This window comes from Camellia sinensis, chromosome 5 (assembly GCF_055761805.1).
Source record: "Camellia sinensis isolate YWXY chromosome 5, ASM5576180v1, whole genome shotgun sequence".
In the NCBI taxonomy this organism is placed as follows: Eukaryota; Viridiplantae; Streptophyta; class Magnoliopsida; order Ericales; family Theaceae; genus Camellia; species Camellia sinensis.
This window is the reverse complement of record NC_138965.1, coordinates 191,425,261-191,497,349: the sequence shown is the minus strand read 5'-3', so window position 1 is coordinate 191,497,349 and position 72,089 is coordinate 191,425,261. Positions and strand designations below refer to the sequence as shown.

The window sequence follows — 72,089 nt, the reverse complement described above, 5'->3', positions numbered from 1 at the left end:
TTTGAAAACTTTAGAAGATACGTTTAAGTACCTTCACGAAAAATGACGCAAATTACAAATATAAAAATGTCATAAGTTACATTGACCCAGAGAAAGATTAATTTGGTGGATTAGACAGTTCTTTATGAGATTTAATGTCTGAATTTGAGTCTTATAAATACAACTTCTCTTTCTTGATTTTCCCCCTCCTACGGATTGTATAAAAAAGTAGTAGGTTTCAATTTTTTGAATCTAATTTTCTAAAAATTGAGTTTTTTTATTTTTTATTTTTTGTGTTTTTTTTATTTTTTTTGTTTTTAGTGAATATTTTTAAAATTTTAAACATTTTTTTACTTTTTTATATGCATCTTACTTAGATGTATCTAAAAAGTAAAATATTTTAAAAAAATAATAAATACACAAAAATATGAAAAATGTATTGAATTTTCGTATTTTTTTATATTTTTGGTATTTAGTGAATTTTTTAAAGATTTTTTTCATAAACATTATACTTTTTAAGTATATTTATGTTAGGTGTACCTAAAAATTAAAAAAAAATTATTTAAAATATTAAAAAAATTCAGTGAAAACAAAAAAATATATATATATGAAAAAATAAAAAGTGTCAATTTTTTAAAAAGTGAATTTAGAATTCACAAATCAAACAAGCTAGATAGTTTTCGAGACTTATGTTTTAGTATAACCTTACTTAACCCTTGATTAAGGCATATTGTTACTAGTGGTGGCAATTGTACATCTAAACTTTTAAGCAGTTTAACCAATGAGGATTGAATTAAAAAATTGTTAAGTAATTACTGGATGTAAAGTTTTAGCAATTACTACTAATTTTAGAGGCATTTTGAGGGGGGGGGGGGGGAGAAGGAAATTACCATTAAGTGGTAATTTGAAAAAAATATTACATATCAGTGAAAAAGATTATAATTATAATTATTAATATTTATAAATTTCATCATTTTGTAATTAATTTTTAAGTTATAAACTGATATAAAATCCCCCTCCTCCCCCCCCCCTCCCAAAAAAAAAGAAAAGAAAAAAAGAGGGTGACAAAACTTTCAAATTGTGTCTTATATTATAGAATATATTAGTGACTATAGGAAGAATAAATCACCCCTAATTAAGAGTAATGCTAGAGACCCTAAAAGTTTTTATCAAAGTTTCTACCAAATGTTTCACACGGGTGTGAGACTCAAATTGGTAGAAATTTTGATAAAACTTTTAGCATTTCTAGTATTTTTGCTAATTAATGGGTTGGTAAATGATGGAACAACCCAGTTCATGAGGAAGTTATCACATTATCTTAATGATTTCAATTACTTTATTGCATGTATGCTATCTTAAATGGTATATTCTTTTCATGTAGAAGAACATACTAGGAGGCTAATTACCCCCTCATGAGGTCAAACAAATTCTAAGCGCGGGGTATATTTAATTAACTAAAACTAATTACACCAAACTTCATCCAAACATAATGATATAAAGTATGTCTTAAACAGGTAATTGATATGTAAATCAAATTTTTACATAGAAAGATATGTCATCATATGAATTTTTAATGCCTAAAGACAAATCGTATATATGACTCATAATTATAAAAATATTACTATCACACTGTTTTAAATAATTTTTATCTAAAAAAATTATTTGTGAATGATTTTTAATTTAGTAATTATCACATGGATTCCCAAACAATGGGATGAGGGAAGTGAATTACTGTTTAAAATTTTAAGAGCATCTCCATCTGATATATCAAATCTAATGTGGTAGTCTAACAACTCTATTTTGACATAAAGAATGAAATTCACTGATATACCCAAATGTTAAGTTGGCATTTGGCATGAACTCAACGTGTCAAAATTTGACATGTTCCATGTTGATGTCAAATGTTGAATCCATCCAATAAAATAATTTTATTTTTAAAAATAATAAAATAATAAATTTGTTATATTGGATGGAGAGTTTCTATTTCAAATTGACATATGATAATTTGCCACCTAAATTTTCAAAAAAAATTTGATACACCAAATTTTAAAAATTTGGCTGAAGGTGCTTTAAATTAAGGGTTGTTTTGGAAAGTAAATTAAAAATTAACTTTTTGACCTTTTTTGATTTAAAAAAAAGAAAATATAAAAAAATTGAGAAGTAATCATCATGTTTGGTTCCATTTTTTAAACCTATTTTTTTGAAAATTTTGAAATTTTTGTTTGGTTATTTTGAAAATGGGATAAACTTTTCAGAATCTTAGTACAACTTTAGGATTTTTATAATCCTAAGGACTTGAGAATGAGATTTAAGGTTTTTAATTCGAATCATTTCAAAGGGTTAATGAAAGTTTATTTGGTCATTAATTTCAAGATTTCGAAATTAGTTAAGATGTATGTAAATTGAGCCAGACACCAAATGTCAAAAAAAAAAACAAAAAATCATAACCATAATATAATAGCAAATGCCACCATCAAAGACACCGCCACAAAATTTAATTTTGTGAATTTTCCCGAATATAAGAACCCACATTTGCTAACCTGGTGAAGTTTTGATTGATTTTATTTATTTATTTTTTAATCTCAGTGACCTAAATTTTGGGCCATGGACAGTTGTTTTTGACGTTGGTTGAAGACTACAAGGCAATAGGGTGCTTGATGTTTTTAAATTCGGCCCATTGATTTTAGAACTTTGGTATATAGGGATTGTTGGACTATGGGGCTTCATTATTATTTTTACTACTTTTTCTCCATTGTCAGCCTACTAAAGGCTGGTATATTCAAACCAAAGGCTAATGGTGCAGTGAAAAATACCGGACATTAGAGGTCAACCAAGTTCAATTCTTGGATTCTAATCTCGGAATTCCCTTCCTCCATTCCTCTTTCCTTAAATTTCAATTTTTTTTTTAAAAAAAAGAAAGAAATGTACGTAAATAGAAACAAATCAACTTAATTATGTTTTCATGAAAGTACAAGTCAAAGCAATGGACAGCCATGACATAATTCTTACTTACACGAAACACATGCTCATCTGTACATTTATGAAAATATAATTTTTTTTCTCATTTAAATGCATTTTATGAAAAAATGACTAACCCTTTTCTTTTCTATGTATATATCTATATAATAAGTCACAAAGGTTTTTGAATTTATGTCAAAAATGTATGTGAGATACATTTTGATCCAATGGCTGAGATGAATCCTAAAAATATATTAAGGGTGCAGATCAATTTGATTCCCGCTCAAACCTTCTCTGCTCTCTCTCTCTCCCACATCTGCCCAAGTACGTCTCTACAACTCCCTCCCTCTCTCCCGCAACTGTCCCTCTTATCTCTCTCTCACTCATTATTCTTCTGCTTTAACAGACCCTCTTCCTCCTCAACGATAGGAATTTAATCTCTCCCCCGCTTAAACAGTAAAGAAAATAATCAGGGAACCTCTTCATAGTGGCCCTCTAACTTCATGTTAAATTGCCTGCTTTGAACTTTCTCATTATCCACTGACCCACTAATAACTTATCAGAACCCATGTGATTTTTGAATTTTGGATACCCATGTTAAATTGGTCATTGCCTGCTTTGATTTTTGATTAGTGGATACCCATGTTAACTTATTAGAAAGTTCACATGTGATTTTTGATTTTGGAAAGTTATTAGTGGATACCCATGTGATTTTTGATTTTTGGATACCCATGTGATTCATCATTGCCTACTTTGATTTTTGGATACCCATGTGAACTGACTCATTTTTTTATTTTTATCATTTGAATACTTTCTCATTATCCACTGACCCATGTTAAATTGCCTGCTTTGCCTGCTATGATTTTTATCACATTTGTTTTAAAAAAAAAATAAATGATAAGCATAATTTTATAATAGACTCTTCATTTCTTAACGATAAACATGATGAAATTAATTAACTTATTTTATCAAATTCAAACCAATGGTAAACTCTACGAATCAAATTATGCCTTTCCAGTTAATACCAGGACTGAAGTAAGCTGCTATGGGTGTAATTTTGTGTTGTTACCTTGAAGGAACATCTCAAATAATTGATTATTATGCATATACAATTATGTCATATTTTATCAAATTGAAACCAGTGGTAAACCCTACAAATCAAATTACACCTTTCTAGTTAATACCATAACTGAAGTGAGTTGCTATGGGTGTAATTTTGTGTTGTTACCTTCAAGGAACATCTCAAATAATTGGTTGTTATGCACATACAATTATGTCATATGGCTTGCTTGCATAATGTTTAAAGGGCCACCACTTTCATGGGCCCAAATTGAGAGCTTAACTCAGAAACTTTTATATTTTTATCATTGAACAAAATTGTTTTCATCATCTAGAACAAAATTATTTTGTTTTCATAATTTATGTATGCTCGACAGATTTGATTCAATATCTACAGATTTTATTTACATACAATGTATGTATGGTCGACAAAATTATTTAGTATAGAGCATAAATTTTTTTTCTTAATAGTCTCTACCATTTCTACATCCAAAAACTACTCTCTTAATAGTATGGTCGACCATACATACATCCAAAAACTAGAGTGAATTTGTTTTTTAACATCAAAATAACTGTCAAAAATAAAAATTTGACCTAATTCTGTTGTATGTGTATTTTTTATTTTTATTTTTATTTATTTATTTTTGTTCTAATTTTGGTTCCACATTATGTCATTTACTTTTCACTACTCGTGAATTGCAATGTGCGACATGGAAATTGCTCTCATTGTTGTTATTATTATTGTTTTATTTCGTTTCAGGTGTCGTCTTTCAATCGCAATCTGAATTCTGCAAAATTTCAATCAAGCATTTTTGGTACTATTGTTCCTGGTAAGCCATCTTCCTTACAGTTGTGTAATCCACTGTTTCCTCTTTGTGCAGTTGATATTGATGTTATTTAGACTCTTCCCATTGTTATTTTGATGTCCTAAAATGCTTAACAAAGCCAAGATAGTTAGGTTTGTGTGAATGCATTTAACAGAGGGACAACGTTAAAACTTCTGAATATATTAAATGTTGAAACTTCTTAACCCCATGAATTGAAACTTCTGGGATATTTATGTGTTTCTTTGAATTGAATTAAGTGAATTGAATAGTATAGCATATTGCTCTGTGCACCAGTTCATTTTTACACTGCCATAACCCCATGAATAGAGCTTCAAGCCCATGACCCTTGCTTTGAAAGGCTGGGTCTCTACCAACTGCTATTATACCCAGTGTGTTAGTGTTCCCCTTCAATTACTATGCATTTGTCTACACCATTAACATTTATTGTATACAGTTTTTATTTATTATTATTATTATTATTATTATTATTATTATTATTATTATTTTATGGTTAATTGATGGAATGCTTTCAATATATTTCAAGGAGGAATTTAAGGATGAGGAGATGGTTAATGTGAAGTCATTACACATCCGAAACTTTCTCTAAAGTTGAGTTTGTTGGTTAGTGCTTTGTTAACCATCACCTCCATCGCCTCCGTCTTCGCTTCCTTCATCTACCTTCTCAGCTTCTTCACCCATGCTTCTCACAACGCCTCCTTGCTCCTCCTCTGCTTTCGCTATTGTTAATTGCGCCGCCCCTTTCTGTAAATTGTCAAATCAGTGGTTTCTGGTTAGATTCCTTCATATTAGCTTGAATTAAAACTCAGCGATTGTTATCGTGCGGCGTCGATTCGACGCGAGGCGTTGCAGAGGCTCTCATGGAGGTCTCTCTGATCTCTCTGATTTCTGTTATTTGTAATTTTTATTTTTGTTCAAATTTTATGTTGTAGATAGAACATAAAATAAGATAGAACTATTTTATCAAATCAGTTGAGTAATGGTTTGTTGAATAATGGTATGTTGGTGTTTGTTGCTGGAGATAGAACTGCTTTGCTGAATAGTGGTTTGTTGGTGTTTAGCCATTTAAGGTGTTTTTTTATCTATCTTAAGTAATCTATGGTTTTTCAGGATGTGGGCCGATTTTTGAATTCAGGCTCTTAGGCAGGTGGTTGTTTTAGATAAAAATGTATTACTTTGATCTATATAGCTTTCCATTCACTGGAAACAAAGGAAAACAGATGAGGATGTGAAATTGAAAATTTTAAAAAGAAAAAAAAATGCCTTTCTTGGCTAAGTGTTTGTGTCCATCTTTTTCACCTAGAATAAAAGTGATCATCTTTATTTACTTACAATATTCTTTTTATTTATATGTTTACTTACATAAGTTGTTGATTTACAGATTTATCTCTTACTATGTTATGCTCTAATTGCTTTGGTTGCGGGGGCTTATCTGCATATCCTCTGGAATATTGGAGGCGGGGAAGCATTGTTTGGCTACTCTCAATCCCTCCATATGAAGAGGTAGGCATCTCTTTCTTTTGTGTTTTTTTGCACTATTTGTTGTCATTTATTTGTTTTGCATACATGATTTTAATTTTGAGGGTTTCACTCTTGATGGCGGCTGCACTCTTTGAAAGGGCTTCAATTAGTCCACTGATTGAATTGGCTATTGAAATTGATCCAAGGTAAATGTTCGTTCTATCTACTCTTTTACTTTTTTAGTGGTTTTGATAATTATTTGTAATTGTGTTTCTTTCTTTTGGTTTCGTGGGTTGTTCTATTAGAGGACTGTTCCTGCAAACCCTAACAAGAACAGAGTCTTTGATCATCGAACCATTTTCTGGTAATTGTGGAAAGGGGCTTCATTTCTTTGACATTTGAGCCTTTGGGGACCTACATCGTGCTCTCTCTCTCTCTCTCTCAGGTGATTTTTGTTGATTTACATAAATAAGTATATGTGTGTGTGTTTGTGTGTGTCAAAAAATATACCTTTTTGTTATATAGGTTTGTTCGGAGATGTGTTTGATGAATTAGCTCTTCACACAACTACATAACAATCTTGAACTACTACTTTTTTCGTGAACCGTATAGTTATATGTAAATGAGGTTTGTTGTTTATATAGAATTTTATATGTTAGCGCTTCCCAATTTGATGTGTTAGTTTGATGCTGAATAATATTGGGGAGCAATTATGTGTGTATTGTTTAAATGTGTTTTCAAATATAATTATTTATTTATTTTGGATATGCAATGATCTGAGACATAATTTTGGATGTGAAGAATTCATGAACAAATGGGAGAAATGGGGAATTTCTAGGCAGGAGGGTTTTTGAAAAATGTATCAATGGTTGAGATCAATCTAAGTATACCTACCAATCAATTCTTAACAGTGGTCAGATACCGATTATTCTTTGTTTTTCCTTTTCCCCTCCATTTTCTGTCTTTTGTTTCCTAGCTCTTTTTTATTTTTTAGATAACTGGATGAAGAATTCTGTTCGAAATCAAAATTACAGCATTGATAGGAAATTGATTGATTGGAATATAGGGAGAAACTAAGCCTAGGCGCGAAACACTTTTCTGATGATGGTTTATCAGACAGACTTACGCCACTGGGACTCAAGTATGTGTTCCAACTCCAAGGTTTATTTGGCAACACAGCTGTCATTGTTGTTCATTGTTGGTTTTCAAATAATTTCTTCTTATATGTGTTTTTTTTTAACTTCTTCTTCTTTTTTTTTTTTCAGTTGGCCTTCTATGTGTTTTGTATTAGCCACAACTGGTTGCATATGAAATGCTTGATAAAAAGATTCAGTCAGTTACTGACAGATGTATTATCATGTGCAACATGTCTCCTATTTGGAACTCTAAAACCTTTGTACACTTGAGAAAAGTCTAATTTCTATATTCAAACATATTATTGTGATTTGTGAATAAGGTACTGCAAATCCAAAGAAAAATCAAACACTAAATTTTCATTATTGATGAGTTCGGTTTTTAACTTTTACATTTGATTCATCGTTTTTAGATTTATAGATGTTCAATTAGGTGATTTTTGTGTAGTTAGTTCAGCTTATAGTTATAGTTATAGTTAGTTCAGTTTATAGTTATAGTGAGGTTTTGAACTTTTAAAAATTTGTAGTGGGTTTTGTAATTTTTAGAATTTATGTTTTTGTTATGTTGTACACAACTTCAGACAATAAAGAACCAAATAAATGAGAAAATTTCTAACCAGACTGAAACAAAGGAAGTGTGAATACCGGAATTTACTGTCAAAATTAGTTTTTAAAGTCTCATTCTGGTATTTGTATTAATGAAATTGCCTATTTGTCGTGATTCGTTAACGGTCAATAGAAATATTAACTTGAAATTTTTGTTATTTGGTTTATAGTTGTGCAACTTGCTGTCACTAGAATGTTGTGTTGAACTTTTTGTCCATCTCCTTCATGACCTTAAGGGGCTTCAAGGTTATGTACATTTTTAAGGTTATGTACATTTTTAGGGTTATGTTAGATTGTTTATGGGTCATTTAGATTGGGCTCCATACTCTTATTATTAGGATTCCATTCTCCCAAACTCACAAATTTTTGAATTAATCTAATACATTTTATTTGAATTCCATTCTCCACAATTAATTACAACACCTCCTCCATAATTAATTAAAATCATCTCATTTTCTCTCTCATGGCTCATTTGTTTATTAAACCCATCCAAGCACCAAGAACTTTTTAATCCACCCGAGATATAACCGGATCTATATTTGAACTGGTAGTGTATTTGGGTTTGGATTTGTGATTTTCATTAAGTAAGTTATGACTCTCATTCAAAGCTCAAACTTGAGCAACAATGGAGTTCAAATAGGAAGAGAGAGATGTAGAGGAAAAAAAGAGACAGCTCTCTGCCAAGAAAACCCACTTAGGTCTGCTTTCCTTTTCCAAGAATAGTGTTGTTTTTATATTAAATTGATAATCTATATAATAAGTCACAAAAGGTTGGGATTACAATTATATTAAATTGATAATTTATTAAATAGTGTTGGGATTACAATTATATTTTAATCCCAATATTATTAACACCGTGCCTTCAGGTACGGGCATATGCTAGTATATATATATATATATATATATATTAGCATATCATCTGTATTATGTACGAGATAAAATAATATATTATTTAATAAAAATATGATAATTATATTTAATTTTTTTATATTATGTAAAATAAAAATTAAACAGAAGCTAGCCAATCAGGATTTTTCTAATTGTTTAAAATTAAGAAAATCAAAAAAATTAGTATGATATTGATCATAAGGCTTCTCACTAAAAATATCATTTTACTTATATAAATGAGAGTATAAGATTCACTTTATATAAGTGAAACAATTCACTTTTTTCTTCTTTTCTCGATGTGGAATTATAAAATAAAAGTTAAATGAAAGGTAGTCAATGGAGATTTGCATAATTGTTTAAAAGTTAATAATTGTTTGGATGAGAAGTTTATTTCAAATCAAACAATCTTAGTCGTTTAATATTTAATTAGGTCAATATTTAATTTATTTCGAATAAAACAAATTTAACCAATAGATTTTGGTAAAACCGCTAAAATCGCAGTTAAACCAACGAATTAATCAAATCGAAAACGGTTCACCCTATCGGTTAGGCCAAAGGATCAACCAACTTATACAAAATTAATTAATTAAATTTTTTAAATTTTATTTTAATTTTAAAATTTAAACTGTCTTGAACTAAAACATACACAACATTACAATAATGGGAGCATAAGATTTATATAGTGAAACAACTCATTTTTTTCTCCTTTTCTTGATATGGAATTGTAAAACAAAAGTTAACAGTTGTTTGGACGGAAAATTCATTTCTAATCAAACAATCCCAGTTGTTTAATTTTTAATGAAGTCAATCTTAGTTTATTTCAAATCAAATAAATCTACACAATATATTTTGATAAAACAGTTAAGTCAAACCGAAAACGATTCAGCTTAATCAGCTAAGTCAAAAGACCAACTAATTTACAACAAAATTAATTAATTAAAACCTTTAAATTTTATTTTCAAATTTAAACCATTTTGAATTGAAATACGTACAATATTATAATATTAAATTAGAGTATAAGATTCACTTTATATAAGTGAAGCAACTCACTTTTTATTTCTTTTCTCGATATGGAATTGTAATTATTTTAAAGTTAAATATTATGAGAGTTTCAAAATCTCATACAAAATTATTTTTAAAATCAAAACATCTATGTGGGATTGTATAATAAAAATTGAATGGAAGCTAACTAATTAAGATTTTCTTAATTATTTAAAATTAAGAAAATAAAAAAAAATGGTATTGATTATAGGGCTTCTCACTAAAAAAATGGTATTGATTAATGGGAGCATAAAATTCACTATATATAAGTGAAACAATTCACTTTTTCATTTTTTTCCTGATGTGGGATTGTAAAATAAAAGTTAAATAGAAGCTAACTTATGGGAATTTTCTTAATAGTTTAAAATTAAGAAATTTCAATAATTTATATAAATTGGAGCATAAGATTCACTTTATATAAATAAAACAATTCATTTTTTTCTTTTTCTGTTTCTTTTTTCTCAATTTGGGATTGTAAAATAAAAAGTAAATGAAAACTAGCCAATGAGAATTTTCTTAATTGTTCAAAATTAAAAAAATTTAATAAAATGCTTCTCCCGTAAAACTCCCTTTATAAGATTCATTTTTATATAAGTGAAACAACTCACTTTTTCTTTCTTTTCTCGACATGGGATTGCAATTATTTTTAAGTTAAATATTATGAGAGTTTCAAAATCTCATACAAAATTATTTTTAAAATCAAAACTATGTGGGATTGTAAAATAAAAATTAAATGGAAGGTAGCTAATAGGGATTTTCTTAATTGTTTAAAATTAAGAAAATCAAAAAAATGAGTATGAGATATTGATCATAGAGTTTCTCACTAAAAATCTTCTTTTGCTTATATAAATAGGAACATAAAATTCACTTTATGTAAATGAAACAATTCACTTTTTCTTTCTTTTTCTGATGTAGGATTGTAAAATAAAAGGTAAATAGAAGCTGGCAAACGGGAATTAGAGAGGCATAGTTTAGGTTTATGAATTTATCATACTCGATTATTTTGTAAACTCATATGCATATTAAAAATAAAAAAAAAATCAAATTCATTCTAAAGTCATGCTCATGTGATTTCAATATATTTATCTTTAATAAAAATATATGATCTATTTATAAAATTATATATATTATTTATTTTTCAAAATTAAATATAATGAAATTACGTGATTATAAATGATAGTCTCGCTCAAAGTAAATCGAACTTTAATTTGTTCAGAATGCTGCTAATAAAAATTGAAAATAAATCAAAGTCAATCAATTGACTTTTTCTTCTCTTCGACATATGCCTTGTTACATTGTCATCTATGTGGTCATAATCGTGGAATTAACTTGCATCATTGCATTTGGAGCAAAATATTATTTTAAAAATATAATTAACTGTAATCATGTAAGCAAGATGGACCCAATTGGGGGAGGTGGGTGATGGTCTTTAAATTTCGAAACCCTTTTATCATAATAATAATAACGTTAATTATTAAAAAAAGCTTTTAAATTATATAAGTTTTTTTTTTGGGTGAATAAAATTATATAAGTTAGCCTCTTATTAGAGAGACATATTTTTACTGTACAATTTGGTGAATTATCAACCTAAACTATGATAAAAGCTTCCAACTTAAACTATCCCAACCTAAACAATTCACTTTTTCTTTATTTTTCTGATGTGAGATTATCAAATAAAAGTAAGTCAATGGAGATTTTCTTAATTATTTAAAATTAAGAAAATCAAGAAAATTAATATGAGATATTGAAACTATCACAAAATTCCTCACTAAATGGGATGATAGTATAAGATTTTAAGATTTTTTTTATATGAGTAAAACAACTCATTTTTTCTTTCTTTTCCTGATGTGAGATTATCAAATGAAAGTAATTATTTAAAATTAAAAAATCAAAAAAATTAAAATAAAGATGTGAAACTCCTAAGAGATTTCTCACTAAAGACTATTTTCCTTATATAATATATTTTTTCATTTTCAGTGTTTGATTAAAAAAAAATACAGCATTGGGTAGTAATGAATCAATCGTGACGGCTTTCAAACACAAGAAGAATTTTTGTTAAAAAATTTCATTAGTTTGAGGAAGGTTTTAAGGAATAAACTCTTAAAATATTATATCTAAATTTATTTCATAATATGCACTATTATATGTTAATTATTAATTTATTTATAAATAAATCAATTAAGATTCAACACTTTGCCTTTGCCACAATGTGATTAAATTTAGAACATAACTATTCAGACTTAAAAATTAAACTCACTTTCTAGACTCATTGATATGTTAAGAAGATAATTGGTTGATAATCATCTTCTTAATACATCATTGAGTTTAAAAAGTGAATATGTATATCATTTTTGCTTAAAATTTAAGAATTACATGTTAGAGGTCTTTAATATAGTCTATTTAGAGGCATGGCAGTTAGTATAGGGATCTATACAATGATGTAAGTGTCTCTTAAGACAATGACAAGGTTAGAGGTTGGGTAACGTAGTTTATTCGGAGATCACCTTTAAAAAGTTAATTTTGCTATAAATAAAAAAATAATAAAAAAAAAATCAAAAAAACAACAAATTATTTGTCATGAAGTAAAAAAATTAAATTTTCACTTATAAAAAAATATTAATTTTAAATAACTTTTCAAATATATTAAACAAGTCAAACTCCAAAAACCCATTCGGGATAAACAAACAACGCCAGTTATGCAGACGGGGACCCAGGGAATACGACTTCCACAAGTCTCGCACACAATCACTTAACCTTTTTTTCAACCACTATGTTTAAATATAAAATTTGTGAAGGAAGGAAATATATAAATAAGTAAATAAAGTGAAAAGGGAAAAATATATAACTAATATTTTTTTTTCACTTTTATTTTTATTTTCTCTCTACAATTTCAAGATTCTAATACATTAAGATTAGCTTTGCTTTTTCTTTTTTCTTCAAACAAATGCTGTGGTTTGGTTTCAATTTCAGAATTAGTTTTTTTTCTAAATTTTTTTTCGAGAAAATAAAAATTAGTTTGACAAAAATAAATATCAAAAAAATATTTTTAAATTTTTACAAATTATTTTTTCCTTCCAAAAAAGTAAAACCATATGAAAATAATGAGCGTTTTCTTTTCATTATTTTTTGGACCCAAAAAAAAAAAAAGGAATTTGGCCCTTATAACAAAATAAATTTTATTAATTTAAATCTTAATATTTTGATTTATTTTTAATTTAAACTATATACATATTTTTGTTAAGTAAAATTGATGGGAAAAAAAGTATTTTAATCATTAAGCTCAATAGAAAAAAAAAAAGAAAAAAAAAAGGCATTTTAGAGATTTTATCTATATTTATATTGAGTTTAATGACTAACATATCTTTTTTTTGTTAATTTTACTTAACTGAAAAGACTAATGGTTTAGATTGAAAATAAACCAAAAGATAAGGGTTTAAATTGATAAAGGGCAAATTACACAAATAGTCCCTATAGTTTCGGGTTTGTGTCACTTTGGCCCTTGACTTTTCAATTGTCACACATTTGATTCTGAATTTTGAATCTTGTTCCAAATAAGGATAATTAAAGATACCATTATTTAATTTTAAGGGCAAAATCTTCAATTTAATAAAATATAAACTAATTTGACCAAAAAAATGTCAAAAAAATATTTTTAATTTTTTAAAAATTATTTTTATCCACCAATGATAAAATTATGTAAAATTGATAAAAATTACATGATTAATTTTTTAAAATTAATTTTACATGATCATCATCCAAACACATAATAAAAATTCATTTGGTAAAAAAAATAAATAAATGTTTAAAAGATTTATTAATTTTACATAATTTTATTTTTAGTGGGTAGGAATAATTTTTAAAAATTCAAAAATATTTGTTTGACATTCATTTTTGTCAAATTAATTTATATTTTATCAAATTGACGATTTTATCCTTAAAAAATCTAATAATATTTTCAATTATCCTTATTTGAAACAAGATTCAAAATTCAAGATCAAATGTGTTACAATTGAAAAGTCAGGGACCAAAGTGACACAAGGCCCTAACTATAGGGACTATTAATGTAATTCACCCATTGATAAATTTTAAAATTAAGGATTTATTTTGTTATAAAAGTCAAATCTGAATTTTTATTTTTTGTTGTAATTTTTCCATATTTTTTTTTCATAAATTATAATTTATTTTTTTAAAAAAATTCTAAAAATTAAACCAAATATTAAGAATTTTGAATTAGGTAAGCAAAGTGGTCCATATATATGACTATAATAAGGGATAGTGAAAAAATTAGAAGTTCAGAATTTGAATTGATGGAATGACTATAATATTTTGGTTATAATTTAATTTATTAATCTATTAATATTTTATAGTTTGCCAAAAAAAAAAGTTTACGTTTTACTGATGGTTTACCATACTTTGAGAGTGGACCGAGTTGGTTTGGTTAGGTGAGAGGAAGACAGAATAAAAGTCAAGGCACCTCCACTGTCACCAACCCCCATTTCCCTTTCACAGCTGTTTCTTCAACTTCTTTAATTTCTTCATATTCAAGATTCTTTTGTCCCTTCAAATTCAAAGGAGATTAAGGTCAAGTTTGGCATGGTTAAAAAAAGATAAAAAGTTAAAAAATCACTATCTTATTTAAGTCATATCATTTTATTTAAGCCACATCACCTCTCTAACACATCACTTCAAACCCAACCCAAACCCAACTCATATTTCATAAAAAGTCAAAAAGTACACTTATTTAGTCTTCCCAAACTAGGCCTAAATGGTAAAAAAAAAATAAAAATCCTATAGTCCTCTTCTATGTTTTTCTCTATAATAATAAAAAAATTAGGCAGAATTATTAATAAAATAAAAATAACCAAAGATAATTACACTTCCAGGCCTATTTACACTTCTATAAAAATCTAATTATATTGAGTTTCTTACACTAATTTGCAATTCCCACATAAAAATAAAATAACATAGACCCCAAAAATAATAATATGATAATGACATAATTTTGTGCCTTAAATTGGGTACACTAACCACCGGGGGTGGTGGCTTCGTGAACAACGCATTGCGTTTTCACAGGGGTGAGTCAGGTTTGAATCTTGAGAGACACGCTTTTTCTGCGAAGATTTTGTGTTGTAATCCGATCGAAACTTGGTTTCTTCTGTGACGTGTGATGAGGTCCATTGGATGCCTCGGTGGTGGCCCGTTCCTATGGATTGAGTTAAATCTGGCCAACAATCGGTTATTCGGAGCCAGTGCCTACAGATGCTATCATACTCTCACGAAGTGTCTTTTTTTTCGAAAAAAAAAAATTGGGTACAGTAGATGCTGGGGAAAGAATGGTCCCTATCAGGAGGGTCCAAGCTAGTTTGGTGAGATAGCAAAATAATATATATACATGGGAAATTCTATGTAATAATATATTTCCCAAGGAAATTCGTACACACCATTTATATGAGTCTAGTTATGTATTTTTGTGATATATATTGTGTGAGTGATTTTCTGACCACATTGCCTGCCTAGTAATCAGCTGAAGAGCACCGGCAGAATAGATGGATTCAGCTAACCTGCAACAGAAAGAAAAGGCTCCGGCGGTAGCTCTTCCACCCGGGGGCACTCCGACGATCAAGTCAGTATATCTCTCAAAGATAATCAAGTGCTAAACTCACTATTCAAAGCATAAAACTGCGTACCTTAGACCCACGGGGGTGCCTCTCTTTTATAGCCAACTCAATCCTGATCCCACTAGAAGCCTGACTTCTATGGACTCCCATTCAGTGCTTACTTTAGATTTCTCAAGAGATAAAGATAAACTCCCTAAGAGCTTTATCCTTATCTTAGCTAAGTCTCCTCTTTACTCTAGGACTCTTGTCCCTTATCTTTTATCCATTTATCTCGGATTCCGATATCTTCGGAGATAACCTCGGCCTTGCCGAGATAACCTCGGCGTCACAACCTGGACACGTGGCACCTCGGCTGACACGTCGGCTTCACCTTGCCACGTGTTGGTATTCAGAAAATACATCCCCGCAACTGCCCCCTAGGTTCTATTACCTCGGCATTCTGAGGTGATGGAACCTATATCGGTATTTTCTTCTAGTAAATTGGCTTAAAGTTTGATAGCCGAGATCATCCATTTCTGGCTGATATGTTTTCCCTAAAAAATCAAGATTTTTAAGGATTTTCTCACGCGCATGAGCTGTCATGCACTTTAACCCAACCGTTTTAATCACGCGTTTCTTTCTTACTGGCTCGTGTCTGTGACGCGTCCATAAGTCATCTCTTTCTCACATGCGCCGTCTGACATATGTGCTCTTTTAGGAGCATTGATTACTTTTTTGCCGCCGTTTTCATTTTTTGACAAAATCTTTCCCCTTTTCTTTCGTCTCTTCACTTTTGCATCCGAGTTCTCTTGTTTTTTCTCTCTCTAAAACTCTTTCTTTCAAATCTGCCATCGCTCAAGCTTCCCAAGCTCTGCAACTTTCTCCGTTCACCCCTTCCGGCGAGATTTCCATCGATCTTCTGCTCCTGCAACCGTCGTAGGACATCGGCAAATCCCTTTCCGGTTTCCCTTTTTTTGGTAAGCTATTGTTCTTTTTTCTTTTTAGTTCCAGACATTTCTTCTTCTTTTGCTATTGCCATTACTATACTGTTTCAAGTTTTTTAATTCATAAATCGTACATCTGAATGCTTTCATCCATGATTTTGCCTTTGCCTATATTTTGAACACACGTACTGTTTCACTACTTCTTTGCACTTTTGCCACTGTCCTTAGACATATATTCTTGTATTCTTCATGTTCTTGATAGCCCATCCCAATTCTTGTTTTTGAAACTTTGTTTTGTTTTCTGTTTTTTGCATATTTTCCAGATCTGTACCTTTAATCTTCTTCTTCATAGCTTAGGTTTGGGATTTGTTTGTAGAACCCACGATTTAGGGTAAAACTGAAACATTCCTTACAAATCTCTATACCAGCGTCAACCTAGGTTTTTGCCAAGGTCCCATCAACAGAAAACATCTTCTTTTTGAATTTCAACCCTTCTAATTTCAGGCTGATATCATGGGTATGTGGAGACATAGGGTAGATACCTCAACCAAACTTGAGTACTTTAGGCAGGAGTTCTCCATCCCTGCCGATGTCCACCTGAGACTGGCTGGGGATGATGACTCCATCATGCCTACAAAAAATGCCATGCCCCTTCCTATTGTAGCTTTTACTGAGTGTGGACTCCGGCTCCCACTCAACATCCTTTTTCGCGAGATTCTTCATTATTATAAGTTGAACCCCATGCAACTGGCAATCAACTCTTATCGAGTGATTTTTGGTATTATTGCCTTAGCTAAACAAGAAAACGTTAGGATCATCCTAGCCGATATACAGTATTGTTACACCATGTGTGCCCTGAACTTGAAAGAAAAAGGCTTCATTTATTATCTTAAGCCGAGGTCTACAGAATTCAAAATCGTAGCCGACCTCCCAGACTCCAACAAGGGAGCTGGAGATGACTATCTTATTACCTCGGGAAATTGGGAGTTTGCTCCACACGAGGACATCCATCTCTACCCTCTTCCCCGATTCGTTTTAGAGGGCAAGGGTAAGAGCCCAACATTTAGCTTTGCCTTTTTTCTTTCAAAGTCTTAAATATTTTGTCTGTTTCTGACGTCTGTTCTTTTTTGCAGCTGTTCGTCAGCCACCAAAAAATTTTCGCCAATCTTTTGTCCCCAGCAAAGACTTGAAGAGACTTCTGGATTTGCCAATCGAAAAGTGAAAGGCACCCCTGCTTCTCAACTTCATCCCAACATACAGATCAGCTCTTCCCGACATTCTCAGGAAGAAGAAGAAGAAGAGCTCATCTCCTCCCTCTGCTACAACTCTTCTAGTTGCTTCATCATCGCGAACAGACCAAGAATCAACCTCTAATCCAGCGGAACAGCCGTCGACCTCGGCTCCATACCTCATTCCACCATCCAAAATAAGGCGTCGCTGACGTCTTGTTCTTGCATCCGAGATGGGTTGTGCAAAGCCAGTTGCTAAAGATCTCCTGGCCAGTATTCCAATATCTGTTGATGAACAGCAAACCAAAACCCTTCCTCCATCGAAGCCAAAGAGAATAAAAAAGGCTCAACCAAAGTCTAAGATAACTCAGGTCGAGTCTGAAGATAGCCTGCCTATCTCAAAGTTGGCGGAGAGCGACAAACCCTAACCCTCTGCTGGGAAGAGGCGTTCTGAAACTCAACCATCAGAGTCCCCAAAATCCAAAAAGCCGAGATCTTCTTCTATGACGACTTCGGGGTCCAAACAGAGCGGTGCCTCTTGGACTCCAAAAATTACTCTGGAGGACAGGCCAGTCCTGTCTACTGACAGTGCCGATGATATCAATGTCGGCGTAACACTCAGTACAGCTTTGCTTCTGCCAGGGGATTTGGAGCGAAATGCTGGCTTTAGCGAGTATGAAAATTACGCCTTAATGCTTCAACACTCTGTTCAGGTAAATGTCTTCTAATTGGTAATTTTCCTCTTTCATACTTTGAATTTTTTCTAATACTTCTGTTTTTTTTCAGGCCATCCAGCATGCCCACTCATTTTCAATGCAGTCTTTCGAAAATCGGGAAAGGCTTGTTGAGATGAAGAGGGAGTTCTCTTCCATTCAAAAGACCAACAAAGGTCTTCAATCGAAGATGAAAAAACTAGAGGACTAAGCCGAGGCTGCAATAAAAGCCCAGACCAATGCCAAAGAGAAGGCTAAAACGGCTGAGGCTATCAGAAAGGTGGCTGAGTCTCAACGGAGAGAGGCCGAGGAAAAAATGGCCCAAGCTGAGAAAGAGCTTCAGGAGGCCCTAGCCACCAAAGAAGCTGAAATCAAAGAGGCCGACGAAAAGGCATATTCACAGGGTATGGTCGACGTCACTGAGGCCTATGAAAAACAAGTGAAGGAGGCATGCAACAAGGGTTTCACCCTTGGTTGGATGTCCCTTCTTAAAAAGCTTAATATTCCTGATGACTCTCCGTTGCGGAAGGCCGACGCCATTCCTTTGCCCTTTCCTCCAGTCCCAACTCCAACTGAAGATGTCAGCGAATCTGATGTTGAAGATGAGGCCGAGGAGGAAGAGGACGAGGCTTTGATAAGAAAATCAAAAGATGCTGATGAGGCCAAGTCCCCTCCTCAGAATGAGCAAGTCCTAGACTTGACTTAGGATGAGGAAGGTGATGAGGTTATCCAAGAAGCTGTTCCCAATATTGTGCCAGCCGACATCCCTTCTGAGGTCAAGACTGTTGAAGAAACTCTTCAAGAAATTGACGTCGAGATAGCAGCAGAGAAAGAGGCCGAGGTAGTGTCTGATCTTCAAATTCAACAATCTGGCGGAGAGGAGCCTTAGCTGTAAGTCTTCTTTGTATTTTCTTGTTTCTTTATCTTGGGGAACAATGTATGTTCTTTGTATGGCCGATGTGCCCCATTCTTTCCTTTGAATGTTAATACAACGTTTTTCTTTTATTGAATGCTTGTACTCCTGTCTTCTCTTCTTTGTATGATTCTATACTTAGAATATTCTGCATATATCGTACGTACTCTTTCTTCTTTGTGTAATCTTCTCGGGGTAACATACCTCGATTATGTTACCCGATAATTTACTTCGGCAAGTATTTGTGCTGTAAATTGCTTATAAGTTTCAATAAGGATAAGCATATAATGGTCATAAAATTTTATAACTCGAGAAAATTTTATAACAAGTGATAAGCAATATACTGGCTTAATTTCAATTTGTAAATTGTTACAAATTTCAACAAGTGAAGATAAACAAATATCTCGACTTAACATCATCTTGTAAATTGCTACAAATTTCAACAAGTGAAGATAAACAATTATCTCGGTTTAACTTTAACTTGTAAATTGATACAAATTTCAACAAGTGAAGATAAACAATTATCTCGGTTTAACTTCAACTTGTAAATTGCTACAAATTTCAACAAGCGTTAAGCATTACTTTAGTTTTAACTTCAACTTGTAAATTGTTACAAATTTCAACAAGTGAAGATAAACAATTATCTCGGCTTAACTTCAACTTGTAAATTGCTACAAATTTCAATAAGTATTAAGCATTACTTTAGTTTAACTTCAACTTGTAAATTGCAAGCGTTAAGCATTACTTTAGTTTAACTTCAACTTGTAAATTGTTACAAATTTCAACAAGTGAAGATAAACAATTATCTTGCCTTAACTTCAACTTGTAAATTGCTACAAATTTCAACAAGCATTAAGCATTACTTTAGTTTAACTTCAACTTGTAAATTGCTACAAATTTTAACAAGTGAAGATAAACAATTATCTCGGCTTAAGTTCAACTTGTAAATTGCTACAAATTTCAACAAGCGTTAATCGTTACTTTAGTTTAACTTCAACTTGTAAATTGCTACAAATTTCAACAAGTGAAGATAAACAATTATCTCGGCTTAACTTCAACTTGTAAATTGCTACAAATTTCAGCAAGCGTTAAGCATTACTTTAATTTAACTTCAACTTGTAAATTACTACAAATTTCAACAAGTGAAGATAAACAATTATCTCGGCTTAACTTCAACTTGTAAATTGCTACAAATTTCAACAAGTGAAGATAAACAATTATCTCGGCTTAACTTCAACTTGTAAATTGCTACAAATTTCAACAAGTGAAGATAAACAATTATCTCAGCTTAACTTCAACTTGTAAATTGCTACAAATTTCAACAAGCGTTAAGCATTATTTTAGTTTTAACTTCAACTTGTAAATTGCTACAAATTTCAACAAGTGAAGATAAACAATTTTCTCGGCATAACTTCAACTTGTAAATTGCTACAAATTTCAACAAGCGTTAAGCATTACTTTAGTTTAACTTCAACTTGTAAATTGTTACAAATTGCAATAAGTGAAGATAAACAATTATCTCGGCTTAACTTCAACTTGTAAATTGCTACAAATTTCAACAAGCGTTAAGCATTACTTTAGTTTAACTTCAACTTGTAAATTGCTACAAATTTCAACAAGCGTTAAGCATTAGTTTAGTTTTAACTTCAACTTGTAAATTGTTACAAATTTCAACAAGTGAAGATAAACAATTATCTCGGCTTAACTTCAACTTGTAAATTGCTACAAATTTCAATAAGCATTAAGCATTACTTTAGTTTAACTTCAACTTGTAAATTGCAAGCGTTAAGCATTACTTTAGTTTTAACTTCAACTTGTAAATTGTTACAAATTTCAACAAGTGAAGATAAACAATTATCTTGCCTTAACTTCAACTTGTAAATTGCTACAAATTTCAACAAGCATTAAGCATTACTTTAGTTTAACTTCAACTTGTAAATTGCTACAAATTTTAACAAGTGAAGATAAACAATTATCTCGGCTTAAGTTCAACTTGTAAATTGCTATAAATTTCAACAAACGTTAAGCGTTACTTTAGTTTAACTTCAACTTGTAAATTGCTACAAATTTCAACAAGTGAAGATAAATAATTATCTCGGCTTAACTTCAACTTGTAAATTGCTACAAATTTCAGCAAGCGTTAAGCATTACTTTAGTTTAACTTCAACTTGTAAATTACTACAAATTTCAACAAGTGAAGATAAACAATTATCTCGGCTTAACTTCAACTTGTAAATTGCTACAAATTTCAACAAGTGAAGATAAACAATTATCTCGGCTTAACTTCAACTTGTAAATTGCTACAAATTTCAACAAGTGAAGATAAACAATTATCTCAGCTTAACTTCAACTTGTAAATTGCTACAAATTTCAACAAGCGTTAAGCATTATTTTAGTTTTAACTTCAACTTGTAAATTGCTACAAATTTTAACAAGTGAAGATAAATAATTTTCTCGGCATAACTTCAACTTGTAAATTGCTACAAATTTCAACAAGCGTTAAGCATTACTTTAGTTTAACTTCAACTTGTAAATTGTTACAAATTGCAACAAGTGAAGATAAACAATTATCTCGGCTTAACTTCAACTTGTAAATTGCTACAAATTTCAACAAACGTTAAGCATTACTTTAGTTTAACTTCAACTTGTAAATTGCTACAAATTTCAACAAGCGTTAAGCATTAGTTTAGTTTTAACTTCAACTTGTAAATTGTTACAAATTTCAACAAGTGAAGATAAACAATTATCTCGGCTTAACTTCAACTTGTAAATTGCTACAAATTTCAATAAGCATTAAGCATTACTTTAGTTTAACTTCAACTTGTAAATTACAAGCGTTAAGCGTTACTTTAGTTTTAACTTCAACTTGTAAATTGTTACAAATTTCAACAAGTGAAGATAAACAATTATCTTGCCTTAACTTCAACTTGTAAATTGCTACAAATTTCAACAAGTATTAAGCATTACTTTAGTTTAACTTCAACTTGTAAATTGCTACAAATTTTAACAAGTGAAGATAAACAATTATCTCGGCTTAAGTTCAACTTGTAAATTGCTATAAATTTCAACAAGCGTTAAGCGTTACTTTAGTTTAACTTCAACTTGTAAATTGCTACAAATTTCAACAAGTGAAGATAAACAATTATCTCGGCTTAACTTCAACTTGTAAATTGCTACAAATTTCAGCAAGCGTTAAGCATTACTTTAGTTTAACTTCAACTTGTAAATTACTAGAAATTTCAACAAGTGAAGATAAACAATTATCTCGGCTTAACTTCAACTTGTAAATTGCTACAAATTTCAACAAGTGAAGATTTGTTTATCTCGGCTTAACTTCAACTTGTAAATTGCTACAAATTTCAACAAGTGAAGATAAACAATTATCTCAGCTTAACTTCAACTTGTAAATTGCTACAAATTTCAACAAGCGTTAAGCATTATTTTAGTTTTAACTTCAACTTGTAAATTGCTACAAATTTCAACAAGTGAAGATAAACAATTTTCTCGGCATAACTTCAACTTGTAAATTGCTACAAATTTCAACAAGTGAAGATAAACAAATATCTCGACTTAACATCATCTTGTAAATTGCTACAAATTTCAACAAGTGAAGATAAACAATTATCTCGGTTTAACTTTAACTTGTAAATTGATACAAATTTCAACAAGTGAAGATAAACAATTATCTCGGTTTAACTTCAACTTGTAAATTGCTACAAATTTCAACAAGCGTTAAGCATTACTTTAGTTTTAACTTCAACTTGTAAATTGTTACAAATTTTAACAAGTGAAGATAAACAATTATCTTGCCTTAACTTCAACTTGTAAATTGCTACAAATTTCAACAAGCATTAAGCATTACTTTAGTTTAACTTCAACTTGTAAATTGCTACAAATTTTAACAAGTGAAGATAAACAATTATCTCGGCTTAAGTTCAACTTGTAAATTGCTACAAATTTCAACAAGCGTTAAGCGTTACTTTAGTTTAATTTCAACTTGTAAATTGCTACAAATTTCAACAAGTGAAGATAAACAATTATCTCGGCTTAACTTCAACTTGTAAATTGCTACAAATTTCAACAAGTGAAGATAAACAATTATCTCAGCTTAACTTCAACTTGTAAATTGCTACAAATTTCAACAAGCGTTAAGCATTACTTTAGTTTTAACTTCAACTTGTAAATTGCTACAAATTTCAACAAGTGAAGATAAACAATTTTCTCGGCATAACTTCAACTTGTAAATTGCTACAAATTTCAACAAGCGTTAAGCATGACTTTAGTTTAACTTCAACTTGTAAATTGTTACAAATTGCAACAAGTGAAGATAAACAATTATCTCGGCTTAACTTCAACTTGTAAATTGCTACAAATTTCAACAAGCGTTAAGCATTACTTTAGTTTAACTTCAACTTGTAAATTGCTACAAATTTCAACAAGTGAAGATAAACAATTTTCTCGGCTTAACTTCAACTTGTAAATTGCTACAAATTTCAACAAGCGTTAAGCATTACTGTCTTCTCTCTGCCCCCAATGTGAACCTGAATTCTACTTGGGTTCTCATTATTCAGGAACAATCATTTTCCATCTTTTATTAATTCATAAGTCTTTAGAGAACTCTGCTAAAATTTTATTGATGATGTCGGTAGAAAATAACAAAGAACATCTAATGATAGAAAAATTTCAAATTACAAGTGTTCCAAGGTCTAGGCAATGTTTTGCCCTCATTATCTTCAAGCCGGTATGCTCTATTGCCCAATACCGAAGTGATTCTGTAGGGTCCTTCCCAGTTTGGTCCAAGCTTGCCTTCTCTGGGGTCCTTTTTGTTGCCAACAACTTTTCTTAGGACTAGGTCACCGACCTGAAAATCCCTTGGATTGACCTTCTTATTGTAAGTTTTAGCAAGCTGCTGCTGGTAAGCTGCGAGCTGAATTGCAGCTTTCTGTCTTCTTTCTTCTAAGAGATCTAGATCTCGGGCTAGAAGTATTTCATTAGTCCCATTCTCTACTCGCTAGGTTCTGATTCCTGGGATGCCGATCTCCAGTGGGATAACTGCTTCTATACCGTAAGCCATGGCAAAGGGGGTTTCTCTTGTTAATTTTCTCGGCGTAGTCCGATATGCCCAGAGTACACTGGGCAACTCGTCCACCCACTTTCCTTTTGTTGCCTGCAGCCTCTTCTTTATCCCATCCAAAATTACTTTGTTGGATGTTTCCGCTTGCCCATTGCTTTGGGGAAAACTTGGTGTTGAAAAGTAATTTTTTATCTTGAATTTTGCACAGAAGTTCTTGATGAGTTTGCTGTCAAACTGCGTTCCGTTGTCGACAACTATTGCTCTTGGAATGCCAAATCTGGTGATGATGTTTCTCTATATGAAATTCTTGACGTCCGCATCTCGAATTTTGGCAAGAGGTTCTGCTTCTATCCACTTTGTGAAGTAATCTGTTGCTACCAGCAAGTACTTCCTTTGCCCAGTTGCTTGGGGCAACTGTCCAATGAGATCCATGCCCCATTGGGCAAATAGCCATGGACTGGATACAGGGTTCAGGTCAACAGCTGGCTGGTGTATCAAAAGTGCAAACCTTTGGCATTGTTCACATTTCTTCACGTAGGCTTCTGCATCTTTTTGCATGTAGGGCCACCAATACCCCTGGGTAATGGTCTTGTGAGCTAGTGATCTGCCCCCAGCGTGGCTTCCACAAATCTCTTCATGAATTTTGTATAGAAAATCTTCAACCTGTAAAAGGTGTACGCACCTTAAAAGGGGTCCTGTGAAGGACCTTCTGTAGAGATGTCTATCTGCTGTTAGGCTGAATCTGGCCGATTTCAATCTGATCTTGTGTGCTTCCTTATGGTCCTCTGGTAACTTTCCCTCTTTCAGGAATGCAACAATTGCATCCATCCAGCTTGGACCCAAGTTCACACATATTGCTTCTTGCTCTGTGATCGGCTGTTCTATGCTCGGGCTTGACAGATAGTCAATCATTATTGTTCTTGTTTTTCCAGTTTGCATTGAGCTTGCCAAGTTGGCCAACGCGTCGGCGTGGTTGTTATCATCTCGGCTGACTTGAAGAAGTTGGCAATTTCGAAACAAACTTGCCAATCTGATGACCTCCTTTGCGTATGCCGACATCCTCTCATCTCGGGTTGCAAACTCTCCTGTTGTTTGATTTACTATAAGTTGTGAATCACAAAAAATTATTACCTCATCTGCTTCTGCTGCCACTGCTAGCTTCAGTCCTGCAATCAATGCTTCGTATTCTGCCTCATTGTTTGAGGCCTTGAACCCCAATCGAATAGATTGTTCCAATATTTCCCCATCAGGAGATATTAACACTACTCCTGCCCCCGCTCCTTGCCGGTTTGAACTCCTATCGACAAACAGGCGAAATGAGTCGCCGATGTAAATGCTGCAAGGTCTTAGTTTTTCTTTTCCTTGTTCTTTTGTTTTTGGCTGTGCTTCCCCTTGCTTGTTTGGACAACGTTCATCTCAGCTCAGCAGAGCCTGATGTTCGATGGATTCCGGCGTGAATTCAGCCATGAAGTCGGCCAAAACTTGGCCCTTAATTGCTATTCTCGGCCTGAATTCCAGGTCGTATTGGCCCAAGGCCACTGCCCATCTTGCTATTCTTCCAGTTAAGTCTCCTTGATGTAATAAGGACTTCAGTGGGTGTTCTGTCAGCACTATAATCTTGTGCGCTTGAAAGTAATGGCTCAGCTTCTTTGATGCCATTACTAAAGCTAACTCCAATTTTTCCAAGGATAGATACCTTGTTTCTGCATCGGCTAAGGTTTTGCTTACATAGTAAACAGCCCTTTGCTCCCATTTTTCTTCACAAATTAATACCACACTTATTGCATGTTCTGAAACGGCTAAGCACAAAAACAATTCTTCTCTAGGTTCAGGTGTTGAGAGGACTAGAGCCGTGGTCAGATACTTCTTTAGGTCGGCCAAAGCGGCCTCACATTCCTCAGTCCATAGGAAGTCTGTGGCCTTCTTTACCAGGTTGAAGAAAGGTTTACATTTGTCTGAGCTTCGGCTTATGAACCTGTTTAGAGCTGCGGCCATTCCAGTAAGCATCTGAACCTGTTTTGCCGATGTCAGGCTTTTTAGCTCAAAAATGGCCTTGATTTGATCTAGGCTGGCCTCAATGCCCTTTCTTGTTACCAGGTACCCCAAAAATTTACCTGATCCAACTCCAAACGCGCATTTCGATGCGTTGAGTCAGAGCCGGTATGTTTTGAGTATCTCAAAGACCTCTTTTAGGTCGGCAAGATGACCCCTTGGATCCTTGGTCTTCACGACCATGTCGTCAATGTAGACTTCCACTGTTTGGCCAATCAGATTTTTGAACATCTTGGTTACCAATCTTTGGTAAGTTGCTCCTGTGTTTTTCAACCCAAAAGGCATTACCTTGTAACAATACAGTCCTTTCGGGGTGATAAACGCGGTCTTCTCTTCGTTTGGGGGGTACATGGCTATCTGGTGGTATCCTCTGTAAGCGTCTAGGAAGCTCATCCTTCCACGTCTAGATGTGGCGTCTAGCAACTGGTCAATCTTGGGTAGAGGAAAGCAGTTTTTGGGACAAGTTTTGTTCAGGCTTGTAAAATCTACGCAGACCCGCCATTTACCGTTCTTCTTCTTTACCACTACTGTGTTGGATAGCCATGTCGGGTAATGAACTTCTCGGATGGCCCTGGCCTCTAGAAGTCTGTCCACTTCTTTTTCTACTGCTTCGACGTGCATCAACGTCGATCTTCTGGCTCGCTGAATCACAGGTTTTGCCGACCTGTCGACATTCAATCTGTGGCAAATGACCTCGGGGTCAGTGCCAGGCATTTCGTAAGGTGTCCAGGCGAACACCTCAATGTTGGCTCTTAAAAAAGTCTCCAACTCTTTTTCTTCTTCTTCGACTAAGCCCGAGCCGAGAAGAAAGAAGCGTTCTTCATCCCCATCCTGAACGAAGATTTTCTTCGGCGCCTCTTCACTCTTCTCGGCTGGTTCTTTGCCGACGTCTTGCAGGACTTTCACGTCCTCGTCTTCAATTTCTGCCTTTTCTGGTTCTCGAATGTTGCAGGTGGATTTCATTGCTGCCATGGAGCAATTCTTTGCCTGCAGTTGATCTCCTCTGACTTCTTCAATCTCATGCTCTGTTGGGAATCGCTGTAGTTGATGCAATGTTGAGGGAACTGCCCCCATTGCATGCAACCATGGTCTTCCCAAGATGACGTTATATGGCGAAGGTGTGTCAATCACCAAGAATTCTGTCCTGATCTTCTTAGTGCCAGCTTGTACTTCCAAGCTTGTTGCGCCCAGTGGCCACGTCGGCGTTCCGTTGAAGCCGACCATCGGGCCATTTGATTGCTCCAAGTCATAAGGATGAAGGCCCAGCTCTTTGTAACATCTAACGTACATGATGTCGCAAGAGCTGTCTTGATCAATCGGGATGCGTTTCACTTGGCACTCCCCAACCTGGAGGGATACTACCAAGGCATCATTATGGGGATGTTGGACCATCTCTAAGTCGGCTTCAGTGAACGCTATTGTCGGTCCCTGGCATTCTTCAGGCCGAGGTCGTTTATGTCCGACCTGGTTCACGTGCTGCAGGTGTCTTACCTTCTGGGTCTCCCCTCGTATGTCGTTTTCGTTCACTTTTGAGTGAATTACGTTAACCACCCGTGGTCCTCCTGCGGGTGGTTACTGTGCTGGGGGAGGCAGAGCTGCTGATGCTTGAGGCAATCTTGCTTGTTCTTCTCTAGTCCTGGCCTCATCAACAAGGTCCCTCAGATGTCCTTGCCTTACCAAGTCTTCTAAGTGTGCTTTTAGGGCTCTGCAGCCCTGAGTTGGATGCCCTTCTTCATTATGGTAAGCACAACGCCTACCAACGTTTCTTCTCATGAATTCCCCTAGTGTTCTTGTCGGTCCTCTAAAATATGGTTGGTTTCGTATTTGATCCAAGACTTTGTGGATCGGGACTCAGAATATGGTCGTTACTGCCTGTTTTGCCGTCAAGTCCGTTTCTTGTTTGGTTGGTCCGTTGTTACCTCGACTTCACTTCGGCGAGCCGTTTCCTTTCTCCTGCTTTATTTCTTTATTTCCCGATGTATCCTCCTCGGCTCTGGCGTACTTCTCTATTCTCGCCATGAGTTCTTCCATGTTTTTTGGCAATATCTTTGCCAAAGATTTCCGTAGTGGGTAGTCATCTTTCAGGCCATTCTTGAAGGACACGACCGCCACCTCTTGGTTGCAGTCGGGTATTCGATTGAACACCTCATAGTACTTTTTTGCGTAGGCCCTAAGGCCTTCATCCTTGGCGATCTTTAAAGCCATCAGTGCGTCGACCCTCAAGGGTTGTAGTTTATTTGTCACAAACCTGGCCACGAACGTCTTGGCCAGGCCCTCCCAAGTCTTTACACTTCCCTTCGGTAGTTTATGGAACCAATCTGATGCAATTTCCCTGAAGGATGAGGGGAATACTTTGCAGAGCAACGGCTCGTTCCCACTATATAACGCCATTGAATTCAGGTATAGGCCAACGTAAAAACTGGGATTTGACTTATCATCATATATTTGGAACCTCGGCATACTGAATCTCTTTGGTGCTTGAAATTTGCCCAGTTCCACTGAGAACGGTGTCTTCGGCTTAACCAGGGAAGTTCCTCGGCTTCAGCATTATGTTGTTTCCTCTTGAGGTAATCTCTCAAGTCTTCTTTACTCCTCCCTGGAGCTCGGTTATCTTTGGACTTCAATCTTTTTGGCACACTACTTTCAGCCTCGTGGTGGGCTCGTTTTGATCTCTCTCCATGTGTTGTGTCAAAGCAAAGCGCCTGCCCTTGAACATGTCGATGTTTTTTGGGCTCTGGGTCCTTCGTGTGATACGTTCTTCGGGACTCCTCTCGTCTCGGCTCCTCTCGTCCGACTTCTCTAGAAGGTCGGTGAGAGTGTCTTCCGCTCCTGGCGTGCTGAGGGACTTCGGGAATTGTTTTTCCTCCTCCCTTCTGGGTATTAGTTGCTGGCATCGGCGTATCCTGCAGCGGGTATGGTGGCTGCATGACATTGTTTTGCATCATGAAGTTGACGACCGACTGTAGGTCTGCCAACTTGTTCGCCAATTCTTTTACTTCCTCATCCCTCCATAGGCACCTCTCCCTCCATACGTGAAGGTTGTCTTCTTGATAGTACTTTCCTTAGTCTGTTTTCTTCAAAGTATCGCCCTCCTGGCCGACATCTTTTTCACCGTGGCCTTGGTCATGAGTTTCTGCATTGTGGTTGTCTCCTTCAACATCAAGGTCAATTGGTCTGCCACTCCCAGCAGGAGTGCCGCCCTCAATGTTTTCCTTCTGTCCGTTACTGGCCATCTATTCTTCTAAGATTCCCACAGACGGCGCCAAATTGTGTGAGTGATTTTCTGACTACACTGCCCGCCTAGTAATCAGCTGGAGAGCACCAGCAGAATTGATGGATTCAGCTAACCTGCAACAGAAAGCAAAGGCTCCGGCGGTGGCTCTTCCACCCGGGGGCACTCTGACGATCAAGTCAGTATATCTCTCAAAGATAATCAAGTACTAAACTCACTATTCAAAGCATAAAACTGCATACCTTAGACCCATGGGGGTGCCTCTCTTTTATAGCCAACTCAATCCTGATCCCACTAGAAGCCTGACTTCTATGGACTCTCATTCAGTGCTTACTTTAGATTTCTCAAGAGATAAAGAGAAACTCCCTAAGAGCTTTATCCTTATCTTAGCTAAGTCTCATCTTTACTCTAGGACTCCTGCCCCTTATCTTTTATCCATTTATCTCGGATTCCGATATCTTCGGAGATAACCTCAGCCTTGCCGAGATAACCTCGGCGTCACAACCTAGACACGCGGCACCTCGGCTGACACGTCAGCGTCACTTTGCCACGTGTTGGTATTCAGAAAATACATCCACACACACACACACACACACACACACACATATATATATATATATATATATTTATTTATAACAAATGATAGGTAATTTTTTAGTTAAAATTATCACAATTTATGCTTCAAAAATAAGATTATGCATTTTGTGTTAATATTAAGCATTCCTATACCGAAACATTTTTTAACCACAAAATATATAAACATAATTTTGTTTTTGAATTACAAATTATTGTAATTCTATTAAAAAATTACATAACATTTATCAAAAAATATATATAATATATATCACAAAAGTACATAACTAAAATGTATATTATACACACCGTAAAATAGTTGTCCTCCCAAAATTAAGCTTCAAGCTTAAGTATTTCCAATGGCATTGCTGTCGCACTTGAATTTTCACTTTTAATGATTATTCAAAAAAATCTTTCAAGGGTCTAAATAAAGTAATAAAATTAAAACCGTTGCTATTAAAAACTCATAGTTTATTGTGAAGAGTTGAACATGTGAACTTCTCAACAAGCAAATTTATTGTTTGGCTTAGAAAAAACATTTTGCAACTCAAATCAGTATTTTAACTTTATTTTCAATTTCTTGTAAAAATATACATTAATTTTTTTTATCATGAAAATAACCGTTGTTATCTCACTTAACAATTTTCTTATATTTTATCACCAAAAAAAAAAAAAAATCTTTACGAATTGTATACAGTAAGAGAAAATTTATTTTCCATTTATTTTCCTTTTAGTTTAATTTCTACCACTCTCCTTTTATCAAATAGTAATGACATATAAATAAAAAAATTCAATATAAACTAATGTGACAAAACGTCAACATTTCTCATTTTAAAACAAACCACCTATAAAAATAAATTTATTGAGTAATGCTATGAAACTTAAAAAAATTATAAAAATTTTGATGCAATACTTACATGGATATGAAGACCCACATCACATACGGGACTCAAACCACCAATGTGAATAATGTGTCAAATTTTTGATAAACATTTAAAAATCTCTAGCATTTTTTAATGACATGCCATATTATTCTTGTATAGTGTTTTTTTGTATAAATTTTAAGGCACTAATACGAATGGTCTATTTTTGAAATTTTTGGACTAATAGGCCCAAGCTTAAATGATTTTGGGTCAAAAAGATTAGGGGGACTTACCAGCCGGTCCCATGGAAACAAATTAATACCTACCAAGTCCTGCCCTATTTCAGTTTCCAAGTTTACCCCTGAATGTCACACCACACGCATGAATCAAAAAATATATCACGAGGTCTCCCCTGTGCGCGTGAAACACACGCTCCTTCTCAATTGTTCTGATTTGAAAACTATTCTGAGGCGATTTGGAAACCATTCTGAGGCGATTTGTGATTTGGAAATTGAAACAAACGAAGAGATTTTCCCTGTATTTCAAATCATTTCCAAAGAAATCACCTCTGTTTCGATCAATAATCTGATTCCGAACAGATCCCTAGCAAATCCTTTACCGTTTCGATCTATATTTCCTGTTTGGCTCATCTTCAACAAACATGCGAATTAAACGTGAGTCGTATTCATCTTCCGTTCTTCTTTTATAACTATAATTAAGTGATATTGAACTTCATAATAATCACATCTTCATGTTCATTTCCTATAGAATAACAGATTTGCTTATTTTGCCCAATTCAGTGAGAAAATTTGCTATAAGAATGATAGATTTGCTTAACTTTCTTAATTGAGTCATAAAATTTGTTATAATGATGGATTTGCTTCCCTTCTTCGTTCATAACGGTAATTGAGTTATAAAATTCACTATACAATGATGGATTTGTTTACTTTTGCTAATTCAGTGATAAAATTTGATATACAATAACAGATTTGATTACTTTGCCCAATTTTGTGAGAAAAATTGCTATAATAATGGTAGGTTTGCTTAATTTTCCTAATTGAGTGATAAAATTTGTTATAATAATGGATTTGCTTCTCTTCTTATTTCATAACTATGGATTTGCTTCCCTTCTTCTTTTATAACTATAATTGAGTAATAAAATTCAACTTGAAGATGTTTTTAATGTGTATCTTACAGTACTAATTTATGAGTGATATTCAACTTCATTATAATCACATCTTCATGTTCATTTGCTATACAATGATGGATTTGCTTACTTTTGCTAATTTAGTGATAAAATTTGCTATACAATGCCAGATTTGCTTACTTTGCCCCAATCAGTGAGAAAATTTGCTATAAGAATGATAGATTTGCTTAATTTTTCTAATTGAGTGATAAAATTTGTTATAACGATGGATTTGCTTCCCTTCTTCTTTCATAGCTATAATTGAGTGATAAAATTCGACTTGAAGCTATTTTGAATCTGTACCATACAGTATTAATTTATAAGTGATATTCAACATCATAACAATCACACCTTTATGTTCATTTGCTATACAATGATGCATTTTCTTACTTCTGCTAATTCAGTGATAAAATTTGCTATACAATTGTTTTCATCTTCATCATGATAATTCATGTTCTTTTGCAATTTGGAATCTAAACTTTGCTATACACTTATATATTTGCTTAATTTGCATAATAGATTAATAAATTCTTCTTAGTTTGCCTAGTTCAGTGATAAAATTCTTCTTAATTTTCAATGTTCATGCTCAATGTTTTTCTACAGATGTTGCCAGTCATCATAAAAGATTACGTCGTCGAGAAACAAGTTTCTCAAAGAAGAAAAAGATTGAAAAAGTTGAGTTTGTTATAGAGCCAACAACACATGAAAGTGAAAATCAACTACAAGTTAAACCTGAATCTAACATTGACAATGAGGAGCCCAAACAAGAACAACTGAAACAACCTACAGGGCTCCACAAACCGAGAGGGAAGAAAAAAATTAATGGAAGAAAAACTAGGACTGAACAGGTACATGATAATGAAGCAAAATATGTCTACCGTTCCAACATTCAATCTCTTATCAAATTTTTCAAGACAACAAAACTCAGAGAGAAACATTTGACAGTATTGAGAAAGACACCTTTTTCACTTCTGGTTGATACATTGAGTGAAAACAAGGTTAAAAGAAGAGATTCAATTAAATATGATGATGTGGTTGCAAAAATTTTACAAACTTACCAAATGGATGGAACCACATTTGAAATTGTCGGGAAGAAGCTGAAGTTGAAAAGAAATTACTTCAAATTAATTTTTGGGATTGCATGTGGACAAAAGAAGATGAATCTTGCATACGGAAGAAAAAATGAGGTAGCTATGGTGCAAAGAAGGAAAATAACCGAGAGCAGAATGACAAGCGTTTCAATCCAAAAGTTGATAATGAAACTTTTGAGAAGTAACAACAATGAAGATGTAGAAGATGTCGTTGGGCTTGTGTGCCTTCTGGTTTGTTTACTTTTGTTGTATCCGGGTACTGGGACAACAATTGTTTGGGGGTTCATGAAATACCTCGAGAATATTGACGAAATGAAGTCTTATGATTGGTGTGGCACAGCAAAACAACATCTTACAAGATCAATAGCACGCAACATCAACCAAATTGATAGAGTGTGCGGATGTGTGATCATCTTATTGGTAAGTAAATACCTCACTTACAACTTATAAACTATAATATTTACATTTACTAAATACTAATTTATAACATTTTTTTTGTCCTCGACAGTATTGGATATGTGAGCATGCAAAGATCATCAAACCAAATGACAAGAACCCAATCCCAAGATTTGCAAGATGGAACATTACACATCTGGGACAACAATTGGCAAAGTCATCCTTACATGATCTGAAACATATTGAGGTATCCGTTGATATCCTTTGTTTTGTTTAAACAAATATTAGATTTTGTTATGCAGTGATAAATTTTAGGAAGACTGATAAATTCTTCTTAATCTTCTTGGTGTCTCATTTGTGGTAGAAAAATTATTTAGGTATTTCATCTGTGCTAGGAAATTATTCAATAAACAAGTTTTATCAGTGTATAACCTTTATTTCTTTAATTGAGTGATGAATTTTGCTATGCAGCGATAAATTTTGATATGGGCTGATAACTTTTTGCTCACAGTTATAAGTTTTCTTACTAAGCTTCATTGAGTGATAAATTTTTCTTAATGTTGCTAATTCACTGATAAAACTTGTTATCATGAAGCAAATCACTAGTCTTATTATACATTTGAATCACCGAATGATAAATTATTACTTAACTTTGCGTCATATCATTCTTTTTAATAATTTTCATTCATGTAGGAGAGCAATTTGAAAGACACAATTGAAGAACAGAACATATACAAACAACTGCAATCACAAACAGATGATGAGCATGAAGATGAAGAATGTAACTTTGAGGAACAAGAGGAGACTGAATTATCTGAAAAGAAAGAAGAACCAATTATCACAAAGATATCCAGTCTCAGTCCAGGAAGAAATTCACCGAATCCCAAGCATAAAACCGGTGCTCGAAAAAAGAGGAAATCAACAACATTGCAATCAAAAAAGAATGCAAGAAGGAAAGGCAACTTTCAGCATGAAACTGAAGAAGGTCCAGTTCATGTGCAAAGAAATGAGCTTTCTTTTGACAACCTAGAAAATGATGAAGAAGAAACAATGATCAAACAGAAAGTTGGTTCAACAACTTCCCCGGGATTCAAGCATCAAACACCGACTGAAAAGAGGAAAGCAAAAAAGAAACTTGCCTATGAAACAAATATCTACCATGTGAAAATTAATGAACATACCTTTCAGAAACTAGAAGAGAATGTCCTGATAATCCAAAGGCTAGAAATGGAGAAGGCAAGAATCCAAGCAGAAAATGATGAGCTTAAGGACCAACTCATGAAGCTCAGTAAACAAATGGAAGAACAGAGCAAGAAAGCAAAGATACAAATGGAAGTGAAAGATGTGGAAATGGTGCTACTTAATGAGAGAATTGCAATGTTGGTTGAATCAAATCTCCACCTGGACAGTGAAGAAGAACAAATCGCAGTTGAAATTGAAGCCACCACGCCCAAAACATCACCTCTTGTGAGCTCAATGATAAAAAGGGTGAAAAATAGAGAAACAAGAAAAGAGCACAAAGATCCAGATTTTTGGTACATAACGAAAAGATAACCAAAGCAAAACAAGACAGTTGATGAAGTAGAACCAATGGTTGAAGAAAGTGCAAAGACCAGAAAAGAAGAGCCAACACAACATCAACATCCAACAAAACAAATTGACACTTCCTATCCAGTGTTTCACAAATTGCCAAAGAAATTAAGGATGAAACTCACTAGTCTTTGGGCAACAAAAACCAGCAGGTAAGAACATGATTTGGTCCTAAAATTTCCATATTTGGAATCTAAATTTTAGTATATGGTCATACATTTATTAATGTATAACCTTTGTTTACTTCATTCATTGATAAATTTTGTTATACAGTGATAAAATTTGCTACATAGTGATAAATTTTACTTAATTTGTTTGGTGGAGTGATATATTTTGCTAAATCTCATCTATGGTATCCAATTATTTAGACATTTCAGTTTAAGTTCTCTACTTTATTCCATTGTTCGGATTTGATACATCAAGTAAAATTTGATGCTCAATTTGTTCCCCTAACCTTTGTTTCGTTAATTGAGCAACAAATTTTGGTATACAGTGATAAATTTTGTTTTCACATTTGCAGTTATCCAATCTTACAAGGAAAGGAAGTAAGCAGCTATTTATACTTTGATGATATTGACAAAATAGTCAAATGCGAAGAACTTTCTGGAAATGTAAAATCAAATCCCTATTTGTGCATATATCAATTGTAATACCAAATAATAATTCTCTCATTAACCTTGTTTGCTTTTGTTTTTACAACAGGCAATAAATGCATACAAGGAAATCTTAATGACAGAAGAGCAATCAAAACCAAAGTTCAGCCTCAGCTCACAAGCAGAAACAACATATATATTTACTACATCATGCCATGTAAGTAAATTACATATATATATATATATATATATATTTCATTACGATATCATCCATTCCCCTTGTCTAAATCAAATGCATAAGTTCTCATTCATCCAGTCTTATAGCGATAAAATCACCATTAACGAATAACATTGTAACCAAAACTAATATATTTGCAAAACACAGTATTTGTTTACCACAAAGGATGAGGCAGAAACAAATCAATTGTTGAACAACATGATGTTAGAAGTTGTCAAGGAAAGATATATTCTTTTCCCAATTTTCAATGAAAAGCATTGGACGTTGTTGGTACTCGATACTGAAAATGGCTCATGGAAGTTTTACAATTCAATGAGACCAAGCACAGAAACAGATAACCACTTAAATGAGGCAAACAAAGTGGTAAAACACCAATTAATTATGATATCATCCATTCCCCTTGTCTATATCAAATTTTATTATGCATTTATTTGTCAAACACCAATTAATTATTAATATATTTTGCAGAGAAAGGTTATTGAAAAATACCTTCAACATCACAATCCCAAACTCATTGAAGGTAACAAGTTTCATGAAGAAACAAAAATTGCAATGAATTGTCCCCAACAAGTTGATCATTCGTAAGTTTCTGAAAACCAAAACACATTACATTGATAAAATTATCATTGATAACTACTAACTTTGTTTTTCCAATGTCATCGTAGACTTGATTGTGGCGTCATAGTTTGTTACCTCATGAGAGAATATGTCTGTAACAAAGACATCTTTCCAAACTTAACAAAGGAGGAGTGCCACCAAATCAAAGCAGATATCATAGAGGCTTTGTTGACTAGCCAACAGACAGACGCCCAGCAAATCGTTGATGAGACAATAGAAGCGGTGCTTGAAGACAAGGAGTTTTGGGACACAATACACAATGACAACAATGCTTGAATAATTTTGGACAAACATTATAATCATTTTGGTTCTTACTTTGCTTCAATGAATATTACAATGCTTGGTTGTTACAATGTCAAATTTGCTTCAATGAAACATTCAGTCTTTTTTAACCATATTGTCACCAGATATGACTTTTGATATAGGTCTTGTTTTATGCAAATTTCATTCAAAAAATTAATTATGATATGATTATTTGTGTCAAATTTAAATTTTAATAACAGGTTTGAAGTCACTATACTGATAAATTTATTTTTTTATAGTGTTTTGTTTTCACTCATAAATTTATCCATGTTTCAACAAATTTATCACTGTAAACACTGATAAATTTTTTACTGTTTAAACAAAAAAACCAGCACCTCTCTCTCCCATTTTTTTTTTCCAAACTCAATTAAACAGTGAAAATTTTACCTAAATTTTTTCCAAACTCAATTAAACAAAGCACTATAAATAAATAAAAAATTTACCTAAATTGAAAATTAAAACACATACACTATTACATTGTTTTGATCATTGTAAAATTTTTAAAAATTAGATATAAGTACAGTTAGAATAAATTTGTAAAAAAGAAAACCATTATTTGTAGTTACTTACACATGAGCTCAAGAATGTTGAAAAGTCATATTATAATTTTACAATGCAAAATACTAATATTTAAGAATTAAGTGTTATTAAAATGCTCAAGAATGCTCAAGAGTGTTCTCATGTTTATAAAATGCTCAAGAATGTTCTCATGTTCATCTGAACATGAGAACACTGAAGCATTTTCTAGACTGAAATTTTGAACAATTTAAACTGAAAATGAATTGCAAAACTCAAAATATATTGCTATTGTAGCAAGATATTTGCCACTGATAAAAAAAAACTACTATTGTAAAATCTCTCTCTCTCCCCCTCTCTCTCTCTCTGTCATTCAAGTAAACAAAACACTATAAAAAAAATAAAACACTATTACATTGTTTACCTAAAAAAAAACACTATTACATTGTTTTCCCAATTCAAGTAAACAAAACATTATAAAAAAAATAAAAAATTTACCTAAATTAAAATTAAAACATAAACAGTATTACATTGTTTTGATCATTTTGGTTCTTAATTTGCTGCAATGAAACATTCAATGTTTTGTACTTAATTACATTCAATGTTTAGAATACATTCATTGAAAAAAAAAAATTAAAAAAATTATTCAATTTTAGAATATATTTAATGTTTATAAAGAAACACTGATAAAACTTGAATATATTTATAAAAAAAAAAAATTTACAATACATTCGTAAAAAAAAAATTAAAAAAATTATTTGTACTTAATTACACATGAGCTCAAGAATGTTGAAAGATCATACTATAGTTTTAATTTTTTTTTAAATTTAATAAGTATTTTATTTCAATACCAAATATAATATGTTTATATTTCATCTGAATATGAATATGAGAAAAGCTGAAGCATTTTCTAAACTGAAATGTTGAACAATTTAAATTGAAAATGAATTGCAAAACTCAAAATATCTTCCTATTGTACCAAGATATTTGCCATTGATAAATTTATCACCGATAAAAAAAAATAGTACTATTTGAACACAATATATTTGCCAGACAGGGGAAACAAAAGCGTGAGTCACGTAATTGAAGCCATGTTTTTCTCATTCTCCACCGTCGGCGAATCCCTTCCACTCTCAAGCAAAACAACGAACACAACTCAGGCGATTCGAGCACCAAATCAACCGATTCGAACAAAAAATTCGAGGAAACATGCCTGTAAAGCGTAAGCAACTGAAACCCATATTTCTCTCCCTGGTCAAACACATTTTCAAAAACCCTAGATATGGTTCAATTACAACTTGCAAATTTGAACAATATTAGGGCATTTTCGAAAAATAAAACTTGTGAATATGTAAAATGTTCGTTGATCAAGTGATAAGGGTGTTGATTTTCAAGTTCAAAATTATATTCATTTTAAAATATTTTTTTTTAAAATCTTTGATACAAAAAAAATCAGCTAACAAACAAGCAGGGAGTCGGTTCAAGAGACTAAAGTAGGGAGTGGTTCAAGATATTAAAATGAGTTGTTCACATATATAGTAATTAGAACGGTGCACACGCTACATGTGTGTAATTTTTTATATATTAAATTTTGTGTGACTTTTGTTTAATATTTGATTGATAATAACTTGCATCCTTCTTTTGATATATTTTATTTTATTTTTTATTTGCTTATTTCACTATGTCCAATTTCTCAAAAATTGCAATTTTTTTACACCTTATGGATTAATTTTTTGTCTGATTTTTGTTTAATATTTGATTCATTATAAACTACACCTCTCTTTTTGTAACTCAATGATCTTTACCAAACTTAAATATACAAATCATGCTGTTCATGTAACCTACAAATAGAACCTTGCAATACTTTTACCTTATAATAGAAGTGCATCAAATCAAGGCATCTACCCTGATAAACCTTTTTTCTGTTGTACGACTCAAACCAATTTATAGATTTGATATTTAAACCATACTATAGGGTGTGGTTCTATAACTGTTTGTTTCTATAAGAGAGTAACTGACATTAACTAACTGACATCAAGTAAGATTTTATTAGTCTTTAATTTGATAATTTGTTGGTTTTAAATTATCAAACCAACTCATAACTTTGGTTCACATACCAAACCAACTGATAAATTTATTACTTACACATCCATCTCCATTTCTATATAGGGATACATTTGCAAAAATTTGATGTAGGCAGAAGATGATTGACACAATAGTCAATAGACTCACAAACTTAAACAAATTTGATCTCTTTTGGGGAAGAATTTGCCTCAGTCTATTTTTCTTCTTTTTCTTTTTTGTTGCTGAATTTATCTCAGGGATAAATTAGGATAATTTTCATAATTCTTCTTATTCTTATTTGATTGTTTGAATTATTTTGTTTGCTAACTAACAAAATGAATCCAGAGCAATTATGAATATATTCAAGTTTTATCAGTGTTTCTTTGCTTAATTAAATGATAATTTTGTCATATATTCATAAATTTTGCATGGTTTGCCTAATTCATTCATATACCTTTTTCATATAGATGTTGCGAGTTCTCGTAAAAGATTATCTAAGCCAGAAACAAGATCTTGTACTGAAAAAAGACAAAAGCGAGAAAAGCAAGACAACAATGAGACAAAAAAACAAGAAGATAACAAAGAGGAAACTACAAGAACAACAACAACAATCAAACAACAAGAAATGGTGAAAAGACAGAGACATTAGAAACAAGAACCTGCAGATGAAGCTCAAAAACAAGCAGAAGCAAAAGAAAAAATAAGCGAACAGCAACAACCCATTGAAGGTAAAAAACAATAGCAACTTATATAGATGTCACACGTGAATTGGTGCAATGAATTCCTTCCTAACTATTGCCACATGCATCTGACCCAACCCAATTGAGTCCTCTGTTTTGCTGATCATTATTAGAACTCTTCACTATATAAACTTTGTTTACTTAATTACGTAATAAATTTTGTAATAATTCTTCTTATTCTTCTTTGATTGTTTGAATTATTTTGTTTCCTAGCTAACAAAACCAATACAAAGGAATTACAAATATATTCAAGTTCTATCAGTGTTTCTTTGGTTAATTAAATGATAAATTTGGTTGTATATCCATAAATTTTGCATGGTTTGCTTACTTCATTAATATCCTTCTTTTATATAGCTGTTGTGAGCTCTCTCATGACATTATCTATGCCAGAAAGAAGATCTTTACTAGCAAAAACCCAAAAGCAAGAAGAGAAACAAAACAAAAAAAAAAAATAATAAGTCAACAAAAAGAAAACTGCAAGAAAAGCAACAAGAACCACACAACAAGAAAGGGAGAAAAGACAGAGACATTAGAAACAAGAATCTGCAGATGAAGCTCAAAAACAAGCAAAAGCAAAAGAAAGAATAAAGAAACATCAACAATCCATTGAAGGTAAAAAACAATAGCAACTTATATACATGTCACAAATGAATTGGTCCAATGAATTCATTCTCAACTATTGCCACATGCTTCTGACCCAATTCAATTGAGTGGTCTGTTTTGCTGATCATTATTAGAACTCTTCACTGTATAAGCTTTGTTTGCTTAATTACATTAAAAAATTTGTCATAATTCTTCTTATTCTTCTTTCATTGTTTGAATTATTTTGTTTGCTAGCTAACAAAATCAATACAGAGAAATTATGAACATATTCAAGTTTTATCAGTGTTTCTTTGCTTAATTAAATGATAAATTTGGTTGTATATCCATAAATTTTGCATGGTTTGCCTACTTCATTGATATCCTTCTTTTATATAGATGTTGTGAGATCTCTCATGACATTATCTATGCTAGAGAGAATATCTTTAACAGCAAAAACCCAAAAGCAATAAGAGAAAGACAAGAAAGAGACAAAAACAAGGACAACAGAAGGAAACAACAGAATGATGAACCTGCAAATGAAAAGGAAACAGCAACAGGACGAAAAAAAAGGTAATAGCAACAAGAGAAACAACCAGCAAACAGGAAGAAATGAAGAAATGACAGAGACAGCAGAAGGATGAACCTGCAAATGAAGCTCAAAAACAAGGGCAACAAAAAGAAACAATAACCAAACACCAACAACAAAAAAGAGCAGAAACAAGAACCAAGCCCCAACAAAACAAACAAGAACCAAACCAGCACAAACCAAAAGGCAAGAAGAAAATAGAGCAAAGAAAAACAAGAAGTGATCAAATTCATGACCGTGAAGCAAAATATGTGTACCGCTCAAACATGCTATCCCTCATCAGATTCTTCAATGCCACGAAACTTGAAAAGGAGCATTTCCAAATATTGAAAAAGACTCCCTTCTTCCTTCTGGTTGACATTTTGTCAAAGCAAAAGCTGCAAAAAGCAGATTCAATAAAATATGATGATGTGGTTGCAAAAATCTTGCAAACATACCAAATGGATGGAACCACATTTCAAATTGGAGGGAAAAAGCTGAAGTTGAAAAGAAATGATTTCAAGTTAATTTTTGGGATTGCATGTGGACAAAAGAAGATGCATCTTGTATATGGAAGAAAAGATGACATAGATTTGGTAAAAAGAAGGAAAATAAGAGAGAATAGAATGACAAGTGCTTCAATCCAAAAGTTGATAACCAAACTTTTGAGAAGCAAGAAGAAGGAAGACAGAGGGGATGTTGTGAGGCTTGTGTGCCTCTTGATTTGCTTACTCTTGTTATATCCTGTTACTGGCACTACAATTGGTTGGGGGTTCATGAAATATCTTGAAGATATTGACAAAATGAAGTCTTATGATTGGTGCGACGCAGCAAAGCAACAACTCACAAAATTAATAGAAAGAAACATCAACCAAATTGATAAAGTGTCTGGATGTGTGATGGTCATATTGGTAAGTAAATATCTCACTTATAACTTATGAACTATAATATTTACGTTTACTAACTACTTGTTTATAACATTTTTTTTGTCTTCAACGGTATTGGATATGCGAACACACAAGCACCATCAAACCTAATGCCAAAAATGCAATCCCAAGATTTGCTAAATGGAACATCACATGTTTGGGACAGAAATTGGCAAGTTCATCCTTGCAAGAGCAAAAAGATATTGTGGTATGCAATGCTAACCTCTGTTTTGTTTAAACAAATGATAGATTTTCTTATGCAGTGATAAATTTTTGTTCACACTGATATATTTATTTAATTTGCCTAATTAAGTGACAATTTTCCCTTAGTATACCTAATTGAGTGATAAATTCTTTTATCCAGTGAATGTTTTTCTATTTGTCTACTGTGCATAAGTTTTGTTTAATATTTACTTTCTTTGTGTTACTTTATATTCGACTAGAATTGATTAGGTTTCTGTATTGATAAATTTATCCGTAAAAATGAATTGAATTAGACATTTTGTCTTATATTTACTTTTTTAGCTTACTTTTGCTAATTCAGTGATAAAATTTGATATACAATGACAGGTTTGCTTACTATGCCCAGTTCACTGATAAAATGTGCTATAACAATCATAGATTTCTTTAATTTTCCTAATTGAGTGATAAAATTTGCTATGAGAAATTTATCTCTAAAATTTGTATTATATCATTCATTTTTTTAATTTTCATCTATATAGGATAACAATTTGAAGCACACAGATGAAGAGAAAAAAACATACTGAATGTTGATAAGAGAAATTCAGGATGAAGATAAAGATGAAGATGCTGATTTTCAGCAACAAAATCAGGCTGAAATTTCTGAAATAGAAGAACAAACATTGACTGAAGACAAATCCAAACATAAAACATGGGAATCAATTCCACACAAAATATGCCCTGAGAAGAAAAAGAAAACAGTACCCTTTGAATCACAAAAGAGTGAAGGAAACAAAGTTGACAAAGAGCCTGAAGTGGATCCAAATCTGGTAGAAGTACTTGTTTTTGAGAGGATAGAAGACGACATGCTCAAAATGGAAAAGTTAAAAATGGAAAGGGACATCCTTCAAACTGCAAATAATAACCTGCAGCAGCAACTCAACAAGCTGAAAAATGAAATTTAAGAACAGCACAAAAAACAAATGCAAAGGAAAGATGAAGAAATCAAAATACTCCATGAGAGAATTGCAACATTGGCTGAGGCAAACAAGTACTCGGAAGAACAACACACACAACAGCAGCCTGCAATCAAGAAATTGAAAACTTCAAACGAAATTTTCAACATCCTACCAGAAAAATCAAGGCAAAATCTCATTACACATTGGGTGAATACAAAAAAAAAAAGAAAAAGTAACAATCTTCTCTCTTGACTCCTGTAGTTTACTTTTGCCAACTGTTTATCATTAACTCATATTGAATTTATAAGTATCAAATATTCCAAAAATATTAATAAATTTATTATTCCAACACTAATAACCTTTTTTTCAAGGATCAACCAGTGTGGCAAGGATCTCACCATGGAACCTATGTCTACTTAAATGACATTGACAAAATATTGAAGGGTCAAGATTTGGCAGGCATTGTAAGTTGAATTTGTAACTCATTAAAATAATATTTTAGTGTTTGATTTATATTAATTCCTTGTTTTGTTTTTTGTTTTCAACACAGGTAATAGATGCATATGCAGAGCATTTGATTGCACAAAAACAAGGCACAACATCATTCGTATTCATTTCAAGTTGCCATGTAAGTAACTAGTTTGCTTAACTAAGGAACGACACTTGTGTTGTTTTTTATCAGTGTATAACCTCTATTTTCTTAACTGAGTAACTATTTTGACCTTGTTATTGTGGCGCCACAGTATGAGTAAATCCCATACTTTGATTAAAAACTTTGGGAACTTTTTTGGGTTTTCAAAACTACTACGTATGATATTGAGAACTTCAACAAATATTGAGATGTGTTAAAATTGAAATAGCTTGATTATATGCTATGATGTTGCAGGACATAGTTCACTTTCATTTTGTTAGTGGTGAAGCCTCATAGAGCTCATGTTTGATGTAATTTATTAAGTAACAGACAGCTTTCATTACAACTATGAAATAGAGAGAATCATGATATATATATATATATATTAGTAGATGTGCACACTCACATGAGTGTACTTCAAATAAGCAGTATGGATATATAGCCTGTTACAGATCACCTATGAATATTTACATAATGAAAGAGAAGCATAGTATAAATATATTAGGGGATATAAAGATCCATTTCACATGGAGGAGAAAAAAAGCCCTCAAGACACCAATAGATGTGTTCCTTTTATATGTAGTATACATGAATTTTGCAATGCACTGATACATTTTGATATGGATTGATAAAAATTTTGATCATAGTGACAAAAAGTTTCATACTCACCACCTATTTAATTTGAAAAAGTTTAAAGTTAAATTAACATTATTTTTTTTATTTATATTTGTTAGCACTTGTTCACTACAAAAGATGAGGAAGCAAGACAAAGAATGCTGAACAAAATGATGCCAGAAGCCATGAAAGCAAGATACCTTCTCTTCCCAATCCACCAAAATTTTCACTGGACAATACTTGTCCTTGACATTGAAGAAGCTACATGGAAATTCTATAATTCGATGAGACCAAGGGGAACAGTTACTAAAGATCCACACTTCAATGCTGCAAATGAAGTGGTAAAAATCTTTTCACTATCAAACTTACCATTAATCCAATACATAAATCCTGATCCATGCTTAATTATACATCAAAAATTTATACAGTAATATATTTATCATTCTTTAAATCCATGGTTTCTCATTAATTGTTCCAACTGACTTTCTAATACAACAATCATAGAAATGTATATGTTGCAGAGAGAGATTATTCAAAAATACATGAAGGATGAGTACCCAACTCTCATTCAACCTGATAAGTTTCAACAGCAGACAGAGAACGTCATCAACACACCACAGCAAGAAGACACATCGTAAGTTTATCAATAACAAAACAATGTTATTAAAAAAAAAAAAAAAGCAACAAAACCAAATTATAATATTTTGTTTTCAAAATGTTTTTGCAGGCTTGATTGCGAAATCTTTGTTTGCTACATCATAAGGCAATATGTTTCCAATAACAACATAATGCGTACTTTTTCCAAGGAACAATGCAATCAATTGAGAGCTAATATGTTAAGTATCTTCTTGACTGACCAACAAGATGCTCAACGACAAATACCTGGTGAAAACATTGATGACTTGCATCTGCAATAATCAACAAATCTGGAATAGAAGAAAAGGAAACACTAATTCATTTGGTTGTTAGAATGTCAATACTTCATACATTTTGCTTGTTTGCTTGTTACAGTGTTACCTGTATTTTGATGATTTTGGTTTTTACTTTCCTCCAATGAATGTTACAATGTTTCATTGTTACAATGTCAAAGTTATGGACAATGCTTGGTTATTACAATATCAAAGTTATGGACAATGCTTGCTTGTTACAATCTCAAATTTGCTTCAATGAAACATTCAGTCTTTTTTAGCCATATCGTTACCAGACCTGGCTTTTCATATCAGTCTTGTTATTCAAATTTCATTCAAAAAATTGATTCTAATCTGAGTATTTGTGTTGAATTTAAAGGTTAATAACAGGTTTGGAGTCGCTATACTGATAAATTTATTTTTTATAGTGATTTGTTTACCCTGATAAATTTATCACTGTTTCAACAAATTTATTGCTGTAAACACTGATAAATTTACCAATGTTCAAACAAAAAAACCAGCGACTCTCTCTCTCTCTCTCATATTCTTTTTCCCCAATTCAAGTAAACAAAACGCTATAAAAAAAATAAAAAATTTACCTAATTGAAAATTAAAGCACAAGCACTATTACATTGTCCAAATTGAAAATTAAAATACTGTTACAATTTGTAGATATTCCCAACTTTGAGAATGAATGTAAGAACATGCCATTCTTGGTGATTTCGCAATAATCAAAACCATTTGATACTTCAGTTAAACAACTCAAACATCCAAAGCTAGCTTCTGAGTGACCACAAAACAGTATGCAGACTGAGAACTTGTTGCTAAACCAGATAAACATGGCAGTTGATCTAAAAATTTTTGCTTTTTAAAGGAGTTAACACAGCAGATATGCAATTATGTATTCTAGAGATTTGATCTACACCTTTGTATTGTGGAAATTTTTCCTGAAAAAACTAGATAACTCCAGACAATGATAAATTTATCACTGTAGGAAAGAACATTTACTTGGATATGACAGTGATAAATTTATCAACCACTGACATAAATGAAATAAACCATCAACTCTTCCCACACAATAAGTGATAAATTTATCATTCTTCAAAATAACAAAATTCAAGAACCACATTAATGGTGCATTTATCATTCTTACAAAAAATTAATCCATCAACTTGTCCAAACCAACCAGTGATAAATTTATCACTTTATAAAACACCAAAAAATAGCAACTACATTTAACCCAAATCAATAATATAAATCTGTGAAACTTAATCCTGTCAAAATATCTGCAAAAAATATATTTTTGGTCAACAAATTCCTCAATCATTCAATGTGAGTACCAAAATGATACATCTTTCAAAAAATACTCAATTATTCAATGCAAGTAACACCTCTCAACTCTCAAACAAAGTAATTCAATTAAAATCAATACAACTAAAGCAAAGCTTGTTTACATGTCTTCCGATTTTGAGTTCCCATCTTTCCACACCTACTACATCTAATTCTCTTGATTTCGGCCTTAGAAGGTATTCTCACTGTTCTTGGACGTCCAGCTGGTCTCTTACAAAGAGGAGGTAAAACAACGTCATCATCAACAACTACATTTGGCTTCCACATACTAGGAACTGGATAGATAGAATGTGAATAAGAATCACAATAACTACTAACACGGTAGTAATCATCAAGAAAGCAATTCAGATCCTTCCCACTCCTCTTTATAGCACAAAAACCATGTTTGCAAGGAAAACAATCAATTTCCCACAATCGACAAGAACAACAACGTTTCCCAATATCAACCATAACTGAATAATCTAATTGGATTTCATAAATGTCATCGCTACATTTCTTAACTATCCATGCTTTTGTATCATTAAAAGCTTCTTCCAACTTTTTCTCTGCAAAATGACAAACAATACGATTCCACTTATTCCCAACTTCTCCCCTTCTTGAAAATTACTCCATTAGTTTCACCCGTATAGTATCAACAAGACTAGTTGAAAACAAATGGCGTTCATCCCTAATCCATGAATTAAAAGATTCTGCAGCATTTGTGCACATTTCACCATACCTCTTGCCTTGAAAATAAGCGTTACACCAACACTCATTAGGCAAATCCTCAAGAAACTTCCCAACACTACAACCACAACGACCCTTAAATTGTTCAAATAGCTCATTAAACAACTCAATAGTAGGAGCATATGCGCATCTACTAAAAAGAGTAAGCAAATACTCTTTAGATTCACGACTCTTCACTGACAAATAAGTCTTCAAGTTTGTCTTCAAATGCATTAGACAAAAAGAATGAGAAGAAAATGGAAAGACCTCAGCTAAAGCTTTCAGCAAACCTCTATGTCGATCAGTAACAAATGCAATATCCCTCTCCGGAGTCAAAATACCTAATAACTTTGACAAGAACCAATGCCAACTGTCATAACTTTCACTATCAACAATAGCAAAACATAACGGATATAAACCTACAAACAAAATATATATACACGTTATCAGTAACAAATAAAAAAATTACAAAAAGAAAATCAAAACACAAAGTATATGATATATAGCACCAGCCATAGATAAATTTATCACTGTATAAATATAAAAATTTAACAAAAGTATACAGCATAAATTTATCACTAATAGATTGATCATACTCAATAATCAGCACTATCCAGTAACAAAAATGATAGAATTATCACTGTTTCAATAATAATAACACAAAGACACAAAATATTCCTTGGTTACCATCTTTTGCCGTAGCAGCCAATAAACAACCTTTGTGTCTTCCTTTCAAGAAAGTTCCATCAAGCATCAACACAGGCCTACAATACTTGAAACCATGAATACATGCCTCAAAAGCAAAAAACAAGCATTTGAAATGTCTTCCTTTACTATCAATATCAAATTCCATATCAAAAACACTCCCCGGATTGCAAGCATTAGCAACATCAACATACCAACGAAGATCATCAAATGATGATGAATAGTCACCAAAAACAAGACCCCTTTCTTTTTCAACACCCATCCAAGCTCGCCGATAAGAAACTTCTGCTCCATAATAGTCCTTGAAATCACAAACCATCTCACTAACCGATGTCAAAGCCTTATTACGAATATCACTTGAAATTAGCCCACCAATCATACTTGAAGTCATCCTAGCATGTTGAATTGCACGAAAAGAAGATCCACAAGTATGAACATCATCAAATTGTTTAATAACAAAAGCTTTACTATAATTTTCCACTCTAGCATGCACACTCCATAAACATTCCAAATCAGCCCTTCTCTTACAATGAACAGTGACACGATCCTTATCATTCTTAACAAAATCAAAATTAAAACCGGAATGAATAGAATACTTTGACAACGCATCTCGAAATTCAATAACTCCTTGAGCAAACCGTTGTTCCACTCCTTTCATACAATTAACAAACCCATCAGAGAGTAAAGGTTTCCGTTGATTTGAATAAAATGAAGGCAAAAAATCAGTTTCACAAACAACACTACTACTACTACTACTACTACTACTACTACTATTACTACTACTACTAGCTTCACCATCACAAATCATATAACCTTCACCCAAAGAACAACACTTTACAAAAATATCAATACGATGAATATCACAAGAAAGTGCCAGTCCAACCATAACCTCCAAATCCTCTTCACTTTGAAGACCACATGAAGAATGTCCAGCCATTGAATACGATATATTCAAAAAACTACCAACTAGCTCACTCTACTTTGCACACAATTTATATACTAAATCCTTGAAATTAAATCCATCATTATACTTGATAACCAATGTCACATCTCTAAACTTACACATAAGAAACAAACAATTCTCCATCACTATAAATCCTGCAACAAACAACAATTACATTTCAACAAACAACCCAAACACCCTAAAACAAAATCAAATACAGTGATAAAATTATCAACCAACTCAAACACATCCAAAAACCAACACTCATAACTTTAACAGTTAACACCACCAAAGACCAAGAACAGTAAATAAGGCTTACACTTATTAGACTTGGTAACTCAATTTGAATCTTATATTATGCAACCTTCTCATCTCCTATTCCCATACTCACTCATAAATTTATCATTGTTGAAAAAGTTAATCCAACATCATCCCCAAAATACACAGTGATAAAATTATTACTGTATAAAATAACAAACCAATACCTGTGTTCAATCAACACAATTTCGTAACCAAACAAAATAAAAAACTAAAATTTAATCAACAAATACATATCTCAAAACTTTCAATATCATGATCAAAACACAAATTCAATCGCAACAGAAACAACAGAGTAACAACAATATCACCACAAAATCAAAATCACCTACTCAAACTAAAAAGAACCAAAACATTGAAATTGAAATCAAAATCAAACATACCAGTCAACCTAACTACACATCACAAAATGTAACTATACACCAAACGCGAAATCGCAAATAGGAAGAATCACCAAGCACGCAATCGCAAATCACAAATCGCGAAGATACACCAAGCGCGAAATCAGAAATCACGAAGCTCCACAATAATACAATAGCAAATCGTGAAGTTCCACAGAAATCCAAATCACAAACACAATATTTTGATGGAACATCCAAACATAAACGCGCCAGAACAGGGGAGGGGTAAAATGGTACAAAAAAAAAGACTCAGGACCTATTGGTGCGCAAGATCAAAAGTCAGGACTAAGAGGGGAATAAGTGCAAAACTCAGGACCGGCCAGTAAAAAACTCAAAAGATTATTTGTTCAAATTGTCACATATTTGTTCAAATGTCAATTATCTATTCAAATGTGTACACATGTGATCTTTTTATCTATTCAAAGTCACTTTTATGTCCATATCACCACCACTAGTTGTCAGCCATTGGTTGCCAGCTACTTTTCCAACTAATTTTTTAAGGACTTTTTTTATATCGATAACTTTTCAATGCATGCTCTTATTATGAAAAAGTTTCAAATCTTAAACTAAATAATATACAACCCCATAAAAATAAAATTTCCACCAATTAACTCTAAATTTTATGTATGAATAAAGAAAACAATAGTCAACATAAATATCACGACCTGGCAAAGCTTAAAAGGTCAGTTGCAATCGGAACCTTGACTTCCCTTCTCGATATTAAACTCACCAAACACGTATTTCATTGCATTTCAAATTAAATTTTTTTTTGGAGGACATTTCAAATAAAATTGACCACCAACATCTACACATATATTCATCAAATACAATATTTTTGTTTATTTATTTATTTTTAAAATTTGATAATTAATTATAAAAACTTCTAAAATACTATTTTTAAATTTACCGACACAGACGTGATAGCAAGTTGGTATTGATATTACCCCTAAAATATCAAATTTTTTTTTTTAAAACAAAAAACTAGTTAAAAATTTAAGTAGTTATAAAAGTATCCACTTGATATTACATTGGAGATAATACTATTAGGTGACTTGCTGTGTTATTTTACTCCCGTCCGTGTTAAGTAAAATTTTAGCTACACCAAGCCTTTTCAGTACACCAAGAAACAATGAAGAAAAATTACATATCAGTGTATTTTTATAAAATAATAACAGATTAATAAAACAAATTATTAATATTAATAATTAAAAATAAAAATTTTAAAAGTACATTGGATTGTAATATTTCCAAACAATTATAAATACCAATGTTTGAGTGTCAAATTTAATCCAGAAAAAAAAGTGAAAAGAGGAGTAATTATTCTCTAATTTTATAGCATTATGTTATGCTGTTAACGTGATATTTTAATTATAATGACATGGTTGAATAATTTATAAGATAATATTAACTTATTTTTATTACGCAATTGAGAGATTAGAAATTACCCGCTTAGTGTGAATCTTGTGTCAATTTGATCTCTAATATTAAATTGTGTCAATTTAGTCCCTAATTTTTAAATTGTGTTAATTTAATCCCTAATATATAAAATTACTTTAATTTAGTCCCGGTCTCCAATATATAAAAAAATATTTTAATTTAATCTGTCAATATTTAAATTGCGTATGAAAGATTAAATCGAAACATTTTTCATATATCAAAAATTATAGAGTAAACTACCAGTAGGTCCTAATAGTTGGACTTAATTCCTATCAAATCCTATTGAAAATAAGTCTTGATAAAATTGTTGTTAAAAATAATTTTTTTGTGACAATTTATTATATATGCCGCTAAAAATTGGCAATTGGTGAATTTTTTTGTCATCATTTTTATAAATTATCTTTAAAACTGACAATTAGTAACCTTTTTTCATGACAAAATTTTCCCATAGAACCTATTAGATAATAAGTTCACTTATTAGGACCTACACGTAAATACTCCAAAATTATATTAAAACAATTTATATATTAGAGACTAAATTAATATAGGGTACTCGATTCAAAAATTCAAAATTCAATTTTGTTTGTTTAAAAATACAGGCGGTGAAACAATTTGTCCGAAAGGACAAGCTCAATCAAATTGATCAAAATATCCTTCCTTATATATATACTAGTGTATGCTTGTACCTAAAGGCACGGTATAAATAATATTAAGATTAAAATATGCAGTTATAAAAATATATTTAACAGACTGTACTCTACAATTCTAAACAAATCAAATATAAAAAAAATTAAATATCAAATAATGTACACCAGCCAGTGCTCTGCAATTTAAAAAAAAAATTAAAACTAAAATGCACACTAGTTAGTACTACTGATGCCAATCAAATTATAACAATATAAGAAAAACAAACATTATATTGTCATACACCAAAAGAATATGTTAAAACTTTATTAAAAAAAGTGGGTTAAAACTTTACAGAATATGTATGCTTTACAAAAGATGTGTCAATAACATGTTTTCAAACATGTGTTTGGCCAAACTTCCTTCTCATTACTTTCAAAAAAGTCTTTGTATCAACTTGTATGTATCTCCCATGAGGAACATGCACAACAATCTAGTAATTTGTGAAAACAAAAAAAATATATATATATATATATATATATAGATTGGTATATTTGTTGGAAATATACAAATCAAAATACTTTGAGATTGAAACTACCTTATTACATCCCTATCGAAACAAGCTAGTTGTATTTCTCCTTTTATGATGATGGCCGCTTCTCACAACCCAAATCAGAGCAACTAAATAAGCTTATCTATCTATAGGTTTAAGTTAAGAATTAAGATTCAAAACAACTAATTTGGTTTATCTATTGATGGGTTTAAGTTAAGAGTTATGGATTCGAAGCAAACTATTAGCAATAACCAAACTAAGAAATTTTCATAATGTGAGCATGGAGGATTAATTAAGACAGTCTTTTAACGCCATAATAGCATCAAATTGAACCAGATTATTGAATATCCCAAACTACCTCCCTAAGAGCTCCAACTTTTATAGCTGATCCATATGTGAAGGTATAATATCCCATAAAAGTTATAGTATCACTCAATTTTTTGAATATTAGAGCAACTATATAAGCCAAATCAGATGTTTTTTGTTTCATTGAGAAAGAAGGCCAAGAAAAAGTTTGGGTTGTTTGTTCTATGGTGGGCTCCATCAGAAAGTGGTTGTCCTTGGACTTATAATTTTGGGTTTTGATGATATGTTGCAACTTGTTACATTGAAATTGAGATCTCCATTTCTTGCCACAAATGGAGAGGAGCCAAACCAAAGCAGCTAAATAAGCTTATATATCAATAGGTTTAAGTTAAGAATTATGATTCAAAGCAATTAAATTGGCTTATCTATTGATGGGTTTAAGTTAAGAGTTATGGATTCAAAGCAAACCATTAGCAATAACCAAACTAAGAAATTTCCATAATGTGATTTAAATTTTATTAAATATAATAAAATTAAATTATTAAATTATTTTTTTAATCAGCTTATATTTTTTTAAATATCATCATTCATAAATTATTATCCGAACATATCATTTCTTATTTTTATTTACATCGCCTCATCTAATTGAAAATTAATTTTGTTCACATTTTGAAAGTAATGTAAACATTTTATTGATTCAAAATTATGGACCTCTCATCCAAAAGCATATTAATTTCAGTTTCTAATGTTCTGTATTAATCAAAACTAAACTACCTCCCTAAGAGCTCCAACTTCTATTGCTGATCTATATGTGAATGTATAATGTTTTCATGAGACCACCAGGCCCTATGATTACGAATTATCATACCAGAAGCCCCACATCCTGCTTCGAATTAAAAAAGCATCATCATTGACTTTCAGCTATTGTTAAGGAAGGGGCTCCAAATTAACTCTGAGACTTGGTTCTCTGCTAGTGCCTTGAAGAGCAAACAGCTGTAACAATCGATCAAGCAGCTGGCACATTAGCTAAATTCATTCAATCATATGAACAGCAAACAGGAAAGGAATGAAGAATAGAAAGAAGAAAAGTACTGAAATAAGTCTAAAATGTCTGATGAATACAAATTGTCTAGCATCTAGGGCCTTGGGATCCAGGTCTTCTTTCTATCTTTTCTTTCCCTTTTCTTTTTTCTTTTTCTTTTACTTATAATAATCACAGATCTTGGTCATGATTACCTTAGATTAAACCAAAGATATAACTTTGAATGAAGCCATATGGAAAATGATCCACATAGCCAACCAGTAATTGGGATTAAGGTTTTTGTTCAATTGACTACCACAGGTGTAGGTCATGTTCGAATAGCCATATTTTCAGATACTCAAACAAAACTGATGGCCCATATAAGTGCCATTGGAGAGAATTTTTTCACAAAAATATATCTGATTCATAAAATTACTTGTTCCCCTAATTCCACTATTTTCTCTGTTACTTAACAAAAGCAGAGGTATATAACATTTATTTACCAAATGTTGATCAGCAAATTTCTACTATATAACACAAACAATCCCAAAGATGATATGAATAATATAAATTTAAGCACACATACCACACAATGGCCGTCTACAAAAATCAAATTAAGTTGATTAGGCAAGCTAGTAACTCTAGAAGCCACATATGCAATTTACCAATCTGTAACTATGTGGAAAAGATTTGTTACTGAAAGCGTGTGAAATTAGATACAGAGATATAAATCAAACCCATCAATATAAAATGGAAAGAAATCATTTACCCCAATCAATCAGATAGAGATACAAACCAGTTGACAAAAGGTGTTTGATTAACAAGCCAAAAAATTAGATGTATAGACACAAATAATATGAACAAACCATGACAGTAATGCCTTTACATGTAGTAAACCGATGTGATGTGTTGTGTCATTTTCTTTATTTTCTTACCCCTTACAATCCAACCAAAGGCTTATATATTTTTATAACCTCAAAATAGCAAGAAAGCTGCAAGATTTATAATATAATAAAAAAAACAGTTGGTACAGACATGTAAAGAAACACAGCAAAAGAAATCTGAAGTGGAAGTAATAAAGAGAAAACCCAAAAGATTCTTACTTGCCCCATTTTCAAGCCAAGACTGGACAGACACCCAAAAGAGTCACATAACACATCACACTGGTTTTTTTTTCTTTTCTTTTCTTTTGAAAGAGTAGGGAGTGAATCCACAGAAGTTGGTTCTATCTTTTATCTGTGAACTGTTTGTATCTCTCTATTTTGGGAATAGATTGAAGCCTCGGGGTTAGTGTAGCTCTGAAGTAGCTCTGTTTCACCAAACAATAAACCATGAACCAGAAATGATGATAAACAGAAATGAACTAGAAACATAAATGATGATAAACCAAAAAACATGAACCATCAACAATTGAGATATTTACATGTAAGAGTATTTAATAAAAAACAAAACCAGATAGAGAGAAAATGGCATAGGCAAACAATTCACAAAACCCTTAATTTTTTGATAACCACCAAACAAAGCCCTGTTTCTATACCAAGAAAATGGCATCAGCAAACAACCAGATATAGAGATACAAACCAATTCACAGAAGTTGTTTGATTGGCAAGCCAGTGAAAGTCAAAAAATAAGTTGGTTCTGTTTTTTATCTATGAACTGTTTGTATCTCTCTATTTTGGGAATAGATTGAAGCCTCAGGGTTAGTGTAACTCTGAAGTAGCTCTGTTTCACCAAACAATAAACCATGAACCAGAAATGATGATAAAGAGAAATGAACCAGAAACAGAAATGATGATAAACCAGAAACCATAAACCATCAACAATTGAAGTATTTGCATGTGAGAGTATTTAATAAAAAAACAAAACCAGATAGAGAGAAAATGGCATGGGCAAACAGTTCACAAAACCCTTAATTTTTTGATAACCACCAAACAAAACCCTGTTTCTATACCAAGAAAATGGCATAGGCAAACAACCAAATAGAGAGATACAAACCAATTCACAGAAGCGGTTTGATTAGCAAGCTAGTGAAAGTCAAAAAATTAAAAGAAGAAAACGAAAAGGAACAGAGAGAGAAAGGGAATAAAGACAAAAATTTTACCTTGCACAGATAGAAGCCTCAGGTTTAGTGTAGCTCTGAAGTAGCTCTGTTTCACCAAATAATAAACCATGAACCAGAAACAGAAATGACGATAAACCAAAAATCATGAACCAAAAATTTAAACTTGAAGCATAGAGAGAAAGAGAAAGAGGGAGAGAGGCACCGGAGAGCTCCAATGGAGGTTCGAAGCAGAGAAAGAAAGAGAAGACGGTGGCGACGGGGGTGACTGTGGTGGTAGAGGGAGCCAACTCGGTGAGCTAATCGAAGCACAATTTTGTGGTTCTTAATCGGAAACCTTAGCCTTTGGAAAGCGAGTGAGAGGGTTGCGAATTGAAGCCACTGAGAGAAAAGGGGTGAGAGACAGAAATCAGGTGAGAGAGAAGGAGAGAGGTAACGTCGGGAGCGAGTGAAGAGAAAGGGTAAGAAAGAAAATAAACAAAAAAAGAGATAGAGATAAGGAGGGAATGGGAGGAGACGTGAAACAGAGAAGGAGAAAGAGATAAAGATGGAATGGGGAGGAGATGTAAGTAGGTGGGAGAGTGAGAGAGCACCGAGTGTTTGGGCGAGAATCAAAGCATCATCTCAACCATTGATGTTTATCACAATTGATCTGAGCCCTCAAAATAAAATATATCTCTGATACATTTTATATATTTTCAAAAATCGTTCTGTTTTATTATATAGATATATATCATATTTACATCCAAACCTAACAAATCACTCGCTTACTCTCTCTCTCTCTCTTCACTTTACTCTCTTTCACTTTCTCTTTCCCCTACGCAACAATGCAATCACCGCTGCATCTCCCCTTCACAATGACGTAGTCACCGTCGCTTCATCTTTTACGTTACCGCCATTGTTTTTGAATCTCCATACTTCGGCATCGGTTCCCTCTACCATGGTAGATCTGAGCAAACGTTGCTGGTGCCTCTTCAAATCTGAACAGAAGTTACAGGCGTTGCCAGTATTGGTGCACTCTCTTTCATAGCTCACGTTGTCATCTTCCGTGGTCCATCGCTGTCGACATATCGTATAACCTCTTTCCTTAGATCTCTTTCACTCTCTCTCTCTCTTTTTCACTCTCTTTCTCTCTCTCTATGTTTGTGTGTGTGTGTGTGACATGCACCCAGTACACAGATCTCACATATATTTGATGATACACAGATCTTAGATCTGTATTAATGATACACACTCAAATCTCATATATGTGTGTATATATACATATATGTGTGTATGTGTATGTGTATATAGTTGTAGTTGTAGTTATTTTGGTTGTTGATGTTGATTTTGATAATGTTGTTGTTGATAAAAATGAAACAAATCACACCATTTTTTCTTGTTCTTGTGTTGTGTTGAACAGATGGGATAGAGAGATATTTGAAAAGATAGAAAAATAATAATTTTTTAACAGATATGTTTGGTTTGGCTTGATATTGCATCATATAACTCTTTTATCTCTCTAGCAATTGCAACAGATAGATACAAAATTTTAACACATAGAAAATATTTTGACACCAGATAGAGTTGGTTTGACAGATATAAAAAAAATTTGAACTAAAAAGATTATAAAAAAAAATTGAATAGATAAAGACAAAATTAAATAGATAAACAAAAAAAAATAGACAGATAGACTTTTATTTGGACAAATATTGAAACAGATAAAAGAAATTTGAATTGAAAAGATTAAAAAATTAAACACTTAGGGTTAAAAATTTAAACAAATAAGAAAAAAAATGAACAAAACCAAACCAAACCAAGCCCAGCCCTAAGTCCATCAAATGAGGTCGGCTACATAAATTCTTCTTCTCCGCGCGGCCCTATCAAAGGCCATTTGATTAATCAAATTAAGTAGATCCATATCTCTATTTACAACACTAGCCAATGTTAATCTAGGCCTACCACGTCCCCTAACACTTCCATCTACCGTTACAGCATCGCATCTCTTTACTACTGCCTCTATTAGTCTCCGTTGAATATAACCAAACCATTTCAATCAATTCTTTCTCAACTTATCTTCTATCGATGCTACTCCTACTGTGACAACCCTCACTACCGTTTACTGATAACACCACTGATTACTGCTAAACTGAGACTGATCATGATAAGTAATTGAATTGATTGAAATTCTAAGTTAATTGATTGAGTGTATTAGTTTAAACGCATGTCTATCTGTTTGACTGTTAAATTATCTGTTCGTGTTTTATGTTTTAAACTGCAAATTGAAGGCCTTATCGGCGGCCAAATACGGAATTGATTAATGTTTTATGCTAATTGGAATTTATGTGATTTTATGGTATTTTTAATTGAAATGTGATTTGGTATGATTAAATTAGATTAAATAGTGTTAAATCACATAAGTTAGACTTATTCACCAAATTGCCATGATAGTGGGCCACTTATCAATTCATGTTTGAAGCCTATTACATATTGATGCATCACTTGTTCTCTATTCTTGAGAGACCAAACGTGAAAGAGAACTAGAATGTTGGAGACCTTGAGTTCAACTAGAAACCTTGCTTGAATTTAGAAGAATTGAAGAGATAATTGGCAAATTGAGCCTCTAGACTTGTAATTGAGGAACCTAAGTAAGGATTTCATCCTCTCATTTGTGAATTGAAGTTAGTTCTTGCATAGTTCTTGGAAGATTAGAGTTTTGAAGTCTAGAATTGGTTTACAATGTTGAATTGAGAGCTAGATCATGCATGCATGCTCTTATATTGAGGTTTTGAAGTTGTTTTCATGGAATTTGTTACATGCATGTCCATATCTTAATTTTAGATCATGAAATCATCTTGTTCTTAAGAAAATTGACTCTTTTGATCAAGTATTTAAAGCTTTAAAGATGTTTAAATTCTTGTATGTTGCATACACTTTATGTTCTTGAAGTTTTGTTTGAAAATGGGTTTAATTGACTCACCTTTGGGCCTTGATTTTACAAATTGAGCTTTGAATCATGTCATATTATGAGTTTGCAAGCGTTTTCCAGAAAATTAGCCCAAGAGGATCGAATTTGATGATTTAAAGTTGAGTTTTGAGCTTGAGGTTCAAATATGGAATTTCCAGATTTTGGACCCACGCTCGAGCGAGGAACACCACGCTCGAGCGTACACTCTGAATACATGAAGTCCGCTCGAGCGTAGGAAGTGATGCTCGAGCATGAAATTCGTGTATCCAGTACTTTGCATGTGTTTACAGTCCGCTCGAGCGAGAGAGTTCACGTTCGAGCGAGGACTTGTGTCTCACGCTCGAGCGTGGATCAAGCGCCCGTCGAGCGTGATTTTTGTGCATCCAGTATTTTTACTGTAGCTTACAGTCCGCTCGAGCGACGGGAGTCACGCTCGAGTGGAGCTCCTTTGTCTGCATGTCCGCTCGAGCGAGACCCCTATTTTCTGAAAATTCTGAAAAGTGTTTTAAAGTGTATCTTTGCATCCTTATTCCATCCTAGGCATTCCTAGGCCTAGTTTAAGGCATCTTAATAAGGATATTGATGTAGAACCACACCGAGGCAAATTAGGGATTAAGTTATTATTTCCCAACAGTGTAGCTTAGTGTGTGTTTATTCTGTTACTGTGTAGGGTTGGCATCCGAGGACGCTCTAGCTGCTTATAGCCTAGTGCTCTGTGAGTAACTATGTTGTAAAGATATGTTCAATTGAGATTATTTTCTGAACAAATGACTGTACTGCTTTATGAAATAACACTGTTTACTGAATGAATGTTTGTCCTATTTGTGAACTGTATTCGTGGCATCCATGGCAATTTACTGTTACTGCTACTGTTACAGAGATCTCTGTTGGTTCCCATGTTTAGAACCACTACTGTTTACTGATATGATGGCCATCATTGACTACTCGGTCTGTTAAAACCTACTGTACTGTTTTGCTATTGGACCACATATGACTATTATAGTTTCTGAATGACTGTTATGGCATGAATTATGAGCCACAAACTGAATGACTGATATACTGATAAATAACTGTTTTCAATACTGAAAGGACATTCATTCTTAACCTTTTTACGCATATGTTATTCACTGGGCTTTAGCTTACTGTTTATATATATATGTAGGTGTCCAGGCACCGGATCGAAGCTAGAAGCGTGGGGTTTAAACTCTCTTTTTGTCAAGCCAACCAACGTGCCTCACTGGGAGGTTCCAAGTGCTGCCAAGCTAAGGCTACTTCGAGGTGTTTTAGATTCCCCATTTTCTGTATCTGTTTGTATCGACTGTATAGACTGTTACTGTACTATTATGGTAGGTATAGCGACCCCGGTCTTTTCTCTTTAAATTATTGTATCCGGACTTAGGTTCCGTGGATCCTGTCATTACTTATTGGTTGTTGTTGTCCTTTAATCTCTTTGTATTTGAAGTATAGGTTGGGTTGGGCGGGTCTGTTACAGGTTGGTTGATTTTAGATGCCAATAGGTGATGCCCAGATTTTGGCCTTTACGCTCGAGCGGAAGTTTTAACGCTCGAGCGGTCCCTTCGTTGTTGCTTCTCCGCTCGAGCGGTAATTTTGACGCTCGAGCGTGATTTTTCATCTCCCAGTATTTTGCTCTGCAGTTCTTCCGCTCGAGCGGTAGTTTTTACGCTCGAGCGTGATCCCTTGTTTTTGCTCCTCCGCTCGAGCGGTGAGTTTGACGCTCGAGCGGGTGCCAGCGCCTGCAAAACTTCTGGAAGGGTGCAATCGACGCTCGAGCGGCTTTCTTCACGCTCGAGCATGATTCAGTGTCTTACGCTCGAGCGGGGCTTTCTACGCTCGAGCGTAGAGTCGATTATATCAGTCCGTGATTTCACTTTTTGGATCACTTTTTGACCTACTTTTCCTTCATAACTTTTTAAAAACCGCCCCTGGAGTGTTTTTATCTCTCTCTCTCCCTCTACACACCTTCTCTCCTTCGATTGATCTACTTAGAGTGAGTTTCTACCTTAGATCCTTTATTAAAAAGTTAGAGTGGGTTGAGGGCTTCGTTTTAATCTGAGAAACTTGGGATTTGGAGCACGTTGGTCTTTGGTCTTCATCTCCATCTTCTCAATACGGGTTATTTTCTTCGAGGTAGGGATTTTCCTACTCCAATTTATATGTTTTGTTCTAAGTTTGGTATTTTGATAGGTTGGGGACACTTTGAAAATTTTGGGAACAAAACCTAGTTGAATTGCTAAATTGATTTGAGTAATTAATTTAAGGAAATTGGGGAATTTGGTTAAATCCATGAAATTGGGGAATTTATTGATTAAATGGTGTAGTTGGTTAATATAAATCACTCGCCTATTGAATTGTTGGTATATTTATTTTTTTTCGAGTCTAGAAATAACTGTTTTGGGCTATCGGTGGAGGATAGTCGTGCTTGTTGTAGATATTGCATACGGATTAGGGAAAATTGAAACTAATCAATTTGTTTAAGTCATAAATTTAGACTATCGAATTAATACAGAAATTACATGTATTGATTGAGCATTGCATATGCATATTGTTTGGGAGGAGATAGGGGATGTACTCCACGGTTTAGGGGAAGATAGGGGATGGACCTCTAAACCGGGTTTTTGTTTGGGAGGAGATAGGGGATGGACTCCATTAGCACCATTTTTATGTGTGCTTATTATATTGAAGTGTTTTTACATGATTATTGATACAGCACTAAAATGTGTATCAAATGGGAAGTATGAAGTGTTTTGATATGAGCATGAGTCTCATTTGTTTTGTTGATATTGGAAGTAATGTGAATGTGATATATAATTCACTGTTGTAAGTTTGGCCAGGTTCTGAGCCATGTTGATAATAATGGAAAGTGAAATATGTCTTAGACATTAGTGTCATGAGACTGTTTAATGATAAAATTGATTATCTTGGTTAACCATCTATTGAATGTTATAGCTTTATTCAATGCTTATATTTGGTTTAGTATTTTTCTACTGGGCTGTGGCTCACCCTTTATGGGAACATCATTTTCAGGTTCAGGTGATAAGCTACCTCCACGGACTTAGCCTGGAAGGATTTGATGTTTGGGATTTTGAAGACTTGTCTTTAGTTATATGCTTTATTCTGTTATTTTTGAGATTTCATGTAAACATTCAAGCCTAGGGCTTAATTTGTAAATGAGTTAGTACTCATCCTTTTGTGTCCAAGTGTTAGCTTGGAAAGATGTAAGCCCTTAGGGCATTTATTTTGATGTTGCAGGATGTTACATGTGATGTCTTTCAATAAGAATACTCTGATGAATAACTCAAATGATTCGTTTTCTTTTATAAATGCATGTTAATGTTATGGTTAATATGGGTTTATTTTTGAGGGCGTTACAACTTGGTATCAGAGCGTACCGAGTTCGAATACTTTGGGTACGTGGGAAGTGATTAGTATCACAGTGGGTTCGTCTCGCTTGATAGAGACTTAGATGTACTGTTATGTGCTTATATGATAGCATGTTTATGTGATTATGTGGGTATGGAACGTAGTTTCTTGGATGTTAATTGGACCCTTGAGTTTCTTGTAGTCTTGTTGGAAAGGCACTTGATCAATGCTGTTTCCAACCGGAACTATAGTAACGCTTCGGGACTACTATTATCCAGGAATGAAATTCGTAGGTGCTTATGTGATTATGTGCTTACGTGGAATGAATTATTTTTTTTTTTTTTTTTTTTTGTTGTCCAATGCAATAGGACACGAGTGTTTAGTTTCAGCACATTTATTAATGTGCTAACGTCTTTGTTTGTTTCCTTTATTAGGATGTCAGGGCGAGGACGAGGACGCGGTAGGCGTGGTAGGCCGGGTAGGCAGGAGGTACCGGTGCCAGAGGAGATTCCGGCAGTTCATGAGGGAATTGGCCAGGCCAATGTGGCCGAGCCAGTAGGCCAGCAGGTTATGGGCGCTTTAGCCCGAGAGATAGCAGGGGCATTCAGGGAGTCAGTAGGCATTCTTAGGGCTGAGAATCAAGCCCAGGTTGTTGTTGCGGATGCAGGACCTTCCTTTCTGAAGAGGGAGTTCTTCCGGTCTAATCCGGATGAATTTGTGGGTGATCCTAAAGAGCCGCTTAAGGCAGACGAATGGCTCGAACAGACAACGAAGACGTTTGAGATGCTTGGCATCGAAGACGAGGGGTTGAAGGTGACCTTGGCATCATTCCAGTTGAAGGGGGATGCGGGTCAGTGGTGGAAGTTCACTAAGGGGCGTATAGGAGGTACATGGGAGGCTTTTGTGAATGCTTTCCAGGAGAAGTTCTTATCTCCAGCAGTTAGGGAGAAGCTGAGAGACCAGTTCTGCCAGCTTAAGCAGTCGAGTTCTTCAGTGGCCGAGTTTGAGGCTGCATTTACTAGTTTATCCAGGTTTGCACCTGAATTGGTGGCGTCTGAGGAACGCCGTTGTATTGAGTTTGAGAGGAAGTTGAGGCGTGGCCTCAAGCTGAGAGTTGGGGGAACTATGATTCGGGATTATGGGCGTTTGGTTGATGCTGCAGCCCACATGGAAATCATGATGCAGGAGGAGGAGGAAGGACAGAAGGGCTCCAAGAGGAGTCAGGATGGTCAGAGTGATGGTAGGAGACAGAAGGGTTTTAATCCCCAACAGTCTCAGAGTAGCTTTTCTAGGTCAACTTTTCCTGTGCCGAGTGCTAGTTCGGAGAAAGGCAGTCAAGGAGACATTACCTGCTTCAAGTGTGGCCAGCTGGGCCACAAGTCTCCAGTTTGTCCTCAGAGAGGAGGAGTGCAGAGAGCAGCATCATCTTCGGCTCGATCTCAGAGCCAGAGTCAGGGTAGAGGCCAACCACTATCGTGTTATCAGTGTGGTCAGCCAGGGCATATGAAGAGGTATTGCCCGCAGTTGGGTGGCACACCTGGTGCACCTGGTTTGAGGCAGATTCAGGGTCAACAGCCAGCTCAGTCGGGTCAGGCCTCGAGGGCCAATCAGGGGGCTTCATCGTCTCAGTCGGTGCAACAATCTTATGCTCCTAGGGGTGAGCAGGTTGATCAGAGGTCATCTGGGCGCGTGTATGCTGTTGCCGCACAGGATCTTGTACCGGCCCCATCTGTTGTGAGAGGTACTTTCTTGTTTTGCAACTCGGTTGCTAATGTTTTGATTGATACGGGTGCATCTCATTCCTTTGTGTCTGCTGCATTTGCATCTGTTTTGGAGTTGGAGTTAGCACAGTTAGCATCTCCTATTTGTGTAGTGTCGCCTCTTGGGGGTGAATTGATTTTGAAACACGGTGTTAGGGGTTGTGATATAGAGGTTGATTACCATAGAATCCCATTTTCCTTTGTAGTTATGCCTATGAGAGGTTTCGATGTTATTTTGGGTATGGACTGGTTATCGTCATACCGGGCAGTTATTGATTGCTACCGCCAGAGAGTCACTTGTTGTACCGTGAATGGTGAGTGTTTTCATTTTCTGGGGGACCGTGTTGATAGTGTTTTGCCACCGGGGTATGTTCCGCGAGGACGGAGTGAGCTTAGTGGTCTACTTGCTAACCTTTCGATTAGTGAGGACGGTGAGACTCAGATTGTGTTGCCAAGGGTGGTGTGTGAGTACTCGGACGTTTTTTCCCGAGGATCTTGTTGGTTTGCCACCGCATCGAGAGATTGAATTCTCTATTGACTTAGTGCCCGGCACGGCGCCGATTTCTATGGCACCTTATCGTTTTGCCCCAGCTGAGTTAGTTGAGTTGAAGATCCAACTCCAGGAGTTGCTAGATAAAGGCTTTATACGTCCTAGTGTTTCGCCTTGGGGAGCACCGGCCCTCTTTGTTAAAAAGAAAGGTGGTGCTTTGAGACTTTGTATAGATTACCGGAAATTGAATCGGGCTACGGTTAAGAATAAGTACCCTATGCCCCGTATAGATGATCTGTTCGATCAGTTGAAAGGTTCCCATTGTTTCTCGAAGATAGACTTGAGATCAGGTTATCATCAGTTGAGAGTCAGGGAGGAGGATATTCCAAAGACGGCATTCCGTACGCGGTATGGCCACTATGAGTTTTTGGTGATGCCATTTGGGCTCACCAATGCACCGGCAGTATTTATGGATTTGATGAACCGGGTATTCCAGGAATTTCTAGATCGTTTTGTAGTCGTCTTCGTGGACGACATCCTTATCTATTCACCTTCAGAGGAAGAGCACGAGGAACACTTGAGGGTGGTGCTTGATTTACTTAGAGCCCATCAGCTTTATGCTAAGTTTGGGAAGTGTGAGTTCTGGCTAGAGGAGGTGAAGTTCTTAGGCCATGTAGTTTCTAGGGAAGGGGTGTCTGTTGATACATCCAAGACAGAGGCAGTGCAAGATTGGGTACAGCCTAAGAGTGTGTTTGAGATCCGCAGTTTTCTGGGATTAGCTGGGTATTATCGCCGGTTTGTAAGAGATTTCTCCAGATTAGCTTCGCCTTTGACTAGATTGACTCAGAAGGGAGTCAAATTTGTTTGGAGTGAGACTTATGAAAAGTCGTTCCAGGAGTTGAAAGTTAGACTGACCACTGCTCCAGTCTTGATTATTCCGGAGAGAGGGTTGGGTTATGCAGTCTATTGTGACGCCTCACGAGAGGGTCTTGGTTGTGTGTTGATGCAAGAGGGGAAAGTGGTTGCCTATGGCTCACGTCAGTTAAAAGTTCACGAGAAGAATTACCCTACGCATGATTTAGAGTTAGCGGCTGTGATATTTGCCTTGAAGATTTGGAGACATTATCTTTACGGTGAGAGGTTCGAGGTATTCTCAGATCAAAAGAGTCTGAAATATCTGTTCACACAGAAAGACTTGAACTTGAGGCAGAGGAGGTGGATGGAATTCATTGAGGATTATGACTTTGAATTGCATTATCATCCGGGAAAGGCCAATGTGGTGGCCGACGCCCTTAGCAGGAAACCTGTTGGTGACATAGCTAGTATAGCCATCCGAGAGTGGGAGATGTTAGGTGCACTTGGAGAGTTTGATTTGCTTCTGGGCGAATCCGTTGAGGCTGCGGCCTTGTTTTCTGTTGTTGCGCAACCTACACTTGTGACTCGAGTGTTAGAGGCTCAGAGGGGCGACCTTGAGGTAGAATCCCTCCGTGAGAAGATTTCTGGTGGGAAGGTTGAGAAAGGTTTGACGGTGTATCCCGACCTGAGTGTGAGATACCGAGACCGTCTGTTTGTGCCGGAGTCTCATCGAGAGGAGGTACTCCGAGAGTTTCATCATTCACGCCTTGCGGTGCATCCGGGAGGTACTAAGATGTATCGGGATTTGGGTCGCCAGTTTTGGTGGCGGGGTATGAAGAGAGATGTGGCAGCTTTCGTGTCTAAGTGCCTTACTTATCAGCAAGTGAAGGCCGAACATCAGAGGCCAGCGGGTTTGTTGCAACCCTTGCCTATTGCCGAGTGGAAGTGGGAGCATGTCACTATGGACTTCGTTGTAGGTCTTCCGAGGACTCAGCGGGGCAGTGATGCTATTTGGGTGGTTGTAGACCGGTTGACTAAGTCGGCGCACTTCATTCCTATGCGCGTTAGAGATTCAGTAGATCATCTTGCCGACTTGTATATTCAGGACATAGTGAGGTTGCACGGGGTTCCAGTGACGATCGTCTCCGATAGGGACCCTCGTTTTACTGCCAGATTATGGCAGAGCTTGCAGAGCGCCTTAGGTACTAAGTTGACCTTTAGCACAGCTTATCATCCTCAGACTGACGGGCAGTCCGAGCGTACTATTCAGATCCTTGAAGATATGCTTCGGGGTTGTGTTCTTGACTTTAGCGGGTCATGGGAGAGGCACTTGCCATTAGTGGAGTTTGCCTACAACAACAGCTTCCAGTCTAGTATCGGTATGGCACCGTTTGAGGCCTTATACGGCCGACCGTGTAGGTCTCCTGTTTGTTGGGCCGAAGTGGGTGATGCACCTCTGTTGGGTCCGGAGTTAGTGAGGGAAACGACGGAGAAGGTTGAGCTTATCCGTAAGAGGCTTGTTACAGCCCAGAGTCGTCAGAAATCTTATGCCGACCGTAGGAGGAGACCTTTGGTGTTCGAGGTGAGTGATCATGTCTTTTTGAAGATATCACCAAGACGGGGATTGATGAGGTTTGGGAAGAGCGGGAAGTTGTCCCCTCGATTCATTGGTCCTTTTGAGATCCTTGAGAGGATTGGCGAGACTGCTTATCGTTTAGCTTTGCCGCCGCAGTTGTCCGGAGTACATGACGTGTTTCATGTGAGTATGCTTCGGAAGTATGAGCCGGATCCATCACATGTATTGGATTGGACCGATTTAGTAGTTGATGAGGATGTCTCGTATGAGGAGAGACCGGTTAGGGTCTTGAATAAGCGGGATCAAGTCTTGCGAGGCAAGACCATTCCTTTGGTGAAAGTTTTGTGGAAACATCACGGGGTGGAGGAAGCCACATGGGAACGTGAGTTGGAAGTCCGCGAGAAATATCCGGACATGTTTATTGATTTGTAATCTTGTAGTTAGATTTTGTCATATTGTCGAACTTTAAAGCTTTTTATATATGTCTTAAGCTGTAAAACATTTAGAATGTTTTGGTTAATGGAAATATTTTGGAACTTGCCTCGAAATGGAAGTTTAAGGGAACATTGTATATATTGAATATATTGAAAATTGTTGAAATTGAAAGAAAATTGCATAGTGATAATGCAGGTTGAAATATATGGTTGTTTTTCATATTGTGGCATGCCTCTTTGTTAAGAGATGGAATGGCCGGTGTTGGGTCAAGTTGTTTATTAGTGAGTTATCATATTGTTGGAATTTGAGAAAAACTTGTTTTCGAAACCTTGTGCTTAATTTCGGGGACGAAATTCTTTTAAGGAGGGGAGATTATAGCGACCCCGGTCTTTTCTCTTTAAATTATTGTATCCGGACTTAGGTTCCGTGGATCCTGTCATTACTTATTGGTTGTTGTTGTCCTTTAATCTCTTTGTATTTGAAGTATAGGTTGGGTTGGGCGGGTCTGTTACAGGTTGGTTGATTTTAGATGCCAATAGGTGATGCCCAGATTTTGGCCTTTACGCTCGAGCGGAAGTTTTAACGCTCGAGCGGTCCCTTCGTTGTTGCTTCTCCGCTCGAGCGGTAATTTTGACGCTCGAGCGTGATTTTTCATCTCCCAGTATTTTGCTCTGCAGTTCTTCCGCTCGAGCGGTAGTTTTTACGCTCGAGCGTGATCCCTTGTTTTTGCTCCTCCGCTCGAGCGGTGAGTTTGACGCTCGAGCGGGTGCCAGCGCCTGCAAAACTTCTGGAAGGGTGCAATCGACGCTCGAGCGGCTTTCTTCACGCTCGAGCATGATTCAGTGTCTTACGCTCGAGCGGGGCTTTCTACGCTCGAGCGTAGAGTCGATTATATCAGTCCGTGATTTCACTTTTTGGATCACTTTTTGACCTACTTTTCCTTCATAACTTTTTAAAAACCGCCCCTGGAGTGTTTTTATCTCTCTCTCTCCCTCTACACACCTTCTCTCCTTCGATTGATCTACTTAGAGTGAGTTTCTACCTTAGATCCTTTATTAAAAAGTTAGAGTGGGTTGAGGGCTTCGTTTTAATCTGAGAAACTTGGGATTTGGAGCACGTTGGTCTTTGGTCTTCATCTCCATCTTCTCAATACGGGTTATTTTCTTCGAGGTAGGGATTTTCCTACTCCAATTTATATGTTTTGTTCTAAGTTTGGTATTTTGATAGGTTGGGGACACTTTGAAAATTTTGGGAACAAAACCTAGTTGAATTGCTAAATTGATTTGAGTAATTAATTTAAGGAAATTGGGGAATTTGGTTAAATCCATGAAATTGGGGAATTTATTGATTAAATGGTGTAGTTGGTTAATATAAATCACTCGCCTATTGAATTGTTGGTATATTTATTTTTTTTCGAGTCTAGAAATAACTGTTTTGGGCTATCGGTGGAGGATAGTCGTGCTTGTTGTAGATATTGCATACGGATTAGGGAAAATTGAAACTAATCAATTTGTTTAAGTCATAAATTTAGACTATCGAATTAATACAGAAATTACATGTATTGATTGAGCATTGCATATGCATATTGTTTGGGAGGAGATAGGGGATGTACTCCACGGTTTAGGGGAAGATAGGGGATGGACCTCTAAACCGGGTTTTTGTTTGGGAGGAGATAGGGGATGGACTCCATTAGCACCATTTTTATGTGTGCTTATTATATTGAAGTGTTTTTACATGATTATTGATACAGCACTAAAATGTGTATCAAATGGGAAGTATGAAGTGTTTTGATATGAGCATGAGTCTCATTTGTTTTGTTGATATTGGAAGTAATGTGAATGTGATATATAATTCACTGTTGTAAGTTTGGCCAGGTTCTGAGCCATGTTGATAATAATGGAAAGTGAAATATGTCTTAGACATTAGTGTCATGAGACTGTTTAATGATAAAATTGATTATCTTGGTTAACCATCTATTGAATGTTATAGCTTTATTCAATGCTTATATTTGGTTTAGTATTTTTCTACTGGGCTGTGGCTCACCCTTTATGGGAACATCATTTTCAGGTTCAGGTGATAAGCTACCTCCACGGACTTAGCCTGGAAGGATTTGATGTTTGGGATTTTGAAGACTTGTCTTTAGTTATATGCTTTATTCTGTTATTTTTGAGATTTCATGTAAACATTCAAGCCTAGGGCTTAATTTGTAAATGAGTTAGTACTCATCCTTTTGTGTCCAAGTGTTAGCTTGGAAAGATGTAAGCCCTTAGGGCATTTATTTTGATGTTGCAGGATGTTACATGTGATGTCTTTCAATAAGAATACTCTGATGAATAACTCAAATGATTCGTTTTCTTTTATAAATGCATGTTAATGTTATGGTTAATATGGGTTTATTTTTGAGGGCGTTACAACTTGGTATCAGAGCGTACCGAGTTCGAATACTTTGGGTACGTGGGAAGTGATTAGTATCACAGTGGGTTCGTCTCGCTTGATAGAGACTTAGATGTACTGTTATGTGCTTATATGATAGCATGTTTATGTGATTATGTGGGTATGAAACGTAGTTTCTTGGATGTTAATTGGACCCTTGAGTTTCTTGTAGTCTTGTTGGAAAGGCACTTGATCAATGCTGTTTCCAACCGGAACTATAGTAACGCTTCGGGACTACTATTATCCAGGAATGAAATTCGTAGGTGCTTATGTGATTATGTGCTTACGTGGAATGAATTATTTTTTTTTTTTTTTTTTTTTGTTGTCCAATGCAATAGGACGCGAGTGTTTAGTTTCAGCACATTTATTAATGTGCTAACGTCTTTGTTTGTTTCCTTTATTAGGATGTCAGGGCGAGGACGAGGACGCGGTAGGCGTGGTAGGCCGGGTAGGCAGGAGGTACCGGTGCCAGAGGAGATTCCGGCAATTCATGAGGGAATTGGCCAGGCCAATGTGGCCGAGCCAGTAGGCCAGCAGGTTATGGGCGCTTTAGCCCGAGAGATAGCAGGGGCATTCAGGGAGTCAGTAGGCATTCTTAGGGCTGAGAATCAAGCCCAGGTTGTTGTTGCGGATGCAGGACCTTCCTTTCTGAAGAGGGAGTTCTTCCGGTCTAATCCGGATGAATTTGTGGGTGATCCTAAAGAGCCGCTTAAGGCAGACGAATGGCTCGAACAGACAACGAAGACGTTTGAGATGCTTGGCATCGAAGACGAGGGGTTGAAGGTGACCTTGGCATCATTCCAGTTGAAGGGGGATGCGGGTCAGTGGTGGAAGTTCACTAAGGGGCGTATAGGAGGTACATGGGAGGCTTTTGTGAATGCTTTCCAGGAGAAGTTCTTATCTCCAGCAGTTAGGGAGAAGCTGAGAGACCAGTTCTGCCAGCTTAAGCAGTCGAGTTCTTCAGTGGCCGAGTTTGAGGCTGCATTTACTAGTTTATCCAGGTTTGCACCTGAATTGGTGGCGTCTGAGGAACGCCGTTGTATTGAGTTTGAGAGGAAGTTGAGGCGTGGCCTCAAGCTGAGAGTTGGGGGAACTATGATTCGGGATTATGGGCGTTTGGTTGATGCTGCAGCCCACATGGAAATCATGATGCAGGAGGAGGAGGAAGGACAGAAGGGCTCCAAGAGGAGTCAGGATGGTCAGAGTGATGGTAGGAGACAGAAGGGTTTTAATCCCCAACAGTCTCAGAGTAGCTTTTCTAGGTCAACTTTTCCTGTGCCGAGTGCTAGTTCGGAGAAAGGCAGTCAAGGAGACATTACCTGCTTCAAGTGTGGCCAGCTGGGCCACAAGTCTCCAGTTTGTCCTCAGAGAGGAGGAGTGCAGAGAGCAGCATCATCTTCGGCTCGATCTCAGAGCCAGAGTCAGGGTAGAGGCCAACCACTATCGTGTTATCAGTGTGGTCAGCCAGGGCATATGAAGAGGTATTGCCCGCAGTTGGGTGGCACACCTGGTGCACCTGGTTTGAGGCAGATTCAGGGTCAACAGCCAGCTCAGTCGGGTCAGGCCTCGAGGGCCAATCAGGGGGCTTCATCGTCTCAGTCGGTGCAACAATCTTATGCTCCTAGGGGTGAGCAGGTTGATCAGAGGTCATCTGGGCGCGTGTATGCTGTTGCCGCACAGGATCTTGTACCGGCCCCATCTGTTGTGAGAGGTACTTTCTTGTTTTGCAACTCGGTTGCTAATGTTTTGATTGATACGGGTGCATCTCATTCCTTTGTGTCTGCTGCATTTGCATCTGTTTTGGAGTTGGAGTTAGCACAGTTAGCATCTCCTATTTGTGTAGTGTCGCCTCTTGGGGGTGAATTGATTTTGAAACACGGTGTTAGGGGTTGTGATATAGAGGTTGATTACCATAGAATCCCATTTTCC

General features: G+C 34.5%; 3 protein-coding genes across 4 annotated transcripts; 2 read left to right on the top strand and 1 right to left on the bottom strand.

Annotated features, from left to right (window-relative positions):
* Positions 1 to 31,439: 31,439 nt before the first annotated feature.
* Positions 31,440 to 36,038, top strand: LOC145790309 (uncharacterized). The gene is made up of 4 exons (XM_082868061.1): positions 31,440 to 33,857; positions 33,946 to 34,080; positions 34,527 to 35,575; positions 35,944 to 36,038. Exons 1-3 carry the CDS (start codon positions 33,408 to 33,410, stop codon positions 35,385 to 35,387), a joined length of 1,446 nt encoding a protein of 481 aa, XP_082724187.1. The 5' UTR covers positions 31,440 to 33,407; the 3' UTR covers positions 35,388 to 35,575; positions 35,944 to 36,038.
* Positions 36,039 to 36,125: 87 nt separating this feature from the next.
* Positions 36,126 to 37,270, top strand: LOC114302705 (uncharacterized). Of its 2 annotated transcripts, none has more exons than XR_014328992.1 (3): positions 36,126 to 36,233; positions 36,723 to 36,835; positions 36,920 to 37,261. XR_014328992.1 is itself a non-coding variant. In XM_082868062.1 (3 exons), exons 1-3 carry the CDS (start codon positions 36,453 to 36,455, stop codon positions 37,146 to 37,148), a joined length of 507 nt encoding a protein of 168 aa, XP_082724188.1. In that variant the 5' UTR covers positions 36,431 to 36,452; the 3' UTR covers positions 37,149 to 37,270. The 2 variants fall into 2 exon arrangements, 1 of the variants encoding a protein (XP_082724188.1); XM_082868062.1 differs by lacking the exon at positions 36,126 to 36,233 and adding an exon at positions 36,431 to 36,617 and having other exon boundaries at positions 36,920 to 37,270.
* Positions 37,271 to 47,295: 10,025 nt separating this feature from the next.
* On the bottom strand, positions 47,296 to 49,558 carry LOC114288916 (uncharacterized). Its single transcript, XM_082872435.1, has 4 exons — positions 49,378 to 49,558; positions 48,604 to 49,272; positions 47,853 to 48,335; positions 47,296 to 47,756 (listed from the first exon to the last, which is right to left on the bottom strand). The coding sequence occupies exons 1-4, from the start codon at positions 49,556 to 49,558 to the stop codon at positions 47,296 to 47,298; spliced, it is 1,794 nt and encodes a 597-aa protein (XP_082728561.1).
* Positions 49,559 to 72,089: the final 22,531 nt, after the last annotated feature.

Excerpts from the sequence above, each read along its gene's own strand:
- LOC145790309 (XM_082868061.1), top strand. The coding sequence starts at position 33,408 with ATGGATGGAACCACATTTGAAATTGTCGGGAAGAAGCTGAAGTTGAAA. Across the intron at positions 33,858-33,945 it reads GATGTGTGATCATCTTATTG|TATTGGATATGTGAGCATGC; the intron begins GTAAGTAAATAC and ends TGTCCTCGACAG. Across the intron at positions 34,081-34,526 it reads ATGATCTGAAACATATTGAG|GAGAGCAATTTGAAAGACAC; the intron begins GTATCCGTTGAT and ends TCATTCATGTAG.
- LOC114302705 (XM_082868062.1), top strand. The coding sequence starts at position 36,453 with ATGATGTTAGAAGTTGTCAAGGAAAGATATATTCTTTTCCCAATTTTC. Across the intron at positions 36,618-36,722 it reads TAAATGAGGCAAACAAAGTG|AGAAAGGTTATTGAAAAATA; the intron begins GTAAAACACCAA and ends TATATTTTGCAG. Across the intron at positions 36,836-36,919 it reads CCCCAACAAGTTGATCATTC|ACTTGATTGTGGCGTCATAG; the intron begins GTAAGTTTCTGA and ends ATGTCATCGTAG.
- LOC114288916 (XM_082872435.1), bottom strand. The coding sequence starts at position 49,558 with ATGGCTGGACATTCTTCATGTGGTCTTCAAAGTGAAGAGGATTTGGAG. Across the intron at positions 49,273-49,377 it reads TAATAGTAGTAGTAGTAGTA|GAGTGGAACAACGGTTTGCT; the intron begins GTAGTAGTAGTA and ends ATTGTATGAAAG. Across the intron at positions 48,336-48,603 it reads GGCTGCTACGGCAAAAGATG|GTTTATATCCGTTATGTTTT; the intron begins GTAACCAAGGAA and ends TTTTGTTTGTAG.